Source organism: Ochotona curzoniae, unplaced genomic scaffold, assembly GCF_017591425.1.
Source record: "Ochotona curzoniae isolate NIBS_2020 unplaced genomic scaffold, NIBS_Ocur_1.0 contig_430, whole genome shotgun sequence".
Lineage (NCBI taxonomy): Eukaryota > Metazoa > Chordata > Mammalia > Lagomorpha > Ochotonidae > Ochotona > Ochotona curzoniae.
In genome coordinates, this window is record NW_024466219.1 from 5,862,375 (window position 1) to 5,934,463 (window position 72,089).

At 38.2% G+C, this 72,089-nt stretch overlaps 1 protein-coding gene and 1 long non-coding RNA gene across 2 annotated transcripts; both read left to right on the forward strand.

Annotated features, from left to right (window-relative positions):
- Window positions 1–29,584: 29,584 nt before the first annotated feature.
- RGS18 (regulator of G protein signaling 18) lies at window positions 29,585–47,025 on the forward strand. The gene is made up of 5 exons (XM_040985774.1): window positions 29,585–29,895; window positions 30,551–30,652; window positions 31,181–31,242; window positions 45,234–45,400; window positions 46,792–47,025. The coding sequence occupies exons 1-5, from the start codon at window positions 29,789–29,791 to the stop codon at window positions 47,023–47,025; spliced, it is 672 nt and encodes a 223-aa protein (XP_040841708.1). The 5' UTR covers window positions 29,585–29,788.
- Window positions 47,026–61,479: 14,454 nt separating this feature from the next.
- Window positions 61,480–68,145, forward strand: LOC121159802. Its single transcript, XR_005884445.1, has 3 exons — window positions 61,480–61,654; window positions 62,517–62,521; window positions 68,126–68,145. It is a non-coding gene; the product is annotated as an uncharacterized LOC121159802 (long non-coding RNA).
- The last annotated feature ends 3,944 nt before the right edge of the window (window positions 68,146–72,089 follow it).

Consider the following 72,089-nt stretch of genomic DNA (forward strand, 5'->3'; position numbering starts at 1 on the left):
GTTCATGGGTCTGGGAACTTGGCTTTCTAGAACAGACCACCTTGCTTAGCATTTTTTTTTTTTTACTTTGTTAGTCCTGTGCCATTTGGAACTCAATACAATTCCAAAAATGACAATATTCTGAGAAGTCAAAAGGGAAGAAAAAGAGAAGGAGAACCCAAAGATGTGGAGGGAAAGAAGGAAAATTGCTCAGCGGCTATTAATTCCACATTTCCTCAAGCCTGTTTGAATCCTTCCAGATGCCTCATGGTATAACTCGGGTTTAAGTTCTATGGTGAGACTGAAAAGGCTGTGTCTTAAAACATTCCAGTCTTGCTCTCTCAGCTTCATGTCTTCTGTGCTATCTATGTCCAGGTTCATCCTCTCCTAAACCGCTTCTGCCCAACACACACGTTTCCTCTTTCTGTGAGCTATTCTGAATCCCCCGCCCTGCTCCCACTGGATACAGACACTACTATAAATCATAATCCATTCACTCAATTAATAAAAGTCCACCAAACACTTAAAATCAGCCAGGATGGTTCTAGGTACTAGGTGCTATGGATTGAGTAGTAAGAAAAGAAAAGAAAAAAGAGACTCTTGTTCTAACCCAGCGTACTCTATGAAAGGTGAAGACAGGTGGGAGTTGAAAGCATCTGGGTACCGTCTGCGCACAATGGGAAGTCATTGTCTGAATGGACAGTTCACAATCTCACTCTGCCACTGGAGAAATACGATGATGTTAAGTATCATTGATATCAGTAGCTTTTCAAATTCTTAAACTAAGGGGTCTCAAAACATTCTGCTGACACTTTATGCCTAATGATATTCATGATTTTAGAAGTTAAAATTAAAAACAGGGCCCAGCACAGTAGCCTGGTGGCTAAAAGTCCTTGCCTTGCATGCACTGGGATCCCACATGGGCACCGGTTCTAATCCTAGCACACCCACTTCCCATCCAGTTCCCTGCTTGTGGCCTGGGAAAGCAGTCAGTGGCTACCCAAGGCCTTGAGACCCTGCACCCGTGTGGGCGATGTGGAAGTAACTCCTGGCTCCTGGCTTCTAATCAGCACAGCTCTGGCCATTGAGGCTGCTTGAGAAGTCAACCATCGGACGGAGGATTTTCCTCTCTGTCTCCCCTCCTATGTATTTCACTTTCCAATAAAATAAATAATTTTTAAAAAATAAATTTACTATATTAGTCACACAGATGATTATTTTGTATAAAATAAAATATTTTAAAAAATGAAACATGAAACAATTTTGCAGTTATTAAATTCTTATAAATATCCATAAAGTTTGTCTTACTGGAACAGAGCAGCATTTTCATATCTTCGCTTTTACGAAATCTACTGCAATATAGTTTTGAGTTCCAATACATGAAAAAGCACTATGTATTTATCTATCTATATCTATCTATCTATCTATCTATCTATCTATCTATCTATCTATCTATAGCTGAAAAGGAAGAAATAGCCTGAGAGCCCACCTGCCCAATCATTCTTACTATGCCTAAATTCAAGTGACAATTTTTCTAAGCATAATTTTCAATATATAATTTGAAACTTACTAGTAAGCATTTTATATTCTGTCATTTAGAAATTCTTATATTTTGTATGGAATGCATGATATTACAACAAGTAGTCTTCGTTGCAAGGGGTATGTGGTCTTCCTCATGTTGAAGTCTTTCATTAAGGAATTTTACAAAGTCACATTTGCTAATGTTCAGGCTGACCTTATCCTTCTCAACTTCATAACGCTGAGTTTCAGCTTCCTAAACTTCTGATTCTTCTCTTGAAAGTTCTGGTTTTATTACCAATAAAAAAAAAAAGCAAAATTGTCTTGTACAAGAAGTGAGGGACTTGTTTCATTTGTCTTAGACCAATATTTATATCTAAATAATTTTTAACTGTGCTTCTTTCGAGGAAAGTTGGTGTTCTATGAATAAGGAGCAGCTCATTTCATCTCTCAAAACAAACTCTTGAAAAAGTAATTTTCTTGACACAAGAAGAAGTTGCTGGTAGAATGAAATGAGAACAGGAATCCAGGATAATTCCAGGGTATTGCTTTCAGTAAACACAGCTTCCTGTTAGATGCAATGAGATGAACAAGTGAAGGGGCAGATCCGCTCTGAGCAATCACAGCAAGACCACAGAAGTTCCGAAGAAATGCTTTGCCTATTTGCAAAGCTTGGATTTTTCTCTCCGGATATACGGAAGTCTTATATCCGATTTGAAACTGAACAATGGCTTATTTGTTCTAGGCAATTTTTTCTACTCCTCTCTCTCTCTGTAGTTCTAACTTTCAAATAAATCAATCTTTCAAAGAAAGTGGGGCATGAGGCCAAGATTTCAAGTGACCTTCACCGCCAACACCAGTTACAACTCTAAGGGTCTTCAAGACGTCAACCAGGTGTGATGGTTCGTTAAGATTCACAAGACTTGGAAACTTTTTGCATTCATGGTCACGGTTAATTACAGTGAGGGTACACATCCGAATCAACCAAGAACAGAAGCACATGAGGCAGTCCAGGGAAGCTCAAAGCCAAGATTGTCCAGTGATGGGAAGGATCAACTCTTCCAGAGATGATGTCAGACAGTGCACAAGGAGCTGCAGCCGAGCCTCGGTGTCCAGAGCCTTTCCTGGATCTTATGAATCTGGGAACCACAGGCTTAGTCCTTCAGAGGCTGAGCTATTACCAGGTGCTCCACTATGCACCATCCATCATTATCCCTAGTCCTAATATAAACAAAACCACCTGTCAGGTAGGACTCACTCACTGCTTGGAGCTCATTTCCCAGAATTCAAGGAAAAAGCCAGATCTCTCATTGGTAGGGCTTAATTCTTCACTATATTTGCATAGGGCTCCTTGCTCTAGGTATTTCTTTTTTTTTTTCCTATCCGTTCACCTTTTCTATGTACTGAGTTCTAATGTTTCAATGAAAAAAAAAAAAATAACTAAGTCATTCCTTACTTCCCTATCCTCTACCTCCCACGAAGAACAATGTGAGGAAACACACTGGGTGACATTGCAACATTGCTATCTTGTAGAGGATTTTCTGTGGAACTTGACAGCATCCTCTCAAAATGTACCATGTTCCTCGCACTGTTGTTTGAGTGCTCATCACAATCCTACCGGATCCCTAACACATGTGTCCTGGTTGGAGAGGTGAGGAACCCGAGGCTCAGAATGACTGGTTTGACAAGAGCCGCATTTCAGCAGAACACAGTGGAGATAAAATTCTAACCTAAGCGCCAACATGGTACAGCTGCTCCTCTCGGGCTCTCAGTTGTGTATCGTCATAAATGAGACACCGTGTTATTGACGCCTTTGCATGATTGCTACATTCTCAGCCGCAGAGCTCACCCCCAAGCTTATTGTTTTGGGTAAAATTTACCCAACGTGGTATTATTTCCCTGAATTCTGAGCACTTGACTTTCTTCGCAGGGCTCGTCCTTAGTTCATGGCATAGCTAGGAGAGCGTGCTTCCCACACCAGCAAAAGGCTGCATGCCGTCACGCCTCCCTCAAAGTGTTATTTTCAGTCATGTTATACGTCAGCAGTAATTCCTCTCCCCAAATAAGAAGCAACCTCCAGGTAGTATCCTCAGTTTTGCCTTACATTTATGTGTTTTTAAAATATTTATTTATTTTTATTTGAAAGACAAATTTACAGAAAGAAAGGAAGAGAGAGAAAAAGTGAGAGATGTTCTGTTTACTGGTTCACTCCCCGAATGGCCAAAACAGCCTCTCCTTTTACGCTTTCCCTCCCCTATTTATTCCTCTTTTGATCATTTATATTCTGTCTACAGCATCCAACTTCTCTAATAAATGCAAAGTCAGGTTTATTTGCTTATAATCCTCTCTAGTTTCTTCCCACTTTAAGGTTTTTCAAATGTGTCTGAGATGGGGGAACTTGCCATACTCGCCTCTGCAGCTGAAGATGCAGACAGGACTGCACGGAGGCTCCAGTCGCGGAGGCTCCAATCCTGGAGGCTCACTGCTGATGTCCTCACCACGCCTGGCTCCACAGTGCCTGCAACCAGTCGTCTCCTCCCGCTGCCCTTGAGTCCTTCTTTCAGCTAACATGATGGCTCAAGAAAGAAAGAATTTACAATTTATATCAAAGGCTTAAGGAGAAAGAAAATGTTACTTTCTTAAGGTCATCAAGCCAGAAAATGACTTTTCAGCACAGTAAATTTGAAGCTCCTTCTCTAGAGAGCTATATTGCTGCTAACTTGCAATCATCAATACCATAGTCTTAAAGTATATTAAAATACCAAAAGATTAAAATGAGATCTGAGTGTGAATTTAACTGAGGAAAATGCTGCTCTCCATTAAAAAATGCACTATTTGAACTCTACCATGACCTTGGCGTTCTGTAAGCTCTGCCATGATCTCCATGTTATGTGAACTCCGGGAAGTGTTTTTGCCATGGCGCTCCTTGCTGAGACAAGCGGCGGTTCTTCTGCTGACAGATGAGACAATGTGATGCTGTTTCTTCATCACTATCATATCATCCCAAAAATACTGGGACAAATCAAGTTGCTAGTAGAAGCAAATTTACAATGAACATTCATGTGAGTTTTCATAAACTGCTGAAACATTTCCTATGAGTAATAGACTTAATTCATAGATAAATTCATTTAAAACATGTAACTTTAACTTTCAGTACTTCAACTTACAGTACAGTTAAAACAGAATATTTAAGCTAATCCCTTTTCACATTTTAAATAGAATCACATCAACAAGCAGTTTCTGTGCTAATTTTGGCAACAACAACTTCCTCTTCATTTACATGCAATAATATCTAAGAGCTATTTTGCTCTGGAACTTTCAACTGGATGATAACAATAATTCCTTGTGAAAACAAATTAAAAATTAAATATAGAAATTCCATTCTGAACAACCATTGTTGAAAGATCCTAGATGCTTCCGCGATCAGCTTTCCCTATAAGAAGTATTTTGAAACGATGAATGAGACTTCATTTCATATTAGTCATAAAGGGCAAAATTGTTACCAGAAATGCCCGGTGGGTTCTTTCCTCAGCTTAGTATAGAAATAAAAAGCCGGGAATCTGTTGCAAACAGAAAAGTTTATTTGCGAAGGGAGCAGGGAAGGGAAGGGAAGGAAGGGGGAAGCACCTCCGAAAAGAAGCCGGGAGGTGGGGTGATCTCGAAAGAGGAGGGAGAGAGAGACACCAAAGGTTTGAGGAAGGGTCTAGGGGTTTTAAGCCTTCCTTGACCCCTCCTTGTTGGGCGGGGAACCTACAGGTGAGATGTTCCCCATTGGTGATTTCTTGATTAGTTAAGAAATGGGTGGGCAGTGCTGGTGCCACCCACCTGAAGGTGTGGCCAAGACCTCAGAGGACCTGGATGGTCTCAAAAATTACATTGGGGCACTAAGCAGTCCCACAACTAAATCACTGAAATCTACAATGGTACAGTTTGGGTTTATACTCCATGTTTAGTACTGGGAGCAACACGGATTAAGCTTTTGAGCATAAGAGTTAGCACAGTATCAGTTTCTCTGGGAATACTGCTTGCTTGAAGATAATATAACCTCCCACTTTCCAAATGTGTTCTGATATATTTTTAATCGTCTGCTTTCCTTCCTTCCTTCCTTCCTTTCTTTACTTCTCTTCTTTCTTTCTTTCTTTCTTTCTTTCTTCCTTCCTTCCTTCCTTCCTTCCTTTCTTTCTTTCTTTCTTTCTTTCTTTCTTTCTTTCTTTCTTTCTTTCTTTCTTTCTTTCTTTCTTTCTTTCTTTCTTTCTTTCTTTCCTTTCTGTCCCATTTCCTTCCCTACTTCCAAATCCATTACTCCATCACTCCTGAGTTACCTATACTCTCTCCTTGGAGAGCTTGAAAGCTTTCATACAAAGGTAAAAATGAAGCAAGTTTTGAATTTGGTTTCATTGCCAATTAAATGCTTAGCCCTAGAACAGCGGACCATGCCACCATATGACTCAATGGCCTTAACTGGTAACACGTTTGCAACTCATATCAGTGGCCTCAGACACACTATCCTTGTGTCTGGAAGTTTGGAATACTAAAACAGAAATATTTAGCAAATGTAAAATTAATGATACCAGTCTGGCCATCCATTTGGTTCATTTTCCCTTCCAAGGCAAAGGAAGCACCTCACCTCAAAGGAAGATTACTCCCAAGTCCCCTCAAGCTAAAATCAAAAGTTAAAAGCTCAGGACTTTAAGGAATGAGCAGTAGTCACGTAGTCAGGTCTAGATATGACATTCTCTCCAACCTGAACAAATATATAAGAAAACTGCACACGTCTCCCTAAAGCAAATCTACAAAGACTTAAAACAAACACAGCCATCAAAATAGACAGTCCCATGCATAACTGGGAAGGAAGGAAAATGCACAGGTGGATTGGTCCACAACAATCCTGAAATTCCATCAGCAGAAGCCTAAGACAATCGTTCCGACTGCAGGAGATTGTCTTAGGCCGACAATCGTTCCGACTGCAGGAGATTGTCTTAGGCCTGCTGAGGGTCTCTGGAAGTAGGCTCTTTGGTTCCTTTGACACTTTGCTTCCAATGAGACTTCTGTTTTTAATTGTCCTATCCTAGAAGACCAGAAATCTGACTTCATGAATTGATAACCCGTTGCCCCATCCTGCTTTCTTTTCTATCTGAGCTGGCAGGTTTAGTTTGGAATCACAGTGTCTTTGATATATAACTAACTCAAAAAGATGACTTTAATTTGCTTGATATGTAGCCATCCCAACATGTGATAATATATATCCAAAGTCAGTTCTAAAACACATCTCTCCCATGACTTCACTCTATGTATTTCAATACTTCCAGTCTTAGTACAGTAGGCATGCTAAAATAATTATGTTCCTGCCACCTTAAATTCACAGACAGGTTTCAGCCATGGATGTGACAGTCAAACTCTGCATAACACTTTGCTATGTATTTGGTTTTAATTAGTATGTTGCTAACAGAATTTCTCTGTATTATCTTTCTTGGACAGGATGGGGAAGCAGCTGATTTTTCCAATGCTATAATTCTACATAATTTCGGAATCTCTCGGCTCTGATTTCTGTGTACAAACTGGCCAATTATTTTCTGAATTCAGCATGTCCTTGTGTTATCTTCCTGAATGTGGCCAGTACTAAAAACACACTTAGTAACACCTCATCTCCCAAGTAGTTTTCCAGAATCATAAGGTCAGAAGATATAAGTTCTGAATTGCAGATGATCACATTTAACAATTTCATGACGTGTCTCTCTACTAGGGAGCATAGATGCCCTGTGGATATCTGATAGCAACGTCCCTACCACCCAAGCCAATCTCTTAGGCAATATAAAATATGTTGTGATTTTGAATGCTAGTTTTAATGCTAGATTTACAAAAGGTAGGGTAGACTAGATTAGTTTGTGGATGAAAGAAAAAAATCAGAAAGAACAAAAATTCTCAAATCCCATTTCTAGAAGAGAGGAGTTTTGGATGTTGCTGTCTTTATAAGCACAGTGTGCTTTGGCAAGTTTATTGCACACCTGATCCTTATTCAGGGAATCCATCTTCTAGGACAGTTTATTAAATATTGTTAGGTACCTATGTGTCAATCTTCCATCACTCTGTAAGAAATTATTGCATACTTAGTGACCTTAATGTTCAACTTATTATCTTACAGTTATTGTGGATGAGGGCCTAAGCAGATACTACCAGTGTCTTTGCCAAAGGTCTCAGAAGATGCCCACCATTGCCCATACCTACAATGGCAGGATACACTTAGATGGTGGAATGATAGGCTTACGACTGTGGATAAAGAACTATGCATTGAAATAATAGAAGGGAAGTTGGTGAAGGGAGGGAACTCTAGGTAGGGAGTAAAGGCAAAATCCTAGAGCCTTTGGATCTATATCACAAATAAAATAAATTTTAAAAAGATGTCCATAAAGGCTGAATTCCTTAGGGAGATCCGCATCCTATTCCTGACTCAAGTGATTACTGAAAGTATCCCATTCCTTGCGAGTACAGACTGTTAACTGGGTTCCTGAATACCGCTCCCAATGTCTTGTCACCTGTTCTCACCCAAACCTGCACCTGCTTCCTTAAGGCCAGCAGGAGAATTTCTACTCTATGTGAACATCTGATCAGATCAAGCTCGTGCAGAAAAAAACCTTGGAGCTGCAGAATCCACTCACCTTTGGCATATGCTATAAGTTAACCATGGAGAGATTATGCACCATCATGCTTGTAGGAAAGCATGTGAAAATGTGCAAGTGTCAGACTACTACACACTGCCACAAATGTGGAATTGACTTGTGCTCCCAATGTATTCACTGCAGTTGGTCCCTTGGCTCCATCAAACCACATCAGGCATAAATTACAACCCTGCATTATATCTGAGAATATTCAGTCATGCAATCAACGATTCCCATACAGCCAGCAATTAGAAAAAAAAAAGTATAGAAATCATTAACTAAAGAAAGAAATTACTAACCATATGCTAACTTGAATCTACCATAAACTTTTGATGCCCATAGTAACACTACTTACACACCGTGGTGTGAGAAGGCAGAATTTTCAATTTTTACTTATCTTCTGTGATATTGGATTTGGTTCAGAACATGGGCTTGCATGTGAAGGAAAAGGCATGTGATTCTCCCCAGGACCTAGAGATTTTCCCTTGGTCCCACCAGGCATGAACAGCACAACTAAACTCTAAAGCTGCTTGTGCAGGCTTGCTGCTGCTGCACAGTTCTTATTTTTGGGCTCGGTCTTAGGAACCATGCAATGTAAATTTGCCAGATTTTGGAAGCTTAGAGTAAATTTTTTCTTAAGTTTGATTAGTACTAAACATCTAGTCATTTTTAAAATTTATTTTTATATTTTTTAAATTCTTATATTTTTAAAATATAAGTTTATTCTTACATTTGCAGAAAGGTATTGGTCACTCCTGTTCCAGTGTAGCGGTGAAGTAAAAATGAAACATATTTATACATTTTATGTTTTCTAACAAATTAATGAAGAATGTGCAGAAGACTCTTCCAAAGTTTCATATTTAAGAGACACGACAGTGATACAAAACTTCTCGTTGCCTCCCTGAGATCCGTGTTCCCTCTCTTCTTAACAAGAGACTTGATTTGATTCCACAGTACAGCCAGTTGGGTGGGCTAGGCCTGTGAGGTGGACACGGATGCTTTAGGCTCTGACTGGAAGGCTGCGTTGACCATGGTCTGTACCAACAGCAGCATCCTGTCAGCATCCTCAGACACTACCTGATGCTGGCTCACCCAGCAGCCTGATTCTCAATATCTTCATGCCATCCACATCTTCATCTGGATTCTGAGCTAGAGTTCTTTTTCCTCACTAACTGTTGCAATGTCATAGCGCTTCTTTCCTGTTCCATTACAACTGCAGACTCCATGGGCTGAAGACTTTGGCACCTGTGGCTGAGGCCTTGGCACCTGTTGTTGGCTCTGTGATGCACCACTCCAGGTTTCTACACCAGTCACTCGCTCAGAGAAGCTAGAAAGGTATCTTAAGGTAAAGTGCTCTCAATTTCTTGAGTAAATTTCATGGTCTATAATTATGTTTTTAGGTATTAATTTGTTATTTATCTCTTATAAGAAAAATTTGTAGTTTGGCTTCCACTGACTTACACAAAAATAATAGTGACATTTTTAAAGTAAAAAATAAATATTTATCAAAGGCATTATTGTATGTTTTCTTAATGTATCCATAGTTGGAAAAAAGTACTCAGTAGTGTTAAATGAATGACTGACAGAATGACAAAATTATTTGGACAGAAGAGCTGAAGAAGATGAGGCACTACTTCTTTCACACTGTTGTAACATTCCATAGCCATTTTATGATAAAGATCTTCACACTACTAAAGAATAAGACAAGCAAATCACTGCACAGAAGGTACATGTTTACTGAAAGCATCTGTATAAACCTAAGTCCTTCATCACACACACAACTTCTCTTTGGCTTTTCATAAAATCTGAGGGTATATTTTTCAGGGTGTAATTTATGTTGCACAGATAAAAATTATTTTGCACAGGCCTGAGAAATGCCTCGATATAAGTGAAAATTGATAGGTGACCACCTGCCACATAAAGGCAACACTAAGGATGGGTTTTCATCAAATGTGGAGGCCTTGCTGGAATACCATGGTATGAAATATGGGCCATGGAGGCAGCATGCCAGTGTGCCCATGACCGAGGGCACTGCAGACAGAGAGGCAAGGATCACCCAGACACCCTGACTGGCAGATGGGCATGTGTGACTGTTGTCTCCATCAGGAACATCGGGAAGTCTGCACACGTGTGGAATCTGTGTGCAAAAAAAGCTGGCAATGTGTCCCAGCCCAGCTGCAAATCTACAAGCACAAGGACAGCCTTTCCTAATAGCACCCATCAAAGTTAGCCACCCTCTTCTGCAAGAGTCATCATTGCACAACTCACAGGGCAGGCAGCTGCAGGCAAATAGCTACTGGTGTCTGTGAATAGTCTGAAATATTACAGGCTTAACGTTCTACAAACTAAATTAAAAACAATTGCACACATTTTCACAAAAGCAGGACATCTGAGGTAACAAAGTCTCTTTTGTGAAGTCAGCACACACTTGTTTAGGACTTATCCACAAAAAATTATCTGCATATGAACTCTATCCACAAAGAAGGAGCTACCAAGCTGCCCAAACAATAATCTTTTAATATGCATAATGGAAATATGCATGAATATCTATTATGTAAAGTTTTGTTGTTTTGTTTTGTGGGTTTTCCTGAAATATAATTCACAGTAAATAAACATAGTAGAAGGAAGAACTAAAATGATTACTATTACAATGTATCAAATTTATCTTGAGCCTTACCACTTAAAAAGATGGCTAGGCACTAGAAATATTTAGAAAAATGTTTTGTATGTGCCATTGCACTAGAACATTTCTCCATGACTCTCTAAAAAATGGAATATCATCTTTTCATTTTGCAGAGCTCATGGCCATGATTTGTGAGCAGCACGTGCCTGACACACACCACAAGGATTATGACGTGATTGTCATTTGTTCTAATCTGCTGTATCTCCCAGAACAGGATACACGGGGATCTGCAGAAGGATTTATTGCAAACCAGTGTCTTTCAGTACTTGATTATTTCTTCTTTCATAATTACACATTTAGTGTGAAAGCAAAATGGAGTATTCAAGCATGACAAAAAAACACTAAATTAACTATATTTTCACCACTCTCAGGTTTACTGAGTTTTTACTGCCATATGTTTCTCTGTATTTCCTGTAGCATTTGAAAAAGGATAGTGTATTATAAGCCACAGCAGCTCAAAATGCATCAGGAAGGGATATTTTCCTACCTTAAAACACAACATTGGATCATTTTTAATACATGCACTGCAGCCTGTTGTCCAGTTATGAAGGAATTAAAGAGTCACAGTGGAATTGCCAGCAAGCACCTATTGATGGAGCACATAGACTTTGCTCATTCGCATTTTCTTTCCTTTTTTTTTTAAAGAGTTATTTTATTTTTACTTGAAAGTCAGATATACAGAGAGGAGGAGAGACAGAGAGGAAGATCTTCCATCTCCTGATTCAGTCCCCAAGAACCTACAACAGTCTGAGCTGAGTCAATCCGAAGCCAGGAACCAAGGGCCTCTTCTAGTTCTCCCACATGGGCGCAGGGTCCCAAAGCTTTGGGCTTAGACTGCTTTCCCAGGCCACAAGCAGGGAGCTGGATGGGAAGTGGGTATGCTAGGATTAGAACTGGTGTACATAGGGGATCTTGACGCATTCCAGGCAAGGACTTTAGCTGCTCGGCTACAACACCAGGCCCATTCGCTCACATTTTAAATTTCTTTTCTTGTTTTCTCTGACCAGGTATTTCATGTCTTTTGCCTATTTGTTTGTTTTGTTTGTTTTTAATATATTTATAATTTTATAATAAATTCATTTTTGTTGATGTTTGCGTAGTTAAGGATGCATGCCCATGTGGAATACAGATCAGGGTGGGGAGCATCAAGGAATGAGGGAAAGTGGGTAAGAACACTGTTTCCAATCTCTTTTTATATATATATATATATCTGGGAAAAGTGGGGAGAGAAAGGTAGAAGGCCACTGCCCAAGTTCCTCACTACCCTGGGATGGACGCCAACTCCCTATTGCCATCCCAGGACCCCTGATATTTAGCATGTTCTTGAGGGTAGTGTTTCAGCGGTGTTCATAGTTTTGGTATGCTGTTGATTTTGTTGCTTCAAGGTTGAGGAAATCCTTCCAAGGCCCACTGTGCTGGGATCCCATATGGGTGCCGGTTCTAATCCTGGCAGCCCCACTTCCCATCCAGCTCCCTGCCTGTGGCCCGGGAAAGCAGTCGAGGACGGCTCAAAGCTTTGGGACCCTGCACCCGCGTGGGAGACCCGGAAGAGGCTCCTGGCTTTGGATCGGCATAGCATCGGCCGTTGTGCTCTCTTGGAGAGTGAATCATTGGACGGAAGATCTTCCTCTCTGTCTCTCCTCTCTGTATATCTGCCTTTCCAATAAAAATAAAATAAATCTTAAAAAAAAAGGAATCATTGCTTGAGATTTGCAACTTCGGGATATCAACTCTGTGGCCCACACTATTAACGTCAATGGTGTTCTAGGGCTGTTTCAATAATGTTCTATTAGAAAAGTTTTGTGTATTATTTTTAGGAGAGTAAGCTTATCAAGATGAGCAAATAAGGCTGCTTTTCTAGACTTGCAAGTCATTTGATTTCTCAGGAGTTGGGCTATCTGAGTATTCTGCCAGGAACTGTCCATCGCAGGTGGCACTTACTTCCAAGAGAGGCAGATAGGGATCGCAGCTGCACAATTCGCCACTGTGCCCAGCCTCCCCTGGGCACTGCCTTTGCCCCCATCTTCACAAAACCTTGAGGATGGCAGGATCAAGGGCTCAACAAGTCCTTCTTTGAGCCAATGTGAGGATAAGATGAAGAACAAGATTTGTTTTCCTAATAAAAATAGAGTCTAGGTTTGTAAATACGGTAATTTCTCACAAATGCATAAAGGACTGAAAGTGTATGCAATTTTAAAGTGCCTCAGGAAATGTTCAGAATATCTTTTAATTCAAAATCATTTAACTTGCATTTAAACTTGATAGCCTTGCAAAATAATTATGATAATTTTAATGGTACAAATGTAAATGGTATGGGATTTGGGGGAAAAAAGAAAATAAAAATCATTGCTTTTTGAAAACTACCCTTTCATAACACAAGAATATTTATGTAAGTTTATCTACCCCAAAAGTGGTTTTGAAGAATTTAAATGTGATCAGTTAGTGCTACTACTAGTGTGAGAATCGGTACATATCCTTACCTTACAGATTCATGGAGCCTCTTCCAGCAGTCCCTTGCTAATCTGTAAACTAGGGCTAACACTTATTCTCAATGTTGGTTAAAGATTAAGTACAAAGATAGATACAAAATGATTAGCATGCTTGTAAATGTATAACAGTGGCCTTGTCTCCTAATTTATCTCTATTTACTTTCATTTAATAATATGCGTTCTAATATACACACATCATTGTATGCATAAATATTGCCTATCAAATTAATTATATGCCCAATCAAGTGGCATAAAGAGAATCCAGAATACCCCTCTCTTCCATGTCTACTCTCTGTGGCAGACAGTAAATCTCTGAACTCTCCCCACCTTCCCCAGGTTATGATTTACTCTTTTACTCAACTTCTGGACCACGGTGACTCAAGCTGAGAGGAGGGGCAGTTGTTGTGGTGCAGCGTGTTAATTCACAATTTAAACATATGCATCCCAAATCAGTGTGTGTGGGATGGAGTCCTGCCTTCAGTTATGAATCACTTACCTGCAAATATGCACCATTTGAGACAGAATATACCGGTTCAAATGGCTGGGTTCCTGCCAGAGAAGTGGGAAATGTGGATGGAACTCCTGGCTCCTGGTCCAAATCGAACTGTTGTGGATATTTGGAAAATAAAACATTAGGCAAAAATTCCTCTTTATTCCCACCTCCGATCTCTCTTCCCATGTCTCCTCTCCTGTCTCCTGCTGATGATTTCAAATAAACACATGCTTTTAAACATAAATTAGTCTAACTATTGTGCAAGACAATAAGAAATTTTGTCAGAAATCTGAAAATCTAACACACGCCCCAGTCATCCCCTTCCTGAGAGTTTAGCAAAGAGAAATGAAATCAGCACATTAAAAAGTTATTCATCCTCCACATTTATAGCATCTCATATCAGAGTAGCTTCGATACAGATACAGCTCAGTTGTCTGTCCATTGACAAATGGACAAACAAAATGTGGTGTATTATACATGACAGAATGTCACTCAGGCATAAACCAGAATAAACCCCATCTTTTGGAATAAAATAAGTACAACTGGATGCCATTATACTCAGTGAAATATGCCAATTCCTAAAATACAAACATAGTTTTCTGATATATGCAATTAATAGAGGATACAACAAAAGCCAATGTATTAAATTGAAACTTTGAAGAGTGGGGAGGATTATAGGGATTCCATGGGAGAAGAAAAAAAAAAACAAACAAAAACAAACTCTTCCAGTCCAACATTTAAGTGAAACAACAACACAGCAAACATAGTACATAATGAAAAGAATAGCCATCTCTCAGCACTGTGGTAAAAAAACGTCCATGCTTTACTTTTTTAATATTCCTTAGGGGGTATATATATATACATATGTTTGTGTCTGTATATATATGTATCTGTGAGTATGGATATATGTATGTATGAGTATATGTGTATGAAGACGTTTATAGATATGTGTATGTGTGCATATATGTATGGTTGTGTATGTGAGTGTGTGTGTGTGTGTGTGTGTGTGTGTGTGTGTGTGTGTGTGTGCACGCTCTCCTTTGTTTCAATGGGTCATCATGGTCAGAAGTTAATGAAATCATGCCCTTTACTAATAAAAGGATAATCCTTGCAGTCTAAAGCCTAAAAGATATTAAATTAATATTGAAACATTTTGATAAAGTTGTATTTGCAAATATACGGCCACAGGATTGGCAAGTCAGCAACATGTTGAACATTTAACAGATAAATTGGCTTTTCTTTGGAAAATCTGTAGGAAATTTTACTATACAAAGATGAGGGAAACTAGACACTAGCTAAATGTTCAGACGATCCCATTCTCCCACTGAAGGCATAAATCACCTGATCTCAGTACAATCTTAGAATAAAATAATGACTGATGGTGAAAGCCTGGAAGAACCAGAGGAGAGCATCATGGGAGAGAATCTTGGGCAGTTTTTCTCTTTGAACATAATGGAAACATTATGGAAAATTCCATTGCCATCTGCACTTGTGTTGTTGCTTCAGTTTTATAACAGAGACTTTCATGTTACTTTGTATATTTTCTGAAGATTCATTTCATTTATTTAAAAGACAGAGTTAGAAACACAGCTGGATAGGAAGGAAGAAGTCTTCCATCTGTTGACTCACTGCCCGAATGGCCATGGTGGCTGGGGCTGGACCATGCCAAGTTCTGGAGCCAAAAGCTTCACCCAGGTCTCCGACATGGGTGCGTAGACCCAAGCCTTTGGGACATCCTCTGTTGCCTTCCCATGGGCAACAGCAGTGAGTTGGATCTGAAGCTGAGCAGCCAGGACCAAGACAAGTACCCATGTGGGATGCTGATGTTTTAGGCAATGGCTTGCGTGGTTGTGCCACAGTGCTAGCCTCACTGTTTGTATATTCTTTACTGACAGATGTTTGGTTAATTACTCTAAGATATTTCAGAATGGAACCTCTTGAAGAAGATTCTTTTCAGTTCTCTGGCATTTACAATGAAGATTACACTTAATTGTCTGAGCGATAGCACCATGACACCTGCCATAGTTCAACGTAACTAAGTTGGCGGCCACAGAAGCAGCTTTCCATTTCATGTCACGGGAATTTATTAAATGGATGCCTCCACCGGTTAAAACCTCATAGTTAATACTATAAATGAACAATAAAACAGTATTCCCTCAAAATTAAAAATAATTATGAGAGCAAAGTGAAACCTCACCATACGTCATAATGGTGTGTCTCTCTCTATGAACACTCAAACAGGATAGCATACACATCGCTGCATAACCTAAAATATCTTTTCACAACATACTCATGAGCAACCAAGGGAAATGATATTTTCCTAGCAAATCAAGAACAACTAGTTTAGATATCAAATATGCAAATGTTGTCTGATATATCTAAATATACTTCAGCGAATGTAGCTGATGCTGTATTTACTGATGTATAAATACCCATTGCTTAAATTATCTGTAGCCCAAGAAATAATTTAACGTGACTGGTATCCATAATTTTTAAATGGCAATGGCAAATGTAGAAAGGAATCTCTTTCTCTGTCAAGGGATTTGACCTTAAGAGTAGAAAGCAATAAACAGAATTTCTGTGAAATATTCAGAGAATAGGCTGTTATTGATAGGATTTTCAGCTGGATTTCAAAATATTTACTATTTACTATTTCTTCATTTAAAACTCACTTTCAAAGCAATTACTATGTCATTTCATCTACAAAATGTTTGGTGTGTAATCAATATTAAGTCCCAAGACTTAGGGTACATTATCCAGAAATAAGCCATTTCTGTTTGATTCCTAATACATTTCTCTGGAAAGTCTCTCCTCATTGCAGACTAATGAGAAAATACATAGAGTGAATATTAGGAAAGTGTCTTAATTCTTGTATCAAAGCAGAAAACAATTGTAATGAAAACTAAAAAATGTCAATTGCTTGCACGTAGGTACTACGTGTACCACACGGCTCGGTTGGCACCTGTGTGCCAACATCAGCAGTATACTTTGCACCTTCACCTAGGAGATGAAATCTTAGTAGAGTGTGACAAAACTCTGTAACGTGTAAATTCCAATCTGTACTTTAAAAACTAGTATGATTTGCTTAGTCTTAGACAACTTGTTTAAATATGTTGAAAAGTAAGCGAATTTCTACATAAATTTTACTCCAGAACCTAACTCACTTTTTTTTTCCAAATCAGTATCACCAAACTTGAGCCAAGGCCCGTTTATAAATCATGCTCAATCGAATCACTGAGTTAGGTTGCTTTCCAGTCAAGGATAATGCTTATAATCTAAAAATGATCTAAAGCACAATCTGAAAATCCTACATTCTGTTGAAACTGTGTTAAAGTTCTATTTTCAGAACACAAAACAAATCTGCAAGTGTAAGTGTTCAGTGAGATGTTCCAGACACTTTCGTGCACAGTCCCCATCCTGATCTAAAATCTCCAACAGAGTCCTGCTTCATGCCTCACGCCAGGGGATAAAAAATTTAAAGTGTTTGGAAAACTGAGAGTGCACCTGCATGTAGACACCTCTGCACTCTGCATTTGATTACAGCACTCGGTACAGTGGAAGTGTCCCACTCAACCACTGGCGTGCTCTCCTGCTCTGCAAGGGAACTGACCACAGTCCTCTGGGAATTTGCTGACCAAAGCTTGTCATGGGGAAGTCATGATGTCTACAAGGATGCAAAGTATATGCCAGGAAGAGACCTCCCGGTCTCTCCATCTTCCTGCGAACAATTCTGAGGTCTGTTTTCTAACTGAAATGCCCTTCTCTAATTTTTTCATGTGAGAAGCAGATACACTGTTCCAGAAGGACGTAACACAATGCCTTGCTTCTGCTATGGCAACCACCATGGATTTTCCGTTGTCACTCTGCACACATTTCACACATTCTCCACAACCATTTCCTTTGGAAGCAGGAACTACAGCTCTTTTGACTTGGAGACCGAGGGATGACTCAGCGCACAGTATGTCTGAGTCATTCATCATGATGGTAACAGATGAGTTAATACACCTTTCCCACAAAGCGCTTCTACTAGGTGATTTTTAAGTGCTTTCAGTCAATCTTCATGATAACCATTTGAGTGCAGTTATTCTAACCAGGGACTAGAGCAGCGAAGGGACCTGCACTTCCCACTCAGCACAGCACAGTTCAGGCCAGGCTGAGGCTAGAATCTGCTCTTTACAACAGGTGATCACTGCTCCTGAACTAAAGCGGCCAGGATAAAATGTCAGTTCCCATCGTTTGATACATAATCTGGAGTAAACTTTTTGTTCCTACATGCTTTGCAAAGGAAGAAGCTAAAATCCTCTCAAAATCATGTACTACTATTTTTGAAGTCCTGGTAATAAAATGATGCTTATCATAGCATTTCTATTGATTTGTCAACTACCAATGTAGATTTCCTGTTACAAAATGTGTTAAATTTTTAATGTAACATTGAATATGAAAAAGTATGATCTGCTTTAATGTTACTGACATTTAGAGATGAACACTCTTGAGAAAAGTTGCAATGGTCATTCAAAAAAGGCACATATAAATGATCAATTTTCTGTATTTTGTCATTGCTGTGTGAATAGAAGCCAAATGTTAGGCTACTAGTATCCCTGTTCCTAACGGCAGCAGGCTTGGTAAATTTCAGAGAGCAGGCCTCCACTGGTGCCACAAGCCAAGCTTCACACTGTGCACCCTGCCTCCTGTCCACAGTGGCTATAACAGGCACATAAACTAAAATTTACGCACTATTTAACCTGTAAATGTTCTGTGTCCTTAGCCTTCAGCAATGGAAATAAACCAGCATCTTTTCTTACACAATCCCCTTTCTCCATCAAATCTGAGAAAATTTAACTGTAAATTATTAATGTTACTTCTACCCATGCAGGGACATAATAATTTTAAATATGGATAAAATTATTTCCAAAATAAAATTACAAAACAACCATCTGATAAAAATGCCATGCTATATATCCTAGACAGATTCAAATAAAATCAACTTTAAGCACATTATTTAAGAGAATATTTATCAAGAGACACTTTGAATGTTAACTGAGTCTCTATGATAATCATATAAACAAACTCGATACAAGAAGGTGAAACGATTATTTATTGGCCAAACCACATCATCCAATACTGTTGCTTATTTTTGCTTAATTTCTCAACATTCTAATACAAGCCAATGTTTTTCCTCCATCATTTCTTCACATGTGAATCTGCCCTAAGTGAATCTCAAGCAGCAAACAAGATTCCTTTACTATGATGATTATTTGAAATTTGAAATTTCTAATGAACATTCTAAAATAATAACAATTTCACCAAAAACAGGAGAAGGGAAAATTAAATGATGATAAGCTATTAAAATACAGAGGTTCTAATTTTGCCCGTTGATAGTTGTATTTATGGATCTCAACAAATGCTCTCCCCACTAGATCTGTATAAGTGACAGCCACCTCTCCAGCAGAGAATTCAATGACACAACACAGTTCAGGTTCCAGCTGGCGCGTTTAATCTTGTTATAACTGCCTGCACACACTCTTGCCTCACATGAAAGTTGGGTTTCACAGAAGTGGGCAAACTTGTTTCTTGAAGTTTTAAATCAGCAACAAAATTGAAATATGCATTAGGCCCAACGGTTCTTAGGGATTTATTCTGAGACGTGGTTTGAGTTATCACCTAGTATTTAAACAGAATATTTTGATTCTGTAAATTAAAATTTCAGCTGTGCCCGTTTTACACTATATAATTACTAGGGAGGGTGATGAGAAATCAATTTCCTCTCATGTTTATTGCTTAGAATTTTCAACCATACTTCTACAGAGATTTTTAAGTTCTTCCCTATTTCATTTAAGTCTTAAAAATAAAAATGATATAATAATAATATTATTGAATAAATAATAGGAATTATAAGGATAGATATGAGCTCTCTTTAACTTCTAGGAGGCAGATTATAATATGGCTTGCTGTAGAATTCTGGAATGTCAAATGTATTTGTGTGTAAAGCTTTGTATATGAGATGAATATGTACATCACATTGTCTGAAAGATGTATGCATCGTGATAAATAATGTACATATTAAAGAGCATAAGCCAAATCACTATAGGTTTGCGTATTTCTCCACGAAAAAATGCTAAAAGTTTCAGATGCAGCATTGTGTAAAATTACATTGATAATATAAAAGCATATTTATGTTCAAAACACTTGGGAAATGCTGTTCTGGGAGGCTTGCCATGGAAGGAAAAATGATTCACATTTTCCATCTCAGGGTATTTATCACTAATTCAACTGTGGCTTAGAGAATGATTTTAATACATCATTGTATTAAAATAATCTCCTCCACCAGGAGTGTGAGGAAGCAAACAGCATGAATTGGTAGTGGAGAAAAAAGAAAGAAAAAAAAATCTGTATTTCAAAATTTAGGCATTGATCATATACACCATAGCAGAAATCTGTCTGAGCAATAAAACACGTATGGATTTTAGGTCACTCTTACCTTGGACAGGATGTGCTGGCTTTGAGCCCAGCGCGCCAGCTGTCACATTGGCTTGAGTCTAGCCCTTCCCAGATTCTCTGGGATTTTTCATTATACATATATACATACATATATGGTAATATTTGGGCTAGCATTTCAGTTGCCGTCTGAGATGCCACCCATCCCATGTTAGTGTGCTCAGGTTTGGTCCAGTCTCTGCTCTCAATTCGACCTTCTTGTTAACATACACCTCGGCAGGCAGCAGATGATGGCTCAATCAAGTGGGTCCCTGCTACCCACTATGGGAAAGTAACTGAGTTTCTGACTAGTCATTTCCGCCTGCCCCAGCCCTAGGTGTGGTAGGTCTTTGGGAATGAATTAGCAGATGGGGGGGGGGTCTCGTCTGTCATCTCCGAGTCATTGAAATACAAAAAATTCTTTTAAAATGTTAGTGATTGCACGAACAGTAAAATGTAATTTAATCATCACAGGCATTATTTTGAGGTTTGTGTCCTTAGCATAAAACTCAATTATCTAGAATTTGTGCATCTCCTCTCTTCATTAGTACTTTACTTGCTTGTGTAATCATTATTGACATTATTCTCAATACTGGCATAAAACCCAAGCATATCTATTTAGTTATAGATATCCTAAAATCTGAGGACAAGCAAGCTAAGGGACTCTCGAGAGTATTGTTTCGTAAATATGAGTTAGAACAGACAAAAACAGGGTGAACGCTAAGACCAAACCACATTACTCCCGTGCCTTTTCTCAGAAGTCACTTCTTTCCCACAATTCCTAGAGACAATCGGATATTCACCCGCCACGGAAGGGAACTCTGAGCCGCGCCACTTCTGGCAAAGATGGGCAGGTTCAGAAAGTTCACGAAGTGCACATGGAGACACCACTGGCCTCACTCCAACGGTTTAACCTTGGCCGCAGAGCCGTGAGAGTGGTCTGCGAGGAGCGGAGCTCATGATCAGACACTGCAGAACTCTGCAAAACATTCACAAAGAACAATGAAATCAGGTAAAATAAAAAAACACAAAAAAAATCCCAGCACCACAGTGTGTACTCAGTCATTCCTGGCCTCTTCTGAGGGACTTAGCCACTTATCCACAGGAAAAGCAGCAGCCACGAGGACAAATGCGTCCTTCGAAGGAAATGGGGAACACAAAGGACTCAGGAGTCTCAGTCTGGTTTTCCTACCACGTCCATGTAAATTGTTCGAGGCAGAACCGTGTGTGTTTCATTTGCCCCAATCCCACTCTTAGAAGCCTGGCGGGCCACCTGTTCTTTCTTAGGACAGAGGAGGCTAGGACAGAACAACACAGTCTTGGCGCACAAGCACTTTTATCCTGAGGATTAGAAAACTCTGCCATCACATATGGCGTGTCAGCGAGGGAGAGGCTGACGTCTTGATGTTTTGATTCTTGCTGGACCCTGCGCTTCCCCAGGCACCTTTGTCCACACACAGGGGGTCACGCAGCCTAACAAGGTGTGGCCCCTGCTTCCTACCGTGCTATTCCTGGAGTTGTGGCGGAGGAAAAACACAGTCAGGATGTTCTTATTGAAGCTGTAGCCTTGGGCGTGTGTGGGTCTGTGCTGCGAGGTCAGGTCCCGCAGCATCCCACCAACGCTGCGGTGGCTCTCCTACCTCGAGCCGCCAACACTTTTTTTCCAACTGCAGCAACATTACCTTGTTTCTGCAAAGCTCTGACGCCTAAAAATCTTTGTTTTTCTACCCATTGAGTAAGTCAGGAGGGGGAATTTCCTCCCTCTGGCAGGGACGAAGTCTCAGAATTAATCTCTGCCAAAACCCATTCTCTGGAAAGCAGCCATTTATTATGAACATGGCTTTGGCAACGGTTACTCGTCCCTGTTCCTACAGTCAGAAGGAGACCTGCCTTGGAATTACACCATAGAAGTATCTATTCCTAAGACCGAGGCCCTATAAGGTTCCCATCCTGCCACATGCACGTTCTTACCAGTTGATGGGCCCAGCAACTCCTGCTCCAGGTAAGCTGGGTTTGGTTGCTATTTCTCTCCAGACGGTATCTAGATTTTGGGGTGATGGATTGTTCTGTGATGTCATTTTTCTGACAGATTAAAGACATCACAGTACAATGGGACTGCAAACTCAACATGTCGGGGCTGAAACTGGAATTCGTTATATGTAATATTTACAGATGCATTACAATTTGGCGTTGTTTATAATATGTCCAATGAGAGAAAAAATTCAAAGATACTTTGCTATAAAATATTTAACATTTTGTAAAGAAAGTTCCCCAAAATTAAAACATACAATTCCTGCATGTGTGATAGAAAATAGGACAAAGCTTTAAAAATATAGAAAATTTTGATATCTTAGGAAAGTTCACAGAAGGGAAAAATTGGAAATTTAAAATCAGTTATGTTGGAAATGTGACATCAATATAGAGTATAAAACAAAATCTCTATGTTAGTATTTAAAATGATAAATTACAAAAATTCCAAACATTTAAATATTAAAAGTAAAACCACATAATTGCTCGCAGAAATCATGGGACATTTCATTACATGATAGATTATAAAAAGCTTCCTAAATTTCCCTCAAAACCAATCAGACATTTAATAAATTTGGCAATATTAAAATCAGAAGCAGAATTCCATCAACATGGAAACTGAGAGACCCTACGCACAAGTCCAGTAAGACAACGTGTGGTGCAGTGAAACATGGATTTCAATCAACATGCTGATATCCCTGTCATTTCCACAGCTTCCAGCTCACCAGAAGAAGGACCACACACCTGGGGATAAAAGGCCAAAGGTACAAGGTGAAACATGAGAACAAACAGAGAGTTCTCAGCGTAACAGATGTAATTGGTCAAAGCAAATGCATGAAATTATTCTCACTCTCAGTCACAAGAACTTAGCGAGCTAAGTACGAAATTAAAGGCATGTTTGAACATAGTGATTAAAAAGGAATTTAATTTGCTGTTGAGGAAACAGGATTGTGCCAATGATAACTTCTTCATGTTGATCATTGTGGTCATGATTATTGAAGACATTGATTTTATGAAAAGCTAGGTAAAGGGATTCCACATATAAATTCATAGTAATATGTTTGGAACTTTTCCATGTTTATAATTATTTTTAAATTAAAAAATAATTTTAAAGAAGAAAGCTATAGCAACCAAATATAGCAAAAAAGTAACAGAGTATCCTCCTAAATTAGGTGTCTAAATGCCATTTCCAAGAAAAAGAATTAGGGACTTAAAAATCCAGGAATCCATAATGATATTTAAAAAGAAAGGGCAACAAAAATTGAATCCAGACAAAATAACCTAAATGTTAGGAAAATAACTTATTACCATAAAAATTGATAATTATACCATTTTTCAACCACTATTTCAGTCCAAGTTTTGAGCCCTGATCATTAATACAAAAACCTTTGGTTAGTAGTTGAAGAACTGAATATCCCCAGCTGGACACCCAGGAGAACATTCTGTGTGACAAGGCTGCACTGATGCTGTCCCTACTGAACCCTTAAGCCCCCTCCTCAACTTTTTCATGTTGCTCTTCAATTGAAATTACTTGTCACATATAGAGTTTTGTCTGTCACTAATAAATTATAACTAACGACTTGATTCAATTCAGTTCAATGTTTTTGGTAAAAGTCTTCATAGACAGTACTGAGTGGCTATCACAATCCCTGACTGGGTTCAGTAGGAGTTGAACTTAGTGAACAGAGTTCCTTAGAATAGAACATGAAAAGGACTGAAGACGGAGACATGTCTTGCAACTTCCCAGCATGTGATGTGGGTTATCATCGGCAGAAACTCAGGTCCACAGCTGAGGGCTGATGGCCTACACACTGCTGCCATGACAAGACAAGCACTTATTTCCATGGCATTTCCCCCAAATCCACAGACTGCACATAATCATGAGAAAAGCATCAGGTCAACCCAAAATGACAGCCACTCCACACATTAACTAGTGAGTTCCTTTGAAAACCATTGAGGTCATGGAAAACTAGGAAATTCTATCAGTAATAACAGAAGCGAACAAGACATGACCATCAAATCCAATGAGGAATTCAGGATGGAATCTTGGAACAGAAAGAGGAATGATATTAAGTAGAAATGCAAGTAAAATTTAAATAATGCCTATATTAATAAATAATAAAGTTTCAGTGCTGGTTTCTTAATCACGTGCCATGATTGCCTAAGATGTCAGCAATAGCAGAAACTAGGAAAAGACTATGTGGAAACTTCCTATGTGACGTTTCGAACTTCACTAAATCTGTAATTCTTGCAAATGGAAGGCATCTGTAGACTGGACATTTGTGTCCTCCCAAATCCAGGTTTTGAAACCTAACCCCCAGAGTGATGATATTAGAGGTAGGGTCTGGGCAGAGATGGGGTCATGAGGGTGAGTAATTTCCTTCTAGAAGGCCTCCAGGAGCTACCTCCCGCCTCTGCCACCTGAGGACATTAGGAATGACACTGCGGTAGAATCAACTCACACCACACCCCAGTCGCTGGTGCCTTGATCACTCATTTCTGAACCTCCCGAACCATGAGAACTCATTGTGTAACAGGACCTGCCCCAAAGGGTGGGTCAAGAAGACACACAAGGCACAAAAATTTTCAGAAATCAAGAAGGGATACACCATTGGCATCTTCCACTTGGCTGCAGGTGAGTGGCCTAGTAGGAGAAAAAGAAAAAGCAAATGTGTGGGATTCAATTAAGATTATGGCAAAGAGAAAGAAGCTGGATATGAGACATACAGGGTATGTTTTCTCTGCCAAATGCCTAGAACCTCTTGCTGAGCGGCTTAAGAAAGCTGGGAAACACTTGCTGAGGTTTCCACACTGCCAGCCTCATGCTGACAGGCAGCAAGGCAGTTACTCCTCCCAGTCTGGATCCCTAACTATGGAATTTGGATCGTTTCAATTCTGTGAACGTAGAAAGACACATTTTATGATTGTTTTGAATATATGCTGACCCCATGTCCAAAATGATAGTGACATAAAAATTAACATTGCAACACCAAACAGAAGTAAAATATTTTTGGGTAGCATAGAGTACTTTAGTTATTGGGTGTGGTAGGGCATGATTTAATATTTTAAAGATTGAGTTATTGACTACTTGAGAGGTAGTGTTACACAAAGAAAGGGACACACACACACACACACCACACAGAGAGAGAGAGAGAGAGAGAGATGTCTTTCATCCACTGGTTCACTGTCTAAATGGCTGGAGCACATGCAGCTGGACCACATCCAACTGCTTTCCCAGGCACATTAGTAGGGAGTTGGATCAGAAGTGGAGCAGCCGGGACTGAACCAGCAGCATGGATGCTCTGTCACTACACCAGCACTACACCAGAAATCACAGCCCTGTCTCAGGTGGCTGGACTGTGGGGAAAGTGAAGGAACTGACGTGAGACTCACGAAAGAGACCAGGATGGCATATCAAGCTACAAAGGTGAAAGGATAAACAAGAAAGATGCATACTGGAATTCTAAAACTGCAAAAATGAAGCTATCATTACAAAGTTAGGGATGACAGTATCGGTGGGAACACAGGATTTGTCAGTGGAGTACTGCATGTGAGGACTTACGAGTAGTTACAAGGATATTAGCCTTGTAATAGCCCACACAGCCCACTTCTGTGTGATTTTCAACACTGTCTGTATTATAATGAAATTTTCAAGTGTAGCTGTATAGTAACACATGCTCCATTTACAAAAATTAGTAAGAAACTCTGTTCAGAAACTATGATCAAATAGACAAGAGACAGGTGACACAAATTAGTGGCCAACCCCGGCCGTTGCTTATGATAAAATTACACATTGAACACTACAGAGCTGAGCGGATGAGGTGGTGAGTCATAACTTGGTCATAAATGGTTCTGAAGAGACAATGTAATGCTGAGACTCAGTATTTAATCGTGTTTCAAAACAGACAAGGCAGATAAATCTAGAAAAAAAGAAAGAGGGAGTGATTCTTTTGTTAAAGGGTAGAAATGTCAAAGATCTGAATCAAAGATCAAAGATTTGAGTCATCTTGAATGATACGCATCTTTGATTACTTAGCTGCTAACTGACGTGACAAGTTTGCTGGACTCGCTTGTGCGTTTGCTCTCACTTTGCTGTCAGTTAGTCATGGGTCCCAGGTAGTGAGTGGAGACACTTTAAAACCATGATGCAGGTCTCAGCCTCACCACACTGGGCATTATTTCTAAGTAGGAAGGAAGATACACATAGCAGTTTCATGCAAGAAATAATTATGTCCCATCTTTGTCCACCATGAAAGTCTGGGAGCAATGCATGACTCAGTGCCAATGTAACATGTTCACTGTGACTAAACATCCTAGCTAAAAGCTTTAGACTCAATTACTGTTGTATAATCTTTATGCATTTTGAAACTTGCTTCCCAAGAACACAAAGGACAAAAAATGAGTCACTAAGTATTCATTTTTAAAGTATCTTAGGGGTACCAGTACCTATACCAGTAGCTTAGAATACTTTAGTGTAACCACTAAAATTGGCTAAAATTGAGAAAAATCATGAATGTCCCCCATTTTAAAACTATAACAATCAAATTTCACATGAAAAATTAGAGAATGTTATATGAGGAGGATAAGGAATGTAATAAATATATTCATACATAAAAAATAAACCTGAAACCTGACCTCATTTTAGTGGGACAAGGCAAGGATTCCAGCAGATAGCTTTCTGTAATGAAGTTGTAAGGCTAGATGATGAAGAAGGGGATGGAAGATTTATCTCAGTCTCTCTCTCTCTGCCTCCCTCGTTTCTACTTTTATTCCCTTCTTCCTTCCCTCCCTCTGTAAATTCTGACATTAAAATAAATAAAATAACCTTAAAAAAAAAAACAAGAATGGAGGATGAGACACAAAGTGAAACATCTTCAGAGATCCAAAATACAAACAAACAAACAAAAACAAAACCATCAATATGAAATTGTATCCTGTAAAAAAATACTCCAACTGGAGACGGAAATTTAAAACAAAAATTTACTGTATGTTTGAATTTTACTGAAAGATAACATTTTGTTTTTACTCAATAAAAGAGATTATAAATGTATGAGATTACTTGTGCTCAACAGCTTGTCGCAGTCAACCGTGATGCTCACAGAAGTCTCCAGCCAGTCCAGCAGTGCAGCAAATCTGTCACCAGCAGACTTTCGCTATGGAAACTCTTAGTGAAGAAATATGAAGAAATGCTTTAAGCTTAAGCATAATCATGTCAGTTGGACAGTTCGATAAAATTATGGCTATGGTAAGCATATGAATAAATATGGCATCATTCTTTATAATTACAGAATATTTGCAGTGCTAATTGACTGTGTCCAGAAGAATGGTTAATAGCTGAACTCACCTTTTAACAGTCAAAATCTCCTCCCTCATCTTCCTCACCTTCCAGCTGTCCACACACAGCAGATAGATTCATTGCATGTCAATTCAGTGGTAAACCCTTCAAAAGCCTTACACATTGATTCTGCGAGCTTGTACTTCCACTATCTTTCCATAGTTTTTTCAGCTTATGGATAACACAGCTGGTACACAATTTCAACAGGTCTTTTAAACATAATTCCAGGAACTTACGTTTTCAGTCCCCTGGGTGTGCTAGCTTGCAGACAGCCACACAGACTGGATACGATTCCAATTCCTGTGAATTTCCTGTGCCTTCATTGACCTTTATAAAAATAAAATTCTTACATGTGTATGCAATGAGCACTAGAGGGCACCATGGTGGGCGCATATGTGTATTACTCTCTTCTACTTCCAGTGCAGTCTGTCACAAAATGCCATGCTACGCAATGTTCACAGTTAATTTTTAGGCAAGGTGAGGAATGTTTACATTTGTTCAAAGTGAAAGTCACAGAGTATTCAGAGTATGTGTAAACATATATTAAATTCCCTTTATTTCAAATCAGTAAATATTTTGATCCCCTACCTGGTATCCTTGATAATTGTTGTCTTTGAAACTCAGAAATACAAAGGCTGAAAATGCAGCGCTTTTGGATCTGTGTGACTTAGAGTTGCCACATACTATTTTAGATGAATTAAAGCGATTCCTGGTGGAGATCAAAGGCTCTTGGAAAGACCAAAGAACATGCTACCCGTGTTCAAAGGCCCCGATAATTGCCATCTTCCACCGGCCCCTCTCTGGGATATGGCAGGAACACATCTTGTTGTAGCCACATTTCATCGTTTCTTTCTCCAAGAAAATCAAATTTAGGGAACAGATAGGTATTTTGCTGGATTTTGAGTCTCTTCAAACAGTAAAAGAAGCCACAGATGCTGTGAACATTTATTCTTGAATAACCATATAAACACACAAACTGCCATCATTAGTTTATAAATTTTCACTAAAAGGAAGATTTTTTTTTTTTGTTATTTTTGATGATGTCTACGTAGTTGATTAGGGTGAGGGGCTGTGGATAAAGGGAAGTGGGTGAGATTAGTATTTCCACAACTCACATATCTTCATTCTACAAACAGGTAAGAGGGAGACAAGTGGAGCTGCCACACCCAGCCTCCTAGCTGCCTCAGTATCTGGGGATGGGCAATGGCCAGCCCATGCCAGGCTTCCAGATGCGCCTGGTGCTCTGAGGGTTCTGCTCAAATGGCTTCAACAGCTCCAACATGCTGTCCATCTCACACTCCAAGGAAGTGGACATTCTTTAAAAGGAAGATTTTAATAACAAAACAACCAGGAGAAGAATTTGAATATCAGAAAGCACTTCATATTAAAAAAAAATTAAACTATAGCTTTAACAGAAAATTCTACATTACTTTTTACATTTTGTCACATACTAACAAAAATTTCAAAAGTGTCTAAATATTTTCATGGATCTGTGCTAGCAAATCACTGAACTAAATGCTTCCCTCTGCCCCTTGCAACCTTGAAACTCTTACCTATAGTTTCATTTTAATACTACATGTCAAGTAAAAGCAATTTTCACAGCCATACATCAATTAAATGTAATTTACTTAGCTAAAATGATCATTTTCACAATAACAGAAATTAGTAAAAACAATTTTTCAAGAACAAGAGAAGAATTCTACTGTCTGATGCAAAAACCTCTACCACAACACATGTTCAGCACATACTACATACATTAAAGAAACTTTAAGAAGTTTCCTGTGGGAAGTGACAAAGTCATTTGGGACTAGAAAGGCATCGTTCTACTTGCATGAGCTTGAAAGAAGAAGTCGCTGTGTGGTAATCCTATCCTTTATCTTGGAGACCAAGAGTTGGTCTGCAAAAGTGTTGCATCATTTCCCTGCCTTCTGGGTGCTGAGCTGTGCCCCATTCCTCAGGTCTACAGTTAGTGCAGAGAGAGACTCAGCTTTTCTTTTCCTTTTCTTTGCGTGCCTGTCTCAAAATGTTGAGCTAACTTCATGAATTCTCCTGTTTCAAATTACGGAATAATGTTAACAAGTGCAGCTGAGAGAATGTAGTAAATTAGAACTCTCTTCATTTGGGAGAAAGAAGATGGTTCTCTTTTCTCCACTGAATATGTGTGAATCCAAAGAGAAGGCTTTTTTCAAGTTATTGCATGGTTCAGGAAAAGAAGGAACAAGCAAAGAAACCAAAATCAGGTAAAAGTATGCATTTTCAACCGGACTTGTATTTTGAAAACATGATTGATGTTGAATATTCGCTAGCACTTATTTCTCAAATTTCTTCTTGAAAATGTAGTGACCACATAAAACAATTGAAATTTTTAACATTAGGTATTTTAACATTAGGTGTTAACAATGATTGAATTTAGAGAGTTTTATTAAAGTGCAGCAAGTTAGTCACACAGAACCAGCAAAATGGTACATCCAAATGCTTTGTAGAAGGTGTAATTAAAATAGTAGTGTATTTTGCTGTAAAGAAAAGTTTCAATTCATGTGTAGTCTGTTCATAATCTACATGTGCCATGAACACTCTGAAGACCCTTCAATGCTGCACGCTTGATTTTTTTGGAGGTACAAAATTAAACATAATTTAAATTTTATATTCTACTACATCTTTTCTAGAAGAACCCTGACATAATATTTATTACAGTCTCAAATAGTTGACTTCCATGAAGGAAAGAGACATATTTCACTTAAGTTATCCTAATTCCTCCACAAACAATATTTACATGGAATCCATGAGTGTGTCTATGTGCATGTGTGAGAGGGGGCCGTACCGACTCCAGACTTTGCTGGGAATCAGAAGAGGAGATTTTTCAGTGTCGCTGAAACGAATTCCTTTTCTTCCCAGAGCTAAGGACAAGAGAAACAGGCTGAGTCTTCTGGTGCAGAAAGCAGAGTTCCACGCGGACTGCCACCTCAAGAGACTAGGGCACCTGAGCAGAGACGCAAGGTGAAGAACTCTATTTTTGGGGGGAGAGAGGAAATGAATTTGCTGGAAAACATGTGTACATTATAAATGTCTCTAAGATATGTGTTGAATTCAAAACCCCATATCTCTTGTCAATTGAAATTTTGTTGAAGTTCCTGTTTCCATTTTTAAAAAACTGCAGCACGTTGTGGTTGGAGTTCCCAGGAAATTGCATTTTAAGAAAAAAAAATGTGAAAGATACTCTGAGTTTAACCTCTTCTATTTGTTGAAAAGAGTATTGACCTAATTTATTCTTATTTATGTTTGTGCCTCCTAACGTAATAGATGATTCAATTTTTCCTCAAAAAAAAAAAAGCAGACATCAATGAAATCGAAATAAAACTGGCCAACATTCCTGACATTTGTAAGGTGACTTCAACTTAGACTCTAGAACAATGGAGAATCCTTGTGCAGTGTAACTGAGAGGAGCAATAGTAGCACCTACGCTTGAACAGATTCATAAATGACACTGTGCGAATTCCATCTCAAAGCAATCTCTCTCTTGCACAGAGTTCCCCCAGAAGAAGCAAAGAAATGGGGTGAATCATTTGACCAGCTGCTTTCCCACAGAGGTTAGTAATGCTTTCACCAAACAATTCACACTTTAATGGAAAATTATGCAAAGTATGTATTCAGTTTTGCAAAATAAGCCACGATAAACATTTTGAATGGTTATGAATTTTGGGTGATCTTTGCTTCTGACCAACAGAGATAGCTACAGAATAGTCAACAAATGGGAAACATTTTAACAGCCTGTATTTACGAAGGATCATTCACTTCTGGGTGAAATGCTAGTCATTTGTACTGTAATAAATACCGTTTACATTTCTTACATTTTCTGATTTTTGAAGGAGGTACCAAGTCTTTTTAAATCAATGATTAATTTTTCTCATGGTATTTTTATTACTCTGTGTGCAAAAATTTAAGAGTAATTATTTTGCCAGATATTTAAGAAGCCTTTGTGAAAACACCTGGCTTTTCAAAAAATTTGACAAACATTTTGTTGTGCATTTCATATCAATTTCTTCTTGAAGTAGAGTTTTGTTGCAAAGATGAGAATCAGGCATATAATGAAGGTAGAGCTTTGTGCGTGAGATACTGGATAAAGACAAAACAGAATGCCTCTTTGACCCTGCAGGGTGGGAGGCAGGTGGCTGGATTCCTACTCTTTGCAATAAATAAATAATAAATCAATAAATCAATAAATGGAGCAGATGGACACATTTTTGTCTTTCTTAGTTCAATGATTTCTCTCCTGTAACTCACTTGGTAAGTCCAACTGTTTAGATGGTGGGCCTAAGCAATCACAAGGTTTGTTTTTCTCTACGCTGAGCAGCCAGAGCTCCTTGACAGTGCAATGCGGTATCATTACAGAAACACCACGCTCTCCCGCATCCGCATAGCTTTATTCACACTCAAACATTTCCTGTCTATTACGGAAACACCCACACACTCCAACAACCCACAGCTTCTGTCTACACCTCCAGTACTTTCTGTTCATTTCTGTATTTTTGTCTGAAACACAAACACTTCTCAGCTCATCCCTGCATCACTCCAAGATCACTCCTATTTATTCTATTGATTGTGCATGATCTTACCAGTGGGTTTTCATCTTCCCAAGAAGTCTTTGGAAAAGAATGTTCCTTTTGCCAAAACAGCATATGGTGGATGCCTGTAATTCACCTCAAATATCACATTCCATTCACTGAAGCATGGAAGCATCTAACCTCCCCTCATTTGCTGTGCTTTCCCCACTACAAAATCAAAATGGTCTATGAGGTCCTGGGGACCTGTCAGGTTCTCCAGAATTTCTTGATGAAAATTCTGTGTCTACAGACTGTCTCTGGAAACTTTCCAGAGTGTAATTTTGATTCATGGAAAGGAAATACAGTAGAGGAATCAGGCCTAAAGTTAGGGAGGAACACAGCCACTGGAAAGTCGTGTAAGAAGACACTTTTGCTGACCGAAAATATAACTTATTAACCATTCATCCCTGTTTTACCTGTCATCACTCCCTATATTTACACATTTTTTTTTACTGCTTTTAAGTATGAAATAATTTACTTATTAAAACTTTTGCCAAATGTCAAGCCCATCCTAGGCTTATAGTCTATATTATTTTTAATGGGCACATAATAATATTATTACAAATGTATGAGATATGGTATCAGATTTGAATAAATTTGTATGGTGTGTTTTGGTCAAAATAGGGTAAATAATTTATTGATCATCTCCCAACTTTATCATTGCTTTGTTTTGAGAAGATTCAAAATGCTAGTAGCTATTTTGAAAAATACAACATTGTTAATTCCAGCTACTCTACTGTGCTAGAGAACACCGGAGCAATTTCTTCCTCTTTAATGCAATTCTGTACTCAATGCCAGCTTCTCACTACCCCACTCTGCCCCGACCCTCTCAGCCTGCTAACCACCATACGACACTCAGGTTTTATGAAATCAGCTTTTTTGATGTATACATATAAATGGAGATTGTAACATTAGCCTTGGTGTGTCCAACTTATTTTACTTAGCATCATAAATTCTAGTTCTACCTATGCTGCTGCAAGTGACAAAGATTTCATTCCTTTTAGACCTGAATAATAGTCCATCTCTTTATCCATCGTCAATGGGCAACGAGGTTGATTCTATATATTTGCAAATTTGAATGTGTCATCTTCACTGCGTTACTACCAATACTGTATTCAAGGACAGACCTGTTACAGAACAGATTATTCAAAACTGATTTTTTGAAAATTTTCCCCACATATCCAGCATTTTAGCACATTATTATTCTTTAATTTCATCAATCACTGAGAGCTGAGGAAATAAAAAAGAAATGGAATTCAGTGTTATACAACCTGGTTGTTTTTAGGAAGAACTAGACGTTTTCCATTTGTCACTTTTCAATCCCAACATGTCATCATCTGGAAAACAGTAAATGGTCGAATACCATGACTGAGCTTGTTGCTAGGGAAAAAACTACTCAGAGGCGTTTTGACATTTTGAGCTGCATTTCTCCTCTGCAGCATGAAGGATTGCACAATCTTAGTTAAGCTCCATAATCACTGTGGCTTTGTTTCCTCAGGGTAAGTGGAGATAATATTATTAGCATCAATAAAAATAGATTTCTATCAGGATTAAACGGGATGATGAATAATAAATATTTTAAAATTATGAAGTATTACTATAAAGAAAATAATATCAAAAATTTTAGTAATCTTTTTGTGTTTCCAGTCTACTCCCAACTAAATGATAGTCAAAATTCCAATCAAAAGTAATACATAAAATAGATTTGTTACTTTATCTACAGCTACATAATAATTATATACTATGCTATCCATCAAAATGAAAAAAAAAGATTAGTAGGGTTATTAGTTGTACAAAAAATACTCACCTGGCATTTTATAATTAAGCCTCTGTGAAAGCAGACAGTGAGAATTGAGTAGATAATAGAATCTGTTATGCTATTTGTGGGAACAAAAAGAAGCTATACAACCAGTTTACTCCAGAGAAGATAATACACACAAAACATCAACATTTAACTCATTTGGACTTGTTGGACATTATTGTCATCTTTCATTACCATTGTTCTAAGTTGATACTGGATTCACAAAATTATATAAAATATTGTTTTATGTAAATTTAAAAGTTTAAGTAGTCTATTACAATGCTATATATGTAAGGATAGGTATCCTTATATATTTCTATATATAGAGAAGTATATATAAAGTATATATACATATGTATTTGTGTATATGTATATAGATATATATATATAGAGAGAGAGAGAGAGAGGCATATAAGGATATATAAAAGTACCCTTAGAGAAAGAATAAAAGGATTTGTGTGTGTGTGTGTGTGTGTGTGTGTGTGCACGCGCACACAAGTGTATGGCTCTCTATCTCCTATATCTACTTCCACAGAGAGATCTACTTACATCCATATACACAGACTCTTCCCCTCTCTGTAAAATTCCCCTCTATAAAATTTAATACAATCTACATTTGGCTAGATTGATCATATCAACTTTAGCTCTATAATAACAAAAGGTTCTCATATTCACTAACGGGGTCAGGAGAGAAAGCGACCATTCAAGCTGAGCATCAATGCAGGCTTGAGACATTTAGCAGAGACGTTTGTCTAGGAAATTAAAAACAAAGCAATTACTTATTGCAAAACTTCATTTGAAAGAGAGGGATAGTTAACCTTGATAGACAATAGACCAGTAGTTGTTGTTGGATCGCACAGAAACCAAAGAATACAGGAATGTTTTAATAATAATAACTCAGCTATTGCATTCAAATTTTATTCATACAGTTTAACTCTTTTAAAAAATACAAAATTCCATTGAAGGTAAATTTAAGAAAGTTTGAATGCAGTGTGGACTCCAATTAATAATAACATAAGAATATTGGTTCATTAATTCTCACAAACGTTTCATAGCCATTTAAGATTTAATAATAAGGAAATTTTATGTTGGGTAATACTGTGATAATGTTATCACCTCTGTAAATCTAAATTTATTCTAAAATATTTATTTTAAAATGAACTCAGATATGTTATACAGAAAATTTGCAGGGGAAAATGGACGTATTATAAATAAGAAAAAAATTGTGTGGCAATTGTGGTCAGATAATGGGTTACTATCAATTTAGTTGTAAACCTAATCAGAATTAAAACGTTTTCTAGATAACCACCTAAATATTACTTTCTCTGAAGGGAATCTGTACAATGGCACCTAGCAGTGAGCACAGAGTACACACACAAGGATTTGTGAGCTAGAGAACGGGTCTATTGGCAGGACTGTTCCTGCTAGTTTTTGCAGTCTTGTGTCTGAATTTCATGCAAGCTCATTTTCATCAGCTGTTTCCAAAGAAGTGGCTGTCGCAACTGTCCTTTCACAATCCTTGTTATAGACCTGCTTGCCTCACCCCATGTTTTCCATATTCCTCAGCTATATGGACTTCCTTAGAGCACATCAGGAGTAACAGTCTTGTCATTTTAAACAAGATAAAACTTGTTCCAAACCCTTTGTGCTCCCTTGCCATGACAATTTAATCCTTTGTCAAATAGGAAAAATAAATTCATCTGTGCCAACAAAGGTCATATACCCAATGTGCCAAGTATCTTAGCAAAATCTCTATTTTAATTGGCCTTATACCACTCAAATATATAGCACAATCCTTAAACATGTACTAGGTGTTTCATAAATAATTAAAAGTTAGACAAAGTTTCTCTAATGAGCAATGTCAGTCATTGGGATAAGGATGATTCTTTTGAGCTGTTTGTGCAAAACATTTTATTATAAATTGACATCTATTAATAATATGAGTAATAGACAATATTTCTGACATCAAGCTAACTTGGGACTAATTTGAATGTTTGCCAACCCAGGAACATTTGTGAAATATGAATACAATAAATTAAAATAACAAATTTTATCACATTACTATGGTCCATCCATATGCAAATATTCATAAAACAAAAGATGGTTTCCTCTTTCCAAGCCAGATCTGACATGAACCAAACTGTTTTCTCAGTACAATACCAAAAAAAAAAAAAAAATTATTTTGTCCACCTTTCTAATTCTTACTTAAACAACAGCAGAGCAACAACTGCTGGACAACCCGCAATGCCTTGTCTCCTATGCAGGGGAGAGCCAGGTCCTAGAAGGCAGTCATTGCAGCAGCATCCACTGGCATGCTTCTGACACCAGCAGAGGACACACTCCCTGTGCTGGTATTTCTTAACTAGGATTATTCACCAATATCCTCACCAGCACCTTGTCTTGATTTGCACGATTCACTAGCATCTACCCAGCTCGCTATTCTCAGGAACCAGCTTTAAAACAGAAAGTAGAAATGAAAAATTCTGAAATTCTGCTAGAAATATAAATAACTTGAGAGTTCTGCAGATTGGAGACAAATTGAGAACGTACATTTGGAATCCAAAAAAATGAAAATAAATACTAATCAGGAGAGTGATGGGCGACAAATGTTTTTTTTTTTTTTTTTCAAATTGAAAGAGGCAGGAAGTATGAATGCTAGGCAACTCTTATCTTTCCACTGCCCTAACCGTTCATCAGGGCTCAAGTCCTTCATAATTCTTTTTAGCCACTACGGTTCGGGGCTGAAGCTAACAGCCTGAAGTTTGATTCAAGATAGCTGACACATAGATTAGTGGGGATTTGGTGGCAGTTTTGCTTTTAGAAACTTCAACAATGTCCACCCATACTGCAAAATCTATTTAAATGTCAATTTAAATTTAGAGATTCTGGCACAATGGCTCAGCTGGCTGACTCTTCATCTTGCAAACACTGAGATTTTTATATGGGCATTGGTTTGTATCCTGGCTGCCCCACTTCTAATCCAGCTCTTTGCCTGTATCTTGGGAAGGCAGGAGAGGATGACCCAAAGCTTTAAGATGCTGTACCCACATAGGAGATCTGGAACAGGCTCATGATTCCTGGGTTCAGTTCAGCTCAGCTAAGGCCATTGCAGCCATCTGGGGAGTGAACCTATGAATGGAGGATCTTCTTCTTTGCCTCTCCTTGTCTCTGTGAATCTGCCTTTCCTGTAAAAGTGAAAGAATCTTTGTATTTCAATTTAGGAATTGAAGAGAACTTTACCTAGTTTCCTTATTTCATTTTAGGATCACTTTAGAAGACAGCAGAGGGGGAAAATGCAAGTAAAAATAGGGGTTCATCTCTAAAACCCATTTCAAGTTACGTATAGAATGGAAAAAGAAGAAATGTCCAGCCTGTTGCCAAACAGGAGCCGAACGACACTTGTCCGGCCCTTCCACAGTCATCAGTCTAAAGCTCCAGTCCCACTCAAAGTCTTAGGAAGATGGTGCAATTTAGTTTTTAAAAACTAGAGGAATGTGCTCTTACACAATAACAAAATCTACCTTAGGACAAATCTGAGCACTGAAGTACAGGTGATAAAACATATTACGGGCAGGAATGTCATGAGAAACAATACATTTCTTTGGCGTATTAATAAGACTGCATACAACATAAAACATCATTGCATGACTGAACAAGTTTATATGTAGAAGAAATAAATGGTGGCATATAAAGCATACTTTGAGTATCGTGCAAGTTTCCTATTGGCTGTGGTAACTACTATTATAACTTCATTGAGTAGAAAAACTCAGGCTAACTAATTTACACTGAGGGAGGTCAGAAGTCCGGTTAGAGCATCGCGGGCATAAAATGAAGGTGTCAGCTGGCTGTGTGTCCTCTTCCGATGGTCCAAGGGAGAATCCCTTTCCTACCCCCTTGGTTTATTGGAGAAGTAGGTTCTAAGTTTGACCAAGGTTACTGTTCTCTAGGTGGCTGTAACCTAGGAGCCACTCCAGCCTTCTAGGATCCACTGCCTCTCTTGAATTATGCTTGTATTTCATCTCCTGCATGCTAGATCCACCCTCTGCCTTCACCTGTCACTCTCAAGGACAGGTGTGATGATCATAGTCCCTGAGGCACAATCTCTTTGCATCATCTCTTCCTCCAGGTGAAATAAATTCACAGGTTCTGAGAGCTCATGCAAGCTTCTCTTTGGGGGCCATAATTCTGCCCAGGGGAAATATTGACTTCCTGATAAAAAATACACTCCCTCAACTTTGTTTTTAAAAAGTGAGATAAGGGCAATTGCATTTATCTGAAACTGGGTTCCCTCATCTATGGAAATGAATATTGAACACATTCCAGACATCTGTGGAGAAAGCTAGACAAGGCAAAGCACACAGGCAACACTTGCTCTTAAAACCTCAAATGTGACCTGGTGACGACTGCCATCATTCCAACAGTACAGGTCCTAATCTCTTGTTACATGTTACACAAACTTTTCTTATCAGAAACAGTCATTGAGGATCCCTTCTAGAGAGCAGTGAATGAAGGAACTACCGGTATGTAAGTGAAAATGAGGTAAAGAAAGCTGTCACGTTTCTGTCTCACATTTTAAACACAATGCCACAATGCCGGTTGCTTCTAAATTGCTTAGGATCTATGCATATAGGTTATGGGGGTACTAGGGTTTAATTGATATATTGATCTTTATTTTGAAAAGGTATATGAGAAATATAACACATTTCAGATTTTGAGTTTAGGTTTATCCTACCCTCACAGATTGAGATGGAAAAAAATACTCACTACTTTTCTGTTTTCTGAAAGAAATTTTGTCAATTTAGAATATATTTTTCAATGGTCCGATGCAACTCATTAAATCTGGGCCCAAAAATTTTGATGGGGAGATATCTTACTACCAAATATATTTACTAACTGAATTAGAACTATCAATTTGCCATTTCTTCTATGCCAGTTAAATTTATTTTTTAAACAATCTCCCAGTCACTGTAAATTATTGTTATTGGCATAAAGTCGATCAAACAGTAGCCCCCTGTCTTTACAGGAGGTATAGCATCTGCAGTGACAGGCTGGGATGTCAGTGTGGAATGTTCTTGCTAAGGTTGCTATTTTACTCACATTTTTAAAAAAAGCAACTTTGACACTTTCTCTTTTTACTTTCCTTTCTATTCTGTGGAAATTTTTCCTGGCTTTATTATGTTTCTCCTTTCCTTACTGTGGATTCTGTTTGTTCTTCTTTTTTTTAAATACATACATGCATATATTTTAAAGTAAAAAAAAACAAGGTTTTTTTTTTTACAGTAAACACAGATTTGTGTATCTGTATTTTAAAACTTTAAATAGTACATTTTTTTTGAAATTTCCCTTTAATCATTGTTTGAGCTGTGAATCACTCATTTAGATGTGATGCCATCTCACAATAATTCTATCACATTTTCTGTTCCTATGTGAGTCTTTCTTGGACCTAGGACTCCTTTGTGTACTGTTTTATTTCCAAACAGTTTAGACCTTTATGGTTATGTTGTCAGTGCAAATATTTAATGCAAGCTCCTTCTGCAAGACAGACACACTACGTAGGACACAAATCTGGCTTGACTACTTCCATTCATCTTAAAAATATTCGTTGCAAAGGAAAAGATTTTTAGAGTGTTTCATAGTAGGGAATTGGGTCTACTTAGTTTATATTGCTCTGTAAGTTTTATATGCTGTCATTTTATCCAATTTGTCAGTTAATAAGTGAGACAAATTAAACTACCGATTAGAATTTTGAATGTTTCACTGTTTGCTCCGTGTATTTGGGAGCTCTGGACCATGACTCTGTATTTGGTGTTAGTATGTCCTAGTAAGGATGACAACTTATTCTCAAATGGGATTATCCTCTGGTTTGATGTTTTGAAGTCAAATTTATATTCCTTATTTTTATTTTTGTATTGTGCATCATTTTCATGTATTTTCTTCACCTCCCTCATGTTTTCCATTTAACACTTCCCTTGCAACTCACTGCTTAACCCAGACTGGAAACCTCTGAATTTTAATTTATAGTCCAAATAAACACAATGTCATCATTAATATAGAAAGGTTTTTATTTAACATCTTACCAGTTTATTTTGTAAGCTTTATGGAATTTATAGCCAGAAGACAAACCTACTTCCTGTCACTGAGTGAGGTTGCTCTCATCACAGCTGAATAGCACTATTTCCTTCTAGTGATGATACAGGTGAATATCTGAGTTAGGACTTTGTTTACCGCCTTTAAAAATGTTGATCCCATGTACATGGATCAATGTCTGAGAACATAGCCAGAATGCAAGAGATATTTTTTTCAATAAATGAATGACCTGTTCAATGGAAAATTCTCTGTGCTGAAAGTTGTTCAATGGGAAATTCAGTGTGCTGGGGCCCCAGCACAATGCGACCGGCAGGATCCCATATGTGTGCCAGTGTGTGTCCTCGCTGCTCCATTTCCCACCCTGCTCCCTGCTTGTGGCCTGGGAAAGCAGTAGAGGATGGCCCAAAGCCTTGGGACCCTGCACCAGTGTGGGAGACCCAGAAAAGGCTCCTGGCTCAACTCCAGCCATTGCACCCAGTTGGAGGAGTGAACCGGACGATGGAAGATATTTCTTACTGTCTCTCCTTCTTCCTGTAAATCTGACTTTCCAATAACAATAAATAAATCTTTTAAAAGAAGAGAAATTCAGGGTGCTAACAAACATATTTAATAATAAAATTGACCAAAGACAGAGATACAACATGGGATTAGGGCACTGAGTGAAACCAAAGAGAGATCAGCGTCCCTCCTGAAAAGTATGTCTGAAGCCACATGGGCTGAGACCCAACTATGCAGATTCTCGAATTTGATGCCATCTTGTTAGCATTCCAGGAAGGACCGATTCAGTAGAAAGTTCGCACTCAGGAGACTAAGTTCCAGCTGGATAATATAGATTCATAAATAAAGCAGTCATTGAGAGCCATTTCTCTACTTTCCAAATCATATCAAAATCTTGCTTTCCAGCATGGCAATAGGACACTAACTAAATAATTTAATGGCTCAGATTAAGAAAAGGATTAACATCTTAAATGGGCAGGCATATTTTAATTACAAATATTTTTCATGCTTCAAATAGGGAAAAATGGCTTTCATGTTAGTGCTTACTGCGTGTATTAATTAATTACTCTAATAAATAGTATAGACTGTTATTTTGTTTCAAATGCAAAAATATTCATTTTGTGTTGCTAATGAGTGTTTTATTTTAAATTTTGGTTTAAATACTTTAGTGTTTCTTTTAGAAAATATTACTTGAGTTATTTCTTTATGCTAAAGAGGACATGCTGGCAGCCAAAACTTAGGCAAGGGTTCCTACCCCATACATCACACCACGCTGTAGGAGAAATGACAGGCATGGGCCACACAGAATTCGGTGTGCTAGCCAGTTTCCTGAGGCTTCAGAAGGGTATGCTACAACTTCCACAGGGATTTGTGAAGCCTTCTCAGCCAAGATGATCTCTAATTTCCAAATAGATTTTTTAAATAGACTATGAAACTGGGTCGTTGAAATTAAAGAGGAAGGAAGGTAAGCCTAGAACCAGAGAGAGCAGCCATGGAGGAAGTTCTTAAAACAATCAACATTAGGTTATCCAGATTTGAAGAGTAACCACCAATAGCATAAAAAACAAATTTAGGGCATATCAAAGAGGAAAAAGAGGCAATATTTGATAAACTAACATTGTGTGAGATTAGAGGGAAATCGGATTTTCCTGAATGTAAATGGCAAACTTCTGCTTGAAATCCTTGCGTGGACACAGCATTTCATTGGTCAACACAGGCAAGGGAGTCATTGGGTGAAAATCACAGATGTGACTGTGATGTAACTGCTGTAGAAGGAACACAGAAGGAGAGTTACTGCATGGTAGCCGGTGAGTACTTGTAGTTCAGCATAGTGCCAGGCAGTGAACTCTGAGTTCATCAGTGTGCTGACTATAGGTGAGCACCGATACTGCTTTCCAGGAAATGGAATAGAAGGATAAAAAGAATAAATTGAGAAGAATCCAGAGAAGCAACAATCACAGGTGTAAGAAGAAACCTATAGCAGCAGGTTCCATACAAGGGAATTGTAGACCTGTCTCCATCAAGCCCGATGTTGCACAGAGATGCACTAGCCTATGGACTGAAACAAAATATTCACTGAATATGACATTAAACCAGTTTGGAAAAACTAATTTAAGTCAAGTGTAGAATAGCAATCCCATTTCAGTGTTTTGGGAAGCAAATGAGGCAGAGGGGATTAACAGACCAAGTGCAAGAAACTTAAAGAGCTTACATTTTTAAGGGGAAAATATAACTCAGTAACTAGAAGAATTCTTGAAATCAAGAGATTTTTCTTATAATAGTTTTATGTCTGATATTAAAATTAATTTTTGAAATGATAGCTTATTTAAAAAAACATTATTAAGCCTTTCCAACATTGTTTTAATGCCTTTTGTATAATCTTCAAGTGCCAACAACATGACTAAAGGATAGCACAATACAATGGCCAAGGATTTTCAGGGAAAAGTGAACAGAAGGTATTAGGAGATGAGATGATGAAAGGGAATTGCAAAGAAGAATTTCAAGGACAGAGTCCTGGGGAACAGACCAAATGAAAACAGCACACAGAGGGGACCAAGCACGTGAACCAGGAGACAGCAAATCCCAGAACCCTACTTTGAGAAGGCTTCCTCTAAGGAGGTGGTCATTACGGTCATGCTGCCGAGTGAAAATCCCAATGGACTCACGAGATTTCTCTGTGTAATAACTTCAAAAACAACGGGCCTTAACTAGAGGGCGAGAGCAACACTAATCATGTAAATTCAACTTGAAAGCAGCTTTTCTGAGGAAGTTTATCTGAAATATCCATTCAGAACATATTGCCCCTGCACTCGCTGCTTCTACATTGTAACTACCACTGGGCCAGACAATTTCACTAACTGGGATTTATTCCAGAAAAAGAAGAATGGGTTTACATTAAAGACAGTATCTAGATTTTTATAGCAGCTTTATTTGTAGCAACAAAATAGCGGTCATAGGAACAACAACCAGGAGCCCTAAGCAGTCCGCAGAAACAGAACAGTAAACTTCCTCTGGGACTAGGGAGAGGAGCTTTCTCAGGTCCTTGCTTTGTTCCAACTTTGGCTTCCCACCGTCTCTTGCAATGACCATCAGGGTCGCTCCAGAACCCCCTAAAAACAAACAAACAAAAAACTACAATAGATAGAGAACAATAAGAAAAGCTTAGAATCAGACAGGAAACAGCGTGGATTCACATATATCTTACTAGGTAGGACACAAAACATTAGTTACTCCTCACTAGGGTATTGAGGATTTCTCTGCACACCCCTCCTAAAACTGTTCTGCACTTAAACTGTTGACATATGCCTTGTTAGAGTTATAAACCATTTAGACCACCCTAAAACAGCCAGGTTCAGCAAAATTATACTTCAACACTATAAATGGCTAAATACTAAAACGAAAATAGACACAAGTCAGCTGAATAGTACCCGATAGCCATTTAAAGGTGTATAGAAGCCAGTTGTATGTAAACTAAAATTGAAATGTCAATGAAGTAGTCATAGGATGTGGTTAAAAACTTGCATTTTTTAAAACATATTGGTTACTCAATCCCATGTCAATAATTACACAATGTTGTAAATTGTTGTTAATGTTATTTGGGGGCTTTTAAATGATCAGGATGATATTCTGCCAGATCTGCCTTCAGATCAGAGATGGTCTACCCAAGAAACTGATGAAATTTCTAGAAATTTCTCTAGACAATGAGATGCTGGACTCTATGCTTGGTATATGCTTGCAATGAAAGAGTCTTGACTGAATTTGAACTACAATACTGCAACAAGGTGGAGGAATCCACTATGGGGCGAGGCCACGGGGAGGCAATGGGGGAATCCCAGAGCCTATGAAACTGTGTCACATAATGGAATGTAATTAATAAAAAAATAGCATAGAAATAATCCATGCTTTTCAATGGGTGAAAGGTTAAACAAACCATCATGTATGCATGTCATGGAATACAACACACTGATCAAAGGAAACAGACGATTGAACACATATCAGCTTTAAATCATCTCCAGGGAATTAAGATGCATAAAAACAGCCAGCCCACACAAAACATTTGTACTTATGTATGCAAAATTCTTGAATTGACAAAATTATGTTAGTACAAGATGGGTTCATGCTTCCTTTGAGTTAAGGGGGGCTTGGGCATGGGAGAGACCTGAGTGCAATGAAAGATGAAGGGCACAGCGAACTGCACTTGTAAGGCTTGCATCCATTACTGTCAATAAACTGACATTTTACTGTCGATTCTCAATGCTAACATTGATGGAAACTGAATAAAGAATAGGTAGGATCTCTCTATGATGTCAACAAAATAAACATGTAGGTCTATATTTATACCAAAATATATAAATTTAATTTTAAGTACACCTACAAACCAAACAAAAAAATGACAAAAGCATTATTTTTTAAAGCACCCAGTTTTAAGTCACATTGCGATAGTATTGAAACCGAGATATACCAGTCATGTTAGCTTTAAATGTTGCAGCTTAAATATATGATAAAAATCACACCATCAGCATCCCCTCTTAACACTTATGTGATTTAGGGCAAGAGTTTCCTAAATGAAGGGTCCCTATAATATGTCTACATGTTTATGAGTTATAGATCAAGTTACAATGTGTACACAAATTTATTATACTATTTTGGATGGCAGATTGTGGAAAGGGGTGCCCTATAAAACCTAGAAACATAATCTTTGGACAGGGAATTCTGGGATCCTGATTAAAGAAGCATGGTCCAGAAATGGGTGGAATGTAACCTGAGTTGCACAGCCTCTTGGCCATATGGAATAAGTCCTCACATCCTGGGAGGGCATGGGGAAAAAAAAGAGTTGTAAAATGATGTCCATAGCAGAAATTCCATTTAGTTTCAGGACCCAGGATGAGGGTCTAAGTATGTCAATGGCAACAGTATTTACTGCTTATGGTTGTGTCAGCTGTGCAAAGTCCCACCTGTCTACTCTGTGTGAAGTGTGTTGCTGTGTGTTTTAGAGAACAGACAAAGTTTTTCTGGTACATTTCATAGTTATAGACTATTTTCCCAGTACTAATATGGTATATCTAAAATACATCATTTCTCTTTTTTGTAGATGGATTAGAAGCTTTCACCAGATTTCTTAAAAATGAATTCAGTGAAGAAAACATTGAATTTTGGATAGCTTGTGAAGATTTCAAAAAAATCAAGGATCCTCAACAAATCGCTCTTACAGCAAAAGCCATATTTGAGAAATTTATTCAGAATGATGCTCCACAAGAGGTACAAGTGAAGGCGATTGCAAACGTTTACAATGAGGGACCCAGGTTCTGCAGAAAGCTCAGGATCCAGCTGAAGCAACTACGGCTATATGCACTTCTTCATACACACAGGACACTGTATGATACTAACAAAATGAAGTTTAATTGAAGTCAGTTATTTTCATGCCAAACTAAGGCTGAATGCAAATAGTTGCAATTAATTATGTGTACACATTAACTATCTTATCATCACCAACCTTTAAGGAAGCCAAAACTTCTTGAAATAATGTTTTTTAAGTGACAAATATGAGAAATCTAAACATCTGTCTCATGTTTCATTTTAATATCACCTCATCTGTCTACACAATATTTTGTTTATCCATGTGACGGATTATTCTCTACAATCAGCTGAAAAAATATCTCATATCAGACAAATGAAGAAAACCTTGTCTGATCAGGTTGCAAGTGGAAAAAAACAGTTTCCTACAAATTCAATCGGAATCAGTTATGCAATCAATAAAATGATACAAAACTAGCAAATATTGCTCGAGAGCACATGAATATAAATTAAACAGTTTCTATGTTCCCGTTAGGTGTTTCTTGACTAGAACCTCTTCATAGAGTTGACAGAGCTGACTGTCATCATGGGCAGTTGAGTTTATCTAAAGATAGTACTGTCCGGGAGCTATTCTCATATTTGATCTTAGCCAAAGGGCCGAGAAGGGATAGGAGGTAGCATTCTCTTTTTAGATATTGTTCCACAAGCAATGAAGACTATAGTTCTTGCTTAACAATCTTTAATGTCTTATATTTCTATTCTGTCTTCCCCAAAACCGATTATTTTCATAGGTAAAGAAACAAAGAGACTCAGGCAGTTGTGTGTTATCACCCACAAGGGAAAAGTAAAAGCCCCTCCCTGAAAACCGATGACCAACAGAGCTGGCTCTGTCAGCAGCAGTGGGATAAGATATTGCAAAAAGTTATATCATCAGAACACACACACACACACACACACACCTCTAGCAATGAATGAAAGCATTGCAGCATTGCATAGTACTGAGCAAAACAGAAGCCCCTTATGCAAATACCAAATATTGTCTGAGCTCACTCTTTGTCATTCCTGAAGATATTTCAGCTATGGGATTTGCATTCCTCTACTTTGAAAATAAGTGAATTAACCAAATTACCTTTAGGAGATCTAGCACTGCAATACGCCATCATTGTAAATTAGCAGAGAGTGAGAGAGAAGGCCGGATGAAATGCAGTCCGTAGCAAATCCCGAGATCGCTGGACGATAGCAGGAAAGGATCCTCATCAACCAAATACAACAATGTCCACTGCAAAATTGCATCTGTCATGTACTGTTAAGTTGGCAGACTGAATATTAACAAAACTTTTCTCCTGTCTAACCAGGTTAACCTTGATTTTCACACCAAGGAAGGCATTTCCCAGAGCATCGTCCAGCCCACCCTCCACAGTTTTGATGCTGCACAGAGTAGAGTGTATCAGCTCATGGAACAAGACAGTTACACACGATTTTTGAAATCTGACATCTATTTAAGCTTGCTAGAAGGAAGACCTCGGAGCAACCCCTCAAAGAACCGAGATAGATACTCAGTGATCTCATGTCATCTCCAATCAACCTAACCACTCTTCATAAGCCATTTTGTGTGTGTAAAGCACCTATCGTTATCTATTTTTTTTACAAACAATAATTGCATCTGTTTCCAATATGAACCCTGATATTCTAAGAAATTATAATCAACTCATCAACTTTCTTAAAACCCCCATTCCACCCCAAACCACAACCCCCCCCATCTACACACAAACATAACCTAACTTTCATAAACCAACACCACTCCCCCACTTACAAAAACCCATTATACCCTAACCAAATAAAACACATAATCCTTACCTAATTCCTCCTCAAACCTCCCCACACACAAAACAAAAAACCTTCCCCCCCCAACCAAAATAACCCAACAAAACTTCAACCACCACCCAAAATTATCCCTCCAAAAATATAAATCTCCATATTGAAATAACTCCATACACAAAAAAACCCCACAACACACAATCCCTTCAATCCCTTCTCCCTTTACCACTCAATAGTAATACAATAAAATCCCGCTACCTTTCAACCACATTATTAATATTTCATCATCAATTCCACTCTCAAAAGTCCACGATCTATGCAACATCTGATTGCCAAAATACTTACCTCCACCTCACCCCATCAAATCCATTAAAAAAAGCAGTCTTTATGTTCCCAAGTGTATGTATGACCATCACTGACCTTACCAACTTGCTTTACCCTGGTAAGAATTTCCAGTTCTGGATAGCAGCACGTCACAGCCCTTTTTTGACTTCCATTGCCAGATCTTATTGCCATTCAAACCCAAATAACTCCAACCCCCCCCCCCCCCCCCCCATATATAAATTTTTTTTAATTTTTTTGTGCTTTTTTATATTTATTTTCAGAAAACTTTAACAATTTATGTTTAACTTTCAGGTCAAACATAACGTAAGTTAGTCTCAACTTTGGGCTCATGGCCAAGCGTGGACTTGCCCAGTTACATGGCCAGAAAAATGTGACATCGTGTAAACTGCCAGGATCACAATGTCCCTGTTCAAACAGTAGACAGCCAACGGTTAGAATGGTGATTAGATGAGTCTCCTCCAGGAGTAATTAGGTCTCACGTTCAGAATTCCAGACTTGGATTAAAAAAGATGGGAGATGAGGTGAAGCAAAAAGACTTCTGAGGCACTGGTGACTCAGGCATTTGCATATTCAAAACCATTTATCCATTCATTATGCTCTTACTCATTTAACATTCCATTACTCAAACAGGACCATGCTAATAATTACATCTATCATTATTAAGTATATGTGTGTATATGCAGAGAAGAACTATTTAATTCTTTGTCTTACATGAGCTGTAAATATCAAAAATATGCCATATCTTTGACTTTCAGAAAAGTTTTAGTGGAAATGTAAATTGTCTAAGTTTTTCAAAATCTATAGTAATAAAAGCTTTTGACTTCGTCGTTTGGTGTAGCCATTGCCGAGAGCAGTGGAAGCTCTGTTTGTCACGGCCTTGCCCAGGATTCCGCCTTCCTCCCACCATGTTTTCCTTCTTTCCTCACTCTTACCTCCCTCCCTCCTTCTCTCCTCCCTTCCTTCAGGAAACTTAATCAAATATTTAGATCTTTAATTCTTCCTGGGTAATCTTGAAACAAAACTTTTAGAATGTCCTTATTTGATTGAACTGTTAAATATTTGTAAAGTGCCAAGTATAGATTAATCGAATTCAGCCTGTGAATGGAATTATGGAAACTATTTCCTCTATTTAAGTATCACATTTTAATTATAACATTAATTTTTCAAACAATGATTGGGTGACAAATCAAACAATGCCCTTTGAAGAAAATGATTATTTTTAGTAAAATAGGGAGATAACCATTGCTCCCACCAAATATTTCATAATTTTAAACCTCCTAGAACAATAAGTAATGATATTTTAACTAAATGAAAAGGAACATTTTAAGCTGAAACACATTTCCAGATGCAAAGATAAAAACACTTGATTGCATGCAGTGCAATTCTTCCGCAGAGGACAAAAGAGAAAGTCAAAGTATTCACAAGCTATTTATCTCCCTCCCTACCCCAAACTCTCCAACTTAAACCAGACATTAACTACACCTAGACACATGAATTCATTCTCATTGTGCTACATTAATTGGTCTTACATTTAACTCCTTTACTCTTTAATTATCCATACCAAAAAAGGGAGGGGCCTGGCACATTAGCCTAGTGGCTAAAGTCCTTGCTTTTCATGCACTGGGATCCCATATGGGCACTGGTTCTTATCCCGGTTGCTCCATGTCCCTTCCAGCTCCTTGCCTGTGGCCTGGGAAAGCAGTCAAGGACAGCCCAAATACTTTGTACCCTGCATCCACGCGGGAGACCTGGAAGAGGTTCCTGACTCCTGGCTTTGGCTCCTGGCTTCGGATCAGCTCAGCTCTGGCTGTTGTGGCCAGTTGAAGAGTGAACCAGCAGATGGGACATCTTTCTGTGCCTCCTCTTTGTAAATCTGACTTTACAATAAAAATAATAAATCTCAAACAAAGGAAAGAAAATATATTAAAAACCACAAGGTTGTTCAGTTACATTAGCTTAAGTCTACCTGTAAGTGAAAGTAAAGGGCCTGTGCATTTCTTCCCACATTTGTTCTATTGGTAACAGGAATGATGGACATTCAGAAGTGAAATACAGCAAAGAAAATAGAAAGAATAGAGAAACAAACTCTTCATGGTGCAATGTCTGACAAAATTTGCATACTAAAATATGCAAGTAACAGTTATTCTTTTTAACAATATTTACTCTAATACAAAATCCACAAACTACTAATAATATAGGACAACTTACTATTCATAGCTATGGGAGTATAGGATTCTTTTAGCTTTTAAGATAGAAATGGGGCTGGCATCGTGTCACCTAGCAGGTAAAGTTACCACTAGGCAGTGGGGGAGGTATTGGGGCTGGGATAAGGGAAATACCAGGAACCCATAGAACTGTATCATAAAATGATAATAATGATAATAATAAAATGTAAAAAGTAAAATAAAAAAATAAAATGCAAGCCTCATCACCTGTAGACATTTGATCAAATATACTTTAAAAGAATTATATACTGCTGAATTTTTGCTTGATAAAATGTTTGTTTATGTTTAATGCTTACATATCCTACATAAATATATACTTAAAATATCTCATATGTTTGTGCTTCAGACTCACTTCACCTGTAATACAAATGCATGAAAGTTAACACTGGATAAAATTAGCAGTTTAGAAAACAGAACTTTAAATGCAGTTTGTTTCTGCAGGTGTTATTTTTTCCCTTTTTCATTACACGGCTGAGACTTCCCCAAAAATAAATGATGAGTCATTCATTCCCATCACTTTAAAGGACACATGATGGCTGGACCAAGCATGCCATCAAGAACAAGTAAAAGGACTCAGAAAAAGTAAAATTATGATGCAAAATTGCAAGTTTTTAATCAATGTGTCCTTTTTCTAAACTCAATACTACATAAAAGCAAACCACAATAATAACAAAAGAATCAGAAGAAATTTTAGGATTTATCAGAAAACAGTAAGCTGGAAGTGGAGAGCTCAAAGACAGCCAAAGAATTACTAATTTCTATGAAGAAAAATGAAAGACCTATTTAATAGGCAAGTCTTAACACACTGTATATAATTGACATCACGTACTTTATTAATCATTATCAAATCTAGTTATATTTCATGTTTCATTACCCCCAAGCCCAAATACTGAAAAGTTTGCCTACTCCACGCATAATTCTCAATCTTGCTTCTTTGAAAAGTCAAGTTTTTGGTGGAACCAGTTTTACCTTTATTCTGTTTCACATTCAGTAAGCAAGTCTTTTCATGTTCATGTGCTTCATACCTGGTTATTTTATATGACTTAATCTCCTCCAACTAAGTAAAATGTAGATGAGAATATTCTGAAATCATAAACTCTTTTCATAGAAAGCATAGGCCCTTTATACCTGGTTTACAAAAACAAAAAAATACTTCTGGATGGAAAAACAAACATCAAACTTCTATTGCTGCTTACTCATGCGACAATACACTTAAAAATACGTTAGTATGGAAATTAACTCAGAATTTTAAACAAAGTCCATGTATTATGATTTCAGAATTTTCAAGATAAGACACAATGTGAATTTAACATAAATTATTGTATTGAAAGTCTTTTCCTTCTTCAGTAGAGTAGACATCCGTGCTGCCAGCTGTCACATGGTCGCACTTGTGAATTTTAATGGGTAGTTGAAACTTCAGGGTTAAATAACACACAACTTACAATCATAATGTCTTGTTTCTTTTTTTCTTTTTAAAGATTTATTTTTATTATTTTTTTCAATGGAAAGGCGGATATACAGAGAGGAGAGACGGAGAGGAAGATCTTCCGTCCAATGATTCACTCCCCAAGTGAGCGCAACGGTCGATGCTATGCCGATCTAATGCTCTGCCTATCCAAAGCCAGGAGCCTCTTCCGGGTTTCCCGTGCGGGTGCAGGTTCCCAAAGCTCCAGGCCGTCCTCGACTGCTTTCCCAGGCCACAAGCAGGGAGCTGGATGGGAAGCGGGGCTGCCGGGATTAGAACCGGCGCCCATATGGGATCCTGGGCGTGCAAGGCGAGGACCTTAACCACTTGCGCCACCGCGCCGGGCTCCATAATGTCTTGTTTCTATGAATTTAAGTTACGCTTTATTCGTTTAATATGCAAATCATTGGAAGCAAAAATTGAGTATTTCTGATATGTACAGAATTGCAATGTCTATGTCTTAATTCGTTTTCTAGCTGTCTCAAACACAGTAAGGAAAAAAGTCAGACACTAGCCAGTACAAGATGTAAAAGATATCCTTATGGACTGAAAATATTGGTGCTAATGGCAAATGGTCTTTATTTTCACTACTGATGCATTCTAATAATTTATATCAGCATTTCATTTGCACCTTTAGGAAAAGAAGATATTTCAATTTTTCTAACTAATTTCCTACATTTTTACTGTAATGCATAATAGAATTGATAATGTGGAATGCTAACAGCTTCTCTTAAACTTCAATAACGATGTTTTTCTGAGAAAGATTTTTTGCTAAGCAGATTCATTTTACAATTTAATTTCTTTCAATGAAGTAAAGGTCAATATGAAAGTATAAGAAAGTTAATTTGCATGAAGTATGCACACAGAAAATGAAAATAATGTAATAAGAAATATTCATAATTCAAGCTTTTAAAATCAGCCACAGTGCTTAAAAAAGCAATTATTGTAGGAACTGCTTCAACAATTACAACAAACTTTTTGGATGATGTCATCTGATATAGTTTTAAGGGACATGAAGAAACAATTCTGTAATGTAACCACAAACTCTAAAAACTAGCAAGTCTTTGAGTACATTAGCAAGTGTCTTGGCTTTAAAAACGTTTAAAGTGACAAGTTTGTTCATGATACCACATTTTGTTTACAAGGCTTCCAATCAAATAATTCTAAATTAATTTTATACTTGTGTTGCTATCTATATCTCACCCCATTTCTACTAGTGCCTTTTTTATGATTTATTTACTTCCATCAGAAAGGCAGATATACATAGAGAAGAGACAAAGATCCTCCAACCAAGGGTTCACTCTCCAAGTGGCCGCAAGGGCTGGAGCTGAGCCAATCTGAAGCCAGGAGCCAGAAGCCTCTTTCTGGTCTCCCGTGCAGGTGCAGGGTCCCAAAGCTTTGGGCTGTCCTAGACTGCTTTCCCAGGCCTCAGGCAGGGAGCTGGATGGGAAGTGGGGATGCCAGGATAGAACAGGCTCCCATATGGGATCCCAGCACATTCGAGACAAGGACTTCAGCCGCTGAGCTATCATACCAGGCCCCTATAGTACTACTTTTTAACTATGTGAACAGATACGTTTGAACAACATGGGAATTGCCTTCATATTCATAACAGTGTAGCAAACACATGGTGATATTTCCTCTTGATGTCAAAATCAGATTATGTTATGAAATTGTCATGGAATTACAGTCACAGCCATCACTCAAATGTTTCACATATTCTTTTGTCTTTAGGTCAGAATAACCAACCATTTTCAGCATTTCTGGAAAAAGTTTTATCTCCCTTGAACCCTACTGAAGATTTGAAAGAGTTTTTTAACAATGTCCCAATTGCTACGATACACACATAAAAATCATGTTACAAAGACTCTCTTATCCCCACACTTCTCTTTGAAGCATTTGGTCCTTTGGAATCAAACATCTTCATCTGCCTGCTCTAACCTAGAGCCTTAACAGCTACGCTGACTTAGTGCCAAACCCCTGGCTATCGGTTGAGGAAACAGTCCAGGATGATGGGAAGAGAAAGAGCCTCGTGACCACCTAGTTGTCCTTAGAGGATGGAGAGGATACTGGCTAGTTTTCTGTTGTAAGATGCACAATCAGGCGCTAGGAGAAACAACGCATCTTGTGGCATGATTTTCACCAGCTTCTGTTCCATGAGGTCACAGCTAAGTCAGCACTAAGTAAAGCCTGGGGTGGACATCTCTCGTGTGCTGCCTTCTTTGTAAAGATGCTACCGCAGTGGTGACTTTCCACTTCACTTTAGTTCTCATGATCAGAGTCAGATATGGTCGGTTTTCATCTATATTTCCTTAGTCAAAAACACTGAAAAGTTGAGCAGTGCTACAAGGGGCATTGCTCAACTGAAGTGATCTTAAACAGAGGTTATTTCTCTGATTTTATACTCCTCTGGTGTAAGACTTATCATAAAGTAGTTAACATAAAATAGAAAAAGTTGGCTAAGCAAATGCATGTATTCACAAAATTTTGCTTTTGTACACTATTTCCTTTAATAATAATTTCAAATAGTAGAAAAACAACTAGATTGATTGAGAAGGCATTGATATTAACCTGTTACTGCTACCAGCATTCTGACTGTGACAGATTGTTTAATCTCTTTATTCTTTGCTCTTTAGTTTTTAGAAAAAGAACTTTCCATTTTCACATGTCTCTATAATACTTGAGGATTCTGAGACTCCAGTCCTTCATTGGAGTTGCAATTAAGTACAGAATAAACAAACATTGCAAATGACTTTCCAAGAAGTCTGATAAAACCTCACTATGACTTGATTTTAAAAAGAACATTTGGAAGGCACTTGCTTTTCATATCACACACATACATACTGAAGCCATCTGTCTTCAGCTTGAAGCAGAACAGTAAAATGTCAATTAGAAGCAACTATTGGTGCTAGGAAGTGCATATGAACCAGAAAGCATTTGAAATTTCCAGAAACATCCATTGCTACTGTGATTCATAGATTGATGCAAACTACAAACTGTTTTATAAGCAGCTTACATTACACCACACATTTGAACTTCTGAATAGCTCTTCACTTTGCTTCAAAATTAACATTTTAAATGGTTCTACATCCTCAGAAAACAAATATAAACAGATATTAATTTAGGAAGCGTTTTTTTCTAGCCCTTTTTTTATCTTGTGACCACAAGAAACAAAATTTTCTCCCGTCAACTGAAGACATGAATTAGGAATAAAGAGAGATTGAAAGGAAGGAACAGGGTGAGTGAATTATATTATCAATAGTTCTCCACAGCTCAGGAACCAGTCAAACAAAAGCACATAAGAAAACATCTTCATGCAACCATGTTCATGAGGATATTACAAGTTATGCTAGCTGTTTCATTTTCGGTCTTTCCATGCAAGCTATGCACTGCTTAGGCCAATTTTTGCAAGACAGAGAATAAAGTGTTGTAGTTGCTCAAACTCAACATTATTATCTAAACACTTCACTATATTTTTGTGTGATAATTTTATTATTGAGGAACGTCCCATGATTTGGGCCCCCTATTGTGGCACCATCAGTTATGCCACCCCCTGCAATGCTGGCATTCTTTGAGTACTCGCTGCTGTGTTTGCTATCAAGCTCCCTACTGTCCCATCTGAGCAGGTAGCAGGTGATGGCACACTCAGGAGCCCTGCCACCCGTATGGGCATTGAGCGTGTAGTTCTAGGCTCCTTATTACCACATCTGGGCAGGTAGGAGGTGATGGCACACTCAGGAGCTTTGGCACCCATTTGGGCATTGAGCGTGTAGTTTTAGACCCCTGTTTTCACCCCAACCCAGTCCTGTTCCTTGCAGCCATGGGAGAGTGAATTGAAGGATAAAAGATTCTCTCTCTCTCCCTTTCTCATTTTATGCTTGTGCCTTTAAAAAATTATCTACATTTTTAAAAAGCAAAACAAACAAAAGTCACAAGTCATCATGGCTTAAAAAAAATAGCTCATTTTTTATCACAAAAGCAACAGGCTAGGGTCATCCGGTGGCTCAATATGACATCTAAGATCTAGGTTTATTTCATCTTTTTTTTTTTCTTGGAGGATGGCTTTTGTGCTCATGATTGCAATATGCTTCTGAAATGAAAGGTAAGGAATTTATCAGACAGAAGGGAATGGTAAATAGAGAAGTGTGAAGGGAAATATTGTCCACTTTTCAGAATGACGTCTTCTGAAAGGACTTCTGTTGAGTTGCATTGGCCAGAACTATGTTCTACTGCATGGGTAACTTGCATGACACTGGACTCTCAGTTTTAAACTTCTCAGATAGATAACAAGTCATGCATTCTTTGTGATGAGGATACAATCAGAGAAAGGAATCATTCAAAATTTATGTCTTTAGGCAAACATCATAGAATAAACTTCAAGACACTGAGGATAGGAACGACTATAAAAGCTTTACGTCAAAATTTTTTAAATGCCTAAACAATGTGTTTTTATATAATAGTAGGCTATCAGAATGGGGTGTGTTGGTCCATAGTTCATTTGTGCTTTCTCAGGCATAAAATTCACTGAATAATTTATTGAAAACAGTGTAAGCATGCTCCCACTTAACATAAAACTGAACCGTGCCAGTAGAATTCTGTCCATTTTGTGTTGAGTGGCAATGCCTCACGGCCAGATGGTGAGCAAAGGTCAGGAATGGGGACCCTAAGCCAGTACAAGAGCCCACGGGTATCTAACTGTTTAAGCAATACTATGCATATTTTCATTCAAATTATGGGTACCATTTTCTCAATGTATTAATATAATAATTATAATTAACATAATATTATATAGTCTACTATATTAAAAGAGTCTCTTATTCCCGGGTTTCATACCATATATGATACAATATATATAATCTATATAGAATAATATTATGTGTAATATCATATAATTACTATAATAATTAATAAATTTATATTTTAACTAGATGGATTCCAACATGGGTAAAGGGTAGACTGAACAAATCAGAAAAATAAGTAATTAAGGATTTGTGACTCAATTCTTTAATTTCTATGCAAAGTAACTTATTTAACTAATATTGAATAGGATTTTTAGAAATTTGTTGAGAGGCAGAGAAACGGAGACAAGCAAGAGAGAACTCCCATTCACTAATTCCCTAATGCTGGCATGAGAACTATTTGCATAAGTGATAATTAGGTTTTCTTAATCATTTTTCTCAAAATAAAAATAAATTTATCAAAATCCAAAAAATAAAAATATATTATTTCTACTGTGTCTTACTCTTTGAGAATTAGATGTTGTATTTCTATATTAAATATATTCACATATATAATTATGTATATTTATATATATTTATGCATATTTTTCAACTGCTTGGACCACCCCTCCCCTGTTGGTGCCTTCGTGGCCAGGTGGTAATGAACTTCCCCATTCTCCTCTAGCTTATCACAACACTTCCCTGTGAACTGCTTGCTACTATTGAACTTCATACTGCACAGTCCTCTGCACATATTTGTATTTTCCATTCCCTACATTTTCACTCTAATAATTTTCTGGCTTTTCTTTTGCAGAAATATTAGCCAATCTAGGAACAGAATAGGAATCCTCTCCCTACACACACTGCAATAACCGACAGTAGCCAGCTCTCTGGCTTAGCAGGCAAAGCCAAATGAGCACTGGGCCGTGGCTGCTCTGCCTCTGATCCAGCCACCTATCAGTGGGACCGGGAAAGCAGAAACAGATGATCTAAAGTTGGGGGCCTTGACACCTATGTGGGAGACTGCAAAGAAGCTCCTGGTTTGTAGCTTGAGACTGCCCCAGCTGTGCTGTTGTAGCCATTTGGGGAGTGGGGCAGAGGATGGAAGATCTGTCTTTCTCTCCATAATTCTGACTTTCAACTAAGTAAATTTTTCTGAACAACAAAGCAGCCTGTCACCTGGAGATGCTCTGAATTTTAAGAACGGCCAGGTCTCCTTTCTGATGCGATCAGTTACGTTAGGTCCCACGAACTTCCCAAGGTGAAAGTCAATGAAAACTCTAATTAATGTATCATTACATCCAATCTGGGATCTCATAGATAGTAGAACTTGAAAATTTCAGTGAGTGAACGCGTTTTCTGCCTGAAATCCACAAATGAGCTTTGCCACCACTTTATATAAAAGCCCTTTGAGCAATCTAGTCTGAATTTACCATGATGCAGAGACTGTGGTCAAAATGTTATTAGAAGTCAGATGTGAGCATCAAATTCAGATATTTTTTCAGTGGAATGCTTTCCTCCTCCCTACTTTCCTGTAAAATTCACAAATGACAAGTACAAAGCTTTCAAAAAAAATGCTCTACATGAAATTTTGTTGTTTCGATTTCACTTTTGAATGATACATATTAATTACCTGTATTTATAGAACAAAGGTCATGTTGCTACTCTCATTTATTATGTAATGAGCAAGTCTGGGTAATGAGCACATATTTTATCTGAAACATCCAGCGTTTATCTATGGTAAAACATTCAAAATACTCTTGCCTCTCTATTTAGAGATTCACACTGCATTAAAACATCAAAAATTGTAATTGTATCAATGGTAAAAATGATTCTTTTAGAGTTTATAAATCAAGCTACTAATCTAATAGAAAATGTAGTTTTATTTTAAATAGCGATAGAAATATATGACCAGAACTGAAAAGCAGAAAGAAAAACGCAGTTGATTGCTTCACATGCATTGTCATGTACCAAACCCATCATATTTTGTTTTTGCAACTTATAATGTGGAGGTGTCTGATATTCTCATTTCTATGCTATCCTAACAGCTGTCATTCACCATCTGCTATGCAAAGCCAACTCATACTTTTAAAACCTCTAGAATATGCAAAAATTGCTTCTTCCAAATCAGTTAACCATACTTCAAATGTCACCCACACCTTGCTTGGCAGTCAAAAAAAAAAGTATCAAGATGAGAATGTAAATAACACTATGCATTACGTTTTAATCCCACCTAAACTCACAAGATCTTTCATCTGATAGCAAAATATATTTTAAACTATGCTGTAAGTTGGAGAGGAAAGTGAATGCAGAAGGAAAAGCATACCTACATTTTATAGCCACTTCTACCTGGGAAGTAAGTTACAGATTCACAGCCGGAGGTTCTGGGAAGCCCACAGTTTGGAGACTGATGCCAGCTATGACGAAGCAACCCTGATTCCATTAGCTTCTCAGTGGTCTCATGACTTAGTTGATCTTTCTATTCATTTAAGCATCTGAACGCTTACTGTATCTTCAACTATTCAAAGACAACTGAGAAGCTACCATGGGTGTTTCAACTTGGGACTAGGCTTGGGTTGGCAGCACTCGGTTTGTTTGACTAATCCAACCCAGGAAGAGGCTTGGTTTTAGGAAACAAAAGGATTCTCCCTTTCCTTGTTCACGACACTGGCTGATCTTAGGGAAAAAAAATGCCTATGATTGAAGGACAAATGTTTGGTGCAGAAGACAGAGTAGTCAAATATATATATGTGAAGAGCATGTTCTGAAATTTCACTAAGGATGAATTTCATATTCACCATTTCCTAGGAGAGCAGCAAGCAGAGCAAGCACATGGTCGCTCAACACCAGGGAGCTGCTGGACTCCACCTTCAGTGCAAGTACAAGCCGCTTTTCTGGCAATGCCCCATACACAAACACACAGGTTTTCCCATCATACCAAACTGTAGCACCCTATCAACAATTTAACACAAGGGCTGCCTCAACAATTTCAGTATTTAGAGATTTTTTTTATATCTTCTGTAATTTCTCAAGTTTTACTTGTGCAAACATTGACTCATGCCACCAAGGAATTATACAGTTGCAAAAGGTACTAGAAGCACATTGAACCAATTACGTCCGACTGAAGAGAACATAACTTATGTTATTTAATTATCACACTGAGAGTTGATTCTAAAGAGCATTTTCGTAGCAAATAATCTATCTTTAACAACATCAAAGGACGTAAAGCATTATTGTCTTTCATTTCAACTATGCTAAAGGTACAAAGCGCTGGAAAAATATTTAATATTCTTTCAAAAATGGAAAACATCTGTTTAATCGAAGACCAAGTTGTTTTAGCCATAAATTCTTGTGTAAGAATGATGACACAGAATGAGTGAAGCTCTGCTTTGTGTTGTTACTGCTAATATTTACTGAGCATTCTCAGTGTATTGGATCATGTATGTAGCACAAGCTGAAGCAACGTCCGATTTCAGAAGCTAGCAGGTGACGCTAAGTACTCTATTTCCACGTTCTTTTTTCTTTGGAATGCTCTGTATCATTTCTCTCTTCTTACCACCTACCACACCATTCACAGACAATTAAATTCCATTTTTAATATGCAAGCTTCAATATCTCAAATATAAGGTGCAAATTACTAGGAATTAAACCTTATCAAAAGAATAACAGCAATGCAAAATAGAAATAGGCCAAGGTAAACTAATTAAAATGTAATATCTGCCTTTGGCTTTAAGCACTCTTTATGGATAGAAGGTTATGAAGCAATAATAAAAAATAAAGGTCCAATTTTTTATTGGGCAAATGTAGGTCTTTGCTGAGCATCTTATTTCTATATCCGAGGTTCATGATCTGTCTTTACAATAGTAATCACAATGAATGCCTTTACATACTAACATGAAAACCCTATTTAACATCCTTACATAACATATCCTTTCAAAATTTGTCTTGTACAATCCCTGATATTATAAGCCACATATGAACACCATCATTGCTTGAGGGACAGAGTTTATATTGTTACTCTCGAAATCAATGAGATAGATGTTCTATAATGAGTAAAATAGCATAAGAAAACATGGAAATTGGGGCATTTAAGACCTCCACATGTGCTTGTCAGTTTCTGAGAGCAGCTGGTACTGTGGAGCACGCATGTAGGTGACGCACAGGAGGACAGCGTGTCAGCAAAACTCGTGGACATAAGGGCATTGTAAAAGAAACTCAATCCTCCTTGTGATGTGAGAAAAGGAAGGATTTGGGAGTCGAGTTTTCATTCAGTCATTAGCAAACATGCAGGGTATCCGTTACATAACAGGAGTGATCCCGAGGCTAGGACTGCGCAGTGAGAGCCCCCGGTGTTCACAGAGGTTGTGGCAAACCTGTAATGAGAAGGCACCAAACTACCAGCTACAATAAATTGTGACAAACGTATGGTGCTACACAAATCGTTAATACAACCTTAAAACATGTCAGGGACAGATGTTTTCTAGAGAATACATAGAAATAGATATTTGAAGGAGGAATCCCATACCTCCAGTACAAAATAGGGCTCACATGAAAGGTCATTGCGTTTCAGGGAGAAAACCAATAAATAAAAACCAAACATTTTAATGTAGCACTTCCACAGTTTCAGTAATCATATTTGGATTATTTTTATCTATTTCAAGCTGATAAATTATTAAGGAATAAAGAAGGATGTGTTTAAACTTTGGAATGGGTCCTGGCGTGGTAGCCTAGTGGCTAAAACCCTCACCTTGCACACGTCAGGATCCCATATGGGTACCACTTCTAATCCTGGGTGCCCACATCCAGCTCCCTGCTCACGGCAGTGGAGCACAGCCCAAAGCCTTGGGATCCTGCATCTGCTGGTAGACCTGGAGGAAGGTACCCAGCGCCTGGCTTTGGATTGGCTCAGCTCTGGCAATTGTGGCTGCTTGGAGAGCGAACCAGCAGATAAGGGATCTTCCTGTCTGTTTCTCCTCCTCCGTGTATATCTGACTTTGTAAACTTTGGAATGAATCTACTTTTTATACCAGTACCATTATATTTGATTGTAATATCTTGTAATTTGTCTCAGAATCTGGTAACTTAGATGGCTTAGTTTGTATAATCCAAGAGTGAATGGCCTCTGCTGAGTATTTTGTTTGTTTGTTTGTTTGTTTGTTTTTAAATATTTACTTATTTTTTATTGCAAAGTCAGATATACAGAGAGGAGGAGAGACAGAGAGGAAGATGTCCCTCCTATGATTCACTCCCGAAGTGATTGCAGCAGCCGGAACTGAGCCAGTACAAAATCAGGAGCCAGAAACTTCCAGGTTTCCTATGCAGCTGCAGGGTCCCAAAGCTTTGGGCCGTCCTCAACTGCTTTCCCAGGCCACAGGCACAGAGCTGGACGGGAAGCAGGGCTGCCACGATTGAAACCAGCCTCCGTATGGGAGCCTGGCGTTCAAGGAGAGGACTTTAGCCACTATGCCACCACGTCAGGCCACTTTGCTGAGTCTTGTGTCACCATGTGAATTAAGTATTTTTCCTGTTTCTTAGAAGACAATCACTAGAAGTTTCACAGATTGCTCTGAATCTGTAATCAGCTTGCTTGGGGTGAGATGCACACTTTGCATATATTAACATCTACTCCATAACAATAGGTTGTCACGTGTGTGTATGCTCCTTTCACGTGTGTGTGCTCCTTTCACGTGTGTGCTCCTTTCACATGTGTGTGTGCTCCTTTCACGTGTGTGTGCTCCTTTCACGTGTGTGTGCTCCTTTCACGTGTGTGCTCCTTTCACGTGTGTGTGTATGCTCCTTTCACGTGTGTGCTCCTTTCACGTGTGTGTGCTCCTTTCACGTGTGTGTGCTCCTTTCACGTGTGTGTGCTCCTTTCACGTGTGTGCTCCTTTCACGTGTGTGTGCTCCTTTCACGTGTGTGCGCGCTCCTTTCACGTGTGTGTGTGTGTGTGTGTGTGTGTGTGTGTGTGTGTGTGTGTGCTCCAATGTCTTTCACTGATATTTTATAGTTTCAGTATAGAGGTCTTTCATGTCCGTGGTTAAATATATTATGCCCCAATGTTATTGTTCAAGTTACTTTATTCGTTTGCTGCTTTGCAACTTTTCTGAACAGGACTGCTCTTCTTAAGTCTTTCTTGACAAGATCATTTCAGGGGTATAAAAATGCAGCTGAACATCCCATGCTGTTTTTATACTCTACAACTTTGCTTAATTTACATGTTCAAACTAATAGTCTCTTGGTGAAGTCTTCTGTTTTTTATGTTTATAGAATTATGTCATTTGGGGCTGGTGTGATAGCTCAACTGGCGAATCCTCCATGCTTAAGTGCCATTATCCCATATGGATGTCAGTATGTGTCCTGGCTGCTCCACTTCCTAACCAGTTCCCTGCTATGGCCTGGGAAGGCAGCCCAGGATGATTCAAAACCTTGGAATTCTGCAAGTGGGATTCCAGAAGAAACATAAGAGACCCAGAAGAAGCTCCTGGCTCTTGGCTTTGGATCTGCTCAGCTCTGGTTGTTGTAACCACTAGGGAGTATCAGCAGATGGAAGATTTCTCTCCCTGTTTCTCCTTCTCTCCATAAAATTCTGCCTTTCCAATGAATAAATATTTTTTAAATAACAAAAAAAATTTAATTTTGTCATTTATAAACAAGAATAGCTTGATTTCCTCCTTTCCTATTTGTATGTCTTTTATTTGTTTCTGCTTTCCAATTAGAAGGGCTATTGTTAAAAATATATATATGGCAATAATCAATGTTGGTGACGATGCGGAGGGAGGACAATTCCCACACACTGTTGATGGGAATTCAAATTAATATATTCATTGGGAAAGTAATGTAGAGATTTCTAAATGAATTTAAAGCACATCTGTCACACAGCTTAGCTGTCCCTGTTGTTGAGTATTCTCAAAGCAGATTCAAATAGCATGTGAAGGAAATTGCTGAACTCTCGTGCTTATTGTAACCCAGCTCACAGCAGCAAAGATACTAGCCGTGCAACAGTGGAGGGACAGATAAAGAAGATAGAGCAAATACACATAATGAACTGGCATTCGGCAATGAAATAAAAGGAATGCAGATATTTGCAACAAAATAGATGGAATTCGAAATCACTTTCCTAAGTGAAGTTGCCCAAATACTCCATATTGTCTCTCCGACGGGTAAGTTCATATAAACACACATATAAAACATCTGTACATACATATGTGTGAAAGTATTATTAGCATACAGAGCTCATATTATTGTCTTCACTGAGTTACATCCCTCCCATAATCACACAGCTTTCTTTCCCCATTTCATGATCTTTATCAGATTATGTGGACAAACGGAAGCATTGTTAAATCTAGGTATTCCATGAACTGTCTGTATTGAACCGTATTAACTGAAATATGTTAAAAGATGAAGAGAACAAGGAAAAAACAACTAACAGATAATTATTTCTGGTAGAGTTAAAATTTACATCTGCTGAGTTTTCAGGAAAAAAAACTTTATATTTTAAATTTTATTTCAAAGAAAATGTTAATTTTTATGAGCCAGAAGGAGAATGACATCATTTGTATTTCTCCTTCTGGAAAGCTCAAGAAGGAACAAGGAAGACAACAAGGAGAACAAAGTGAGCAAAATAAGAAAAGATTTAAGGCGATCTTACGACGGTGAAGTAACGCCAGGCCAGGAAAGTGACAGTGAATTGTCAGTGAATACAGAAAGAAATTGATGGGTTACAGAATAATTTACAGACACAGTAAGACTTGGTGATTCTTCAGAATGCATGGTGAAGAAGAAAAAATAATTATAGACTATGCTTGCATATAGATCTAATTCACAGAAACAAGAAAGTAAGAAAATTAAGACGGAGTGAGGCAAGGAGGTGCAACTTCACACACATGTCTCTCAAGCATCCATTAGCTCAGCAGTGTCAAGCTGAAGTGGAGCATCGGCCCGCGGTTCTGGGGCACACCGATTGGAAATACACTCACCGTGCAGCAATAGTGAGTCACGGCTTCACAAAGTTCACTTTCTGAAGAATGCATGTAGTATTTCCTAACGTGTTAAAGTTTAATTACTTATCAATTGTGCTTTGTAGCTGCTTATGAAGATTGTTACAATCTTCATAGATCCTGGTTTTGGCCTGCCTTGGCCTACTAAAACCATTTAGGGATTGAATCAGTGGGTGGATGATCTCTTTCTCTCTCTCTCTTTCTCTCTCTGTATCTCTGACTTTCAGTTAAAGTAAAATAGAAAAAAAAATCACTTCTGAATCAAAGGTGGATCAAAGCTGCAGGTGGAGGATTCACATGATATGCCACCTATAGTGCCTGCATCTCCCAAGTATGCTGGTTTAACTCCGGCCACCCCACTTGTGATCCAGCTCCCTATTAATGTGCCTGGGAAAGCGGTGGAAGAATGGCTCAAGTGTTTAGGCCCCTGCACCTCTGCAACAGATCTTGAAAAGCATCCTAGCTCCTCACTTTCAGTAGATCCAGATCTGCTGTTGTCATTCAGGGAGTGAACCAATGGATAGAAGACTTCTCTTTCTCCCTCTCTTTCCTTCTCTCTGCTTCTCCCTCTCTGCCTTCCACATACATATATAAAAATGATTTTTTCAAAAGAAAAGACATCTTAAAATAGGCCTGCAAAAACATAGGGAAAGGTCTAACAGGTAAATTTTTTGAAGTTGTATGATTAAGATACATGTAAAGAAGAAAAAGTAGAGTGATTTATTTGACATTACCAGCTGTTCAGCTTAAACTTCAGTTAAGATGTGATACTCAAATACTTAGTCCCATTTCTTCATGCTATAAGGAACTACAGGGGCAAAAATACCACCTAGGCGAAAGAAAGGTGGTTAATAAACAATCTCATATAGTTGAACCCCAAAATTCTAAACCAAACAATATGAGACTCCAGTGGCCAGGAGTAAAGTGAACACTGTCTTCTCTTGATGAGGCCCAGACACTCAATTAGGAGTACACACTATTACTCATTGTCCACCCTTAAATCAAAAATTTCAAAAAGGCTGCCTAGAGCCAGAGGTAGATAACCTTCATACGTTGGTAAATTTCAACATGAGACGTCTACTAATAAATGAAAAATAACCAAATATCTGATGATCAACTAATAACAACAAGAAAAGAAGAAAATAGAACAAATGACCCAAAAGAAAGATAATGGGACACAAACTTTAATGATCAATTGTACCCTGTTAAAATATTTTTAAAGAATTATGGACAGAAAAACCCAAAATGACAAAAACGGCAATGAGTGCTTTTGGAGCTGATTCCAAACAAGTTGAAACCCACCACAGGAAATCCTTGAGATGCAAAGGTTTATGGCCATCCCCTTGGACTTGCTGTTCTGTCCTCAAGACTGCCTGTAGTGGCAAGGTCACCTTCAAGCCTCTGTGGGGTTCTGCACACACTGTGGTGCTCTATGGGGGCTTCGTCCATTCACAATCCTATAGGGAAACAAGCCCACCTCCAGGGCTCTGCCAGGGGCAAACTGCCTGTATTGCCATGGCAACCTTGCCCCCTTGCATGGTCTCTGTTGAGGCTGTCTGTCCTACTGTCTCTGTATCTAGAGCACAGTCAGTGGCTCCAATCATCTCTGTATCTAGAACATACCCAGTGACCCAGTCATCTCTGTATCACCTTCCAGGGCCATCCTTATTTTTCCTTAAAGAGTACATGTTTTGATTGAACAGTTTCACTATATTGTCCTATAGATCCTGGGAAATCAAACACCTTCTCTAATTCCATAATATTTCCTTTCCTTTCGATACAAACAGGCCCCTTTCCTGCTGAATAGTTAATTAAATCCATAGTTCTACTTTCAGCAAGCATATCACTGCATATCAAATACTTGTTCAGCCACATCCCTGGCTTTTTTTTTTTTCATCAAAATATTTCTCAATTACTAAGGGTTTTCCAAATCTTCAAATTCTAGTTCCTTTTTGATAGATGATTATTTATCCTGGAATTTCTCAATTCTCACATTTTATTAGAAGCTCTCTGGGAAAATTAAGATGGTCCAACATTTAGCTTAGAAACATTCTAAGCTAAATATCCAAGTCCATCATTTGTTTTGCTTGCCAAAACAAAAACCATGAACCTGAACACAGCTGAACCTGGTTCTTTGTCATCTTTTACCGTCCATATTTCTATCACGATTATCTATAAGGCAGTCTTCACTATTATATGCATTTATGTGTTCTAAAATAATAGAATCTGTATATTCTTTGACAAGTCACTAGAATATCCTTCGAATTTCTCTTACAGAAATGTTAGCCTCTTCTCATATGCAAGCTTCCTGGCCTCTACCCATTACCTTGTTTCAAAGCCAGTTGCAAGCTTTCCTGTATTTGTCAGAGCAAGCACCTCATTTCTCAACACCCAGTTCTGTATCAGTCACTTAGGGTTACCACAGGTGAGCCGACTTTAACCATAGACATCCATTTCTCACAATTTTCAGGACACTAAGTTCCAAGATCAAAGCACTCGAGATCCCACATCTGGGGAGGGCCCACTTCATAGCTTACAGAAACCTGCTTTTTTTGATGTATTTTTACAGATTGATCAAAGAGAGAAAGCTCCAACTTCTTTGTCTTCTTGTAATGACGCTAGTCATGTCATAGGGAGGGGCTCTACTCTTCTCCTGGTTTCCTGTAAAATGCTCACACTTCTCAAAGGATCTATCTTCTAATAGATTAATAGAGTATTTACAAATGAATTTCAGGAGAAACAGACATGGAGCTTTATTGGTACATTTATATTCCCTGAAATTAATGAAACATAGTAGGCAAGTAACATTAGGTCTACAGAATTTCATATATTATATATATTATCTTTTCCCAATTGTTGTGAAATTACTAAATATTTTTTTTCAAAGAAGCTCTGATCCCAACCAAATGAACTATTCACTATGTTAGGTAAGCAAAATTAGCTAGCCATATTTTATTATATATTATTTTTCTTTAGCTGGAAGAATTCATACTTACTGATCTATTACAACATATACTATTTTTCACGGATTGAAATAATCATTCTTTGGAGAACATTTTGTAAATTTCATGTAAAGAGATTCAAATTCTAAGTCAGAAAAACATGATAAATGAAATGTTAGTTGGTAAAAATAAATATTTTTATAAATATTTTAGAAATACACTTTAAAGTTAAATGGTAATCACATAACTCCTGTGACCTCCTTCTCCATTTGGTAGGACATATGTGGAACAAAACTCAGTTGTCAAACGGAGATAAGGAGTAAATGATAGAAACTCAAGATTCTTTCTGGCTCTCGAGGGAGTGAGACAACGGGGAGAAACATTTCAGTCTGCAACACTGCCAAACCAATGAGCAAGGTTTAACAGGTAAGAACAGAGTCGGCAGGTGAAAGCAGGAGAAGCAGTCCTGGAGCAGGAAGCACAGGTGACAAAACACACCGCACTCCGAGAGCGTCTAAGTTTGGCTCACAAAACTTTCCAGACACCCTAGGCTGAATAATTCTTTCTTCTCACTCAGATTTTCATAGACAGTTTTCTTTTTATTATGAAAAGTTTATTTTAAATCTAATTTACAGTTGCATGAATCATCTCCTTACGCTATTTTTTTCTAAAGAACATTGTCTGAAATGTAACTATTGTCCTCTCCCTAGTGCAGAGTTGTATGTCGGTCCTCCGGTTGATTTTACTCTTTCAAGTTCTAAAAACAGTGATCATGTTTAAGGATTCAAGGGGCAATTGGTCAGAAGTTGACAGTCGTCATAAAGATGACGCACTTAGTACAAATGTTAGAGCAAAGCAAGATAACACTGTCTCCAACTTGGGGAGGCATTATTTTCTATCAAGAAAATGGAAAATCAATATACATGTTCTCTTACTATGCTCCACAAAAATAATTCATTCTTCTACTTTTTATTAGAAAGATATAAAAAATATAAAGAAAGCAAAATACTCCAAGATTATTTTATGGGTATAATTGCATAATTCTCTACAGCATGTAGCCCTGGGATATACAAAATAGTATACTGCTTCCACTCCATACACTGAGAAGTATTCACTGCTTCATTTTTAACCAGAGCTTTTAGGACTAGGGTCAGACCTTTTATGTGTGTATGTATAAGTGTGTGTGTGTGTGTGTGTGTGTGTGTGTGTTTAGCAAACTGAGTGAAGATTGAAGTAAGTACAATTTAAGCAAATTCAAAAATTAGTACAAATTAGGGCCCGGCAGTGTGGCCTAGTGGCTAAAGTCCTCGCCTTGAACACGCTGGGATCCCATATGGGCGCTGGTCCTAATCCCGGCAGCTCCACTTCCCATCCAGCTCCCTGCTTGTGGCCTGGGAAAGCAGTCAAGGATGGCCCAAAGCTTTGGGACCCTGCACCCATGAGGGATACCCAGAAGAGGTTCCTGGATCCTGGCTTCGGATCGGCATAGCATCGGCCGTTGTGCTCACTTGGGGAGTGAATCATCGGACGGAAGATCTTCCTCCCTGTGTCTCCTCCTCTCTGTATATCTGACTTTCCAATAAATAAATAAATAAATCTTTTTTAAAAAATTAATGCAAATTAAACAACTAACTTCTAAACAACCAATGTATCAAGGAAGGAAGTAAAAAAGAAATCGGCATTCATTGGAAGACAAATTAAATGGAAAAATAACATAGCAAATATTGTGGAATATAGCAAGGGAAGCTCCAGAGAGAAGTTTATGTCAATAAACACCCATATTGTAACTTCATTTCCCAAACAATTAGAAAGTAAAAGCAGAAGAGGGAGAAAACAAATTAGCCTCCAAACTGGCTGAGGAAATGTACAAGACAAATGAAGTTGACAGACGTTTCACTAGACCTACCAGGAATAGGACAGACAAGACTCAAAAAATATTATAAATGAATGATGATTTAATAATTGCTACAAAATGCAAAAGATAATCGGAAACTTCCTTGAGTAGAACTGATTATATGCCACATGAATGGATAATCTAAAGGAACTGGATAGCTCCCTAGAAGTATACAATCTACCAAGATGGAATCAAAAAACAGAAAATTACAAGCAAGAAGGTTGAGTAATAATAATAATAATAAAAACACTCTGAAAAGAAAGATTAAGACAAAACAGCCAATCCTTTTGTAAATTATTCCAAAAACCTGAAGAGGAAAAAGCACTTCCAAAATCGTTCTGCAAACCCTGTATTATCCTCTGTTTAAACCAGGCAGGACACTACAAGAAAAATTTAATACATAAGTCAGTATGCATGATGAGCATATGAGAAAAAAGGTGCACAGAGGAACAGGCTCTGTGTCCATTTAAATCGGCTTATTTGATCTTCTCGTTCTTGTACAAATATTTATCATCACTGCTCATTTTCCCTTTTCCCTGGCTCTTTCACTCTACCCAATAGGATGTCTCACAGACACCATAATTCCCCTTTTTTTTGCTTAAAAATTTCCTGTTAAATCTTGCAAGGTTCATGTCAAGTGTGATATTACAAATTTCCACCTTGCGCTTTGGAGTGAAAAACACAACTGCACTTTGGCGCAAAAGTGACTTATTTTGCCATGAAAAAATAATAATAATGCTTATAAGCTTCAAACAGATGGCCTTACCAAAGACTTTGAGGCAAATAAAAGAGTGTTATTAACTAGTGTTGTTAGTTTGTAACTCACGTAAAGCGAAATGCATGTCTCCCGATCTGGAGTGAGGCACCTTGCAGCCCCTTGAGCACAGCTAATTCCAAACACTGCATATGCTAGGGCAACAGCTGAGGGTTGCCATAAGCTCTAGTACAAGGAACATCGCTCTGATAATCACATAAATGCTACTGACACCCCATCTCACATTACACCATGCACTCTATATCTGCTGCTGTAATTCCCAAGACAGCGAGCATTTCACAATTCAACGGCCAGCCTCCTTCTGTCTCCAAAGACTTTCCCTGACACCCCGGGAGATTGTTCCTTTGCAGGTAGGTGCAGTGAGGAGGATTCTTCCACGAGTGGAAGGAAGGGACAAAGAGTGAATGTTCCTGCAACACCCTGTCCTGCGGTGAACACGAGTGATCTTTTTTTCCCAGAAGGCGTCCACTGAAATTGAGTGCAAGAGCGTCATCACATTTCCTCAACCAGCAGCACATCTCATGCACATGTTTTCACCAGCCCTACTTCTTCACTTGTACTTGCTGGACCATCTGCCACATAAATACTTATGACCCATCCCTCTTCAGAGTCTGCTTTGGAGGGTAACAAATATAACGAGCTGGCACAAGAAATGAGCCCTGAAGGTAAGAATTCAGAATCTGTCCACTTGCTGGGCAGATGCCACGCAAAGCACATTTATGTACACATGACAAGGTCTGGAAGGCTGTAACTTCATGATTACCAAAGATTTCATGTCTGCACGTCCGGGTGAGTTAGAAAAGTAAAGGAAGCACAGATCACTGTGATCCACACTGTCAGGATCCGCTCAGAGAAACTTTACTTCCTCCCCGTGCGACTTCAGCTTCTAAAGGTAAGTGAGGTGAGGGTCCCACGCTGTAGATACTAGGGTTTGATTAACCAACAGATGTAAAACTGTTTAAACTAAAACATTTCCTTCAAAATATTCAAACATGCTAGCTCCTTTAGATAAAAATGCCTGCAGATAAAGAAAAGAATTGTGGTTGATAGGATTAGCACTTAAGTGTCATTGGGCACGCAGAAACGTACCTTGAAACTTGAGAGATATGCCGAGGCACTTCTCGATTCTTTCATGACCAATAATAAAGGTGAGAAAGTAATCAAAATCACCACAACCAGACAAAGGGAAAGTAGCCCAAGTCAGCACTTGGGAAAAGAAACTTCGGTCATCCTACAGGCCAACCAAATCACACTAGCAACAATGTCCTCAAGAACCAAGCTCCTCTCTAATAGAGGTAAAAAAAACAAACAAAAAGTGAAGCAAAACAACGCAAACCAGATTGTGTCCTTCAGATGATCTTCATCAACCAAATTATAGTTTATTCCCCCCATGTTATCTTTTTAAGGATTTTTTTTAACACTTTATATCTCAGTAGCATCACTGAGTACAAGCAGCAACATGTGGCCATTGGGAGTCCTGAGTGAATCCTGCTGACGCCACACTTGACTCTCTCTCAGTGCACCTGAGCTCCCTGGACGCTGTTGTTTCTGACAGAGAAACCCTTTCTGTGACATTCCAGAAAGCAGATAGAACCTGAAAATGTCAGAGATGAGAACAGTATGCCCAAACCAACATTCCAGGAGAGTTGGAAGTACGGAGATACACGTTGCACTGCCTGCCAGATGCCTCACTGAGAAATGCCTTCTGAGAAAGCTCACTGAATACTAGGAAACGACTCCAAGGTTAGAGCCATAGCTCGTTACAGAGATAAACTATCAATTAGTGAACATTTTATCTTGCACTTGTTTTCATGTCCCCTTTTCTTCTTTTAATCTTTTTAAGATGATATCTTTAATGAATTATCCATATTCAAACACTTCTTCCAAAACCTATGTGAGGTACAATCTAATGTAAGTTATGTATTATCCAAACCTACATAATATACAAGCCACATGCACACAGGAATAAAGATGGATATGTCAGCATAACAGAATCGGTTACATAATGTTACACGGAGACTGAGTAGATCGCCTCATCTCAGAGCCAAATCTTGCCCAGCTGTCAACATAACAGCATGTGTAAATCTTCTTCCGGTCCTAACAGCGGAAAACACACTAAAGCCCTTTCAATCCATAATAAATATAGACACAACATAATTAGATCGGCCAATCAAGCAGAGAACTTAAGATCTGAATGGAAGACAATTAAAACAGTCCCCATTATATGCTGAGCAACTGAATCTGGACAGCATTTGCATTGCAGGAACTGTAGAACAGGCTGACTAGCTTGCACAGCTGACCAATATCCCTCCCATTCAGCAACAGATGCTTGGAAGAGCTTTCATAGGAAAAGGGAAAAAAAAACAAAAAACGACACTACCAAATTAAACACTAGAAGACTGGCTCCCAATATGCAAGAAAATAATGTGTTCTTCCATTTTACATGGTTAATATTTAAACCTACAAAATCATG

What these genes read in the sequence shown, in the direction of transcription:
- RGS18 (XM_040985774.1), top strand. Translation starts at nt 29,789, where the DNA reads ATGGTTCTCTTTTCTCCACTGAATATGTGTGAATCCAAAGAGAAGGCT. An exon ending in CACCTGAGCAGAGACGCAAG is followed by an intron (nt 30,653 to 31,180) that starts GTGAAGAACTCT and finishes TCTCTTGCACAG; the next exon opens with AGTTCCCCCAGAAGAAGCAA. An exon ending in AGAATGATGCTCCACAAGAG is followed by an intron (nt 45,401 to 46,791) that starts GTACAAGTGAAG and finishes CTGTCTAACCAG; the next exon opens with GTTAACCTTGATTTTCACAC.